This window comes from Nesoenas mayeri (assembly GCF_963082525.1).
Source record: "Nesoenas mayeri genome assembly, chromosome: 9".
NCBI classification, from domain to species: Eukaryota; Metazoa; Chordata; class Aves; order Columbiformes; family Columbidae; genus Nesoenas; species Nesoenas mayeri.
In genome coordinates, this window is record NC_137557.1 from 13,073,813 (window position 1) to 13,145,901 (window position 72,089).

Below are 72,089 nucleotides of genomic sequence, written 5' to 3' on the forward strand. Positions count from 1 at the left end.
CTAACAACAATCTTCCAAAAGGTTAAAAGCCATAGCAGCATTAAAAATAGATACTGAAGTATTCATTATACTAAAAAATCATTTTAAGGCATAGAATCTTAACATCTGTTCATCATCATCCCAAAACAAAACTGAAAGTAGTCTATTATATCTCAAAGTACTCTATTATACCTCAATAAACTACGTATTTTGCAATGCAATCTATATACTAGATGTGAAAGTAACAGCAAGCAATGATTAAACACTAACTGGACTTTGATAGCCACAGATAACACATGATAGCTAGGTATGATTAAAACCAAGTATAATTTAATGAGAATCACATTAAGAGCTATCATTAACATTCTTTAGCATATTTAATGGACCATCTCCTGCGCTGATGAAGTTGAAGGAGCTTCCCCATCAATCCATCCTGCAGCAGGACCTGCCTGGCTCAGAGCAAGGCTTGGGTGGGAAGGAGGAGGACAGGGATGCCCGTACCTGGCAGTATGAGGATGTCCACGAGGGGCTTGCAGTGATAGAGACCTGTCGCCATCACACAGTCTGCCCACAGCCCCTTGGATCCCAGCTCATCCATTTTCCTGCAGGTGGTGATGGTGTAGCCGCAAGTCACCACCCAGTCATTGGTGGACGTGGCCACAATCACCCCGATCCACCCGATAAAACTGCAAACAACTCCGGCCAGGTGCAGGCAGGTGGCCACCATGTTGATCCCTTGGTGGGGCCAGGTGGACAAGGAGAGTGTCCGTAGGGGTTCAGCAAAGCCGGGCACCAAGATCCCAGCTGTGGGGACCTACTGGGAGCAGAAGGGACGGGGTTTGGTGGGAAGAGGTCCCTGAGTGCTGCTGCAGTGCTCGGCTGCCTCTGCCCAGCTCCCTCCTGGGGAGGGGTTAGAGCTGCCTCCAGCCCCATCACGCATGGGAGGAGCGAGCGGGGAGCCCCAACTTCTGCCTGTTCATCAAGAGAGTCGGGGGGGAAGGAGGGTGTGGAGGGGAGGAGACACAGGATTACACCCACCCGTGCTGGAAAAACAAACCAGGCTGCTTGATTCAAATGGAAAAACAGCCTGACTATTGAAAATATAGCAACAAGGGAGAAAAAATAATGCAGCATTTTTGAGCTAAACAGAAATAATCACACTTCATGGAAAGATAAGGCATGGAATGTGGTGGACAGAGTTACTCAAGAGGTGGGACTGATCGCCTCATCAAAGCCACCAGCACAGCTGCAGTAAAGGGACAAAATCTGTCTTGGGTCTTTCCTGATGTTTTCAGTAAATACAAAATGATAAAAGACCCATTAGTGCATTCTCTGCTTGTGCTGGGGATTTCAGCAGTATTAACTAGCGCTTGGAGAGTCTTAAATATGTGTTTGATAGCATCTTTTTTCCACTTTTGAATGCTAAAATAAAAACAAGCAACTCTTTACTCAGACTGATCATGGGTGTAAATTTTAGGCTGCTTGCTAAAACAAGGAACAGCCCACTTCAAAATGCCAAAAGAAAAACTCCACAGCCTGTTCTGCATCAGGAGAAGAAATAAGCAGGGAGGTTATTTTGCTAACTTCACTTTGTATTTTCACAAGCACGTATATACGCTATTGGGTGCCAACACATCCCTAATGAAATTCCATCCTTGTGCGTCCTCCAGTGCTGCTGATTTTGCCAGGGGAAGTGGTTTTGCAGATAGAATGTGCGTGGAGGGACCACTAGCGGAGAGCTGTCCGCATTGCGGCCAGACGGGAGAAACCAGGCAACAAAACGACAGAACAATGAACTGGATTCATTCCTAGGGCTGCTAGTGAAAATGAAACACGGAAAGCTACGCTCCAGGATTAAGGTGCCAGGAGGGAAGTATATCCTGCTCCTCATCCAACAGTATTTTTCCCAGTCTTTAGCAAATAAAGTGAAAAACATGAATGAGACCATTCTAAGCTCCATTTGTCACATGTTCCTTAGATTGGAAATTCCAGGACACAAGGCCGCAGTTTTGTTTGGTCAAAGCTTCATCTGAACACTGGAATTACTATATGAATAGCTGAAAACGATCCTTGAAGAGGAGCTTTTATAATAAACAGAAATTTAATAGTAGTTTTCACATTTGTTTTATATTGTTGGCTATTTCTTGACGTTTTTTCTACATTTGATATGACGCTATTTTTGGGAAGCCACACCGCCACAGACCTCCTTGCTGGGATTCCACCTCTCTACATCACTTACTCTTCTTGTGCACACACTTCTGGTTGAGCAAGCTGTTCCTCCCATCCAACCACCATTTTCATGTTGCCTAGGGTTCTAGACATATTTAATCTTCCCCCAAACAGTATTCCTGCTTATTTAATTATTCAGGCGATAAGCTTGCCATCTCTGGGGTGAAACCACACAATTGCATTGGACAGATCACATGTCACCTCCCAAATGTGGAAGGGGATGGGCTGACAAATGAACACGCTCCTGCCTCTCCCCTTCACTGACTCAACTTTGCATTTTTTCAGTCCAATATTTCCTCCATCTAACCCTACAGCATTCTGTAAATTAAACACCTGGCCTGTATAACTGTACTTAGCTCAATATTGCTCTTTGAATACCAAGCTTGAGGATACTTAATCACTTTGGGATGACTGACCCCAACCTCTATCATCTAATGATACCGTCACCACACAATCCTTTGGAGTTTAAAAACCATGCATATTCTCTAAATCACACTAATACTTAGATTTCTAACATCCTTCAACTTATTTTTTCTTCAAAATACCAGAAAATTTTGCAACATGTTGATATCCCATTTCATCACAAAGCTGGTGATAGCGCAGGACCATTCTAATGCACACAAAAAGAACAACTTTTTAAAATACAGCAGGATATGAATGCACAGGCTGTGGACACATCCTACTGTAATTCAGCCTCCTGCAGTTCTGTTTCCTTAACCACAAAAGCTTCTTAACACTGCTGTTTTCTTCCCAAATGTGACATTTCAGCCACTGCAACTGTGCCCAGTGGGCACATTAATTTCATTAATGTCAACAGGGACGTGAAACATTTACTGTTTTGTCACTGTTATAGGTAACACTACCAATATATCAGTGAATATAAGTTAGTGTGCTACAAGTGAAAAATTATTCACAAGATCCATACAATCAGAATCAAAGAATGACTTACCAGCTATACGCTAAGTAAACAGATACGCTTAGGGCAATATTCTTAACATTTGCCATTTTTAAGCAAGTGCTACGCATGCATTTATTGCAGCAAGCGTCAACACCTTAAAAATCAACCTTTTTGCCCTGTTACTCAAGCAGCTTTTGCTTGATCAGCAGTTTTCTCTGACAAACGACATGCATTGCAATTAGTCATTCTTGCACAAGCTACCAACACCCTATGACTTTTCCCTTGTACAGGTGACTCACCTTGAGCCTTTTCTTTGTGTGGTTTCTCAGCCCGAGAGCTTCTCGTTGCTTAGAAATACAGCACTATCAAAATATAACATGGGATGCAGAAATAAAGAGAGTTAATTCTTCAAGTGATACAGCTAGCTGTTAATTTTCTTCCATACTAAAGGCTGAGCTCATCAAAATACTACCAATTTCATCTTAATCCTGGTCAATACTGCTCATTTCTCTCTCTTCAGCAGTAAAATACAGGCAAGTACATGGTACATTAGACTTCAGAATCATCTGAAATGCAATGAGGATTTCCTATATGCAAGACCAGTACCTTAAAGCAAGGACAAAGCATTTTTACTCTGGTTTAAGGGGAAGGAAAAATGTCTAATATGTGTGACTGCACTTGCTTATCTGTCAAAAAAGCCCAACGCTTGGCATGAATAAAATCACTTAGAAAATCTCCAAAAAGTTGTATTTTTTTACTACAATTTGTATGTTTGTTTTTTAAAAGTCACCAACAGAACACAGACTATTGTTGTAAGTGGTGGAAGCTCAACCTAAAGGAAGCCCCATTGACACACAGCTTACAAAACAGCTCCCTTCTTCCTCTCTACTCTGAATTTTCTATTGAAGTTCCCTGATGGTTGGCAAAAAATGTTAAGCAACTTAATAATGTGATTTACAGAAACACAGAGCTCCTGAGAGTCACTGTAGGGCATATTTTTCATCAGCACACAATGTATAATTCTCATTTCTGATTTTAGCCTTTTATAAATCTCAGGATTTTATACGGTGATGTATTAATTATGTTGCTCATCACTAAGCTATTAAGGAGGAGTGTGAATAACTCATCAAGTAGTCTCAACAGAAGCTGTGCCCCAGAGAACAGGCCACATACACAAGTGGTTGTATTTACACATAAATACCAACTTTATGTCAAGATACACCAAAATTTTGGGGTCAATAATATCTTCACAGAGCAATAAAAAAGATTTAGAAGATGGACTCATGGTGAGGGAGGGCTATTGATCCTGCAGATTTTGCTAAAAATGCCTATAATTTGCTAATGAGTTCCACTGTAATCAGGTTTAAATTCACTACAATCAAAGGAAGGAAGACTCTGTCCTCCTTAGACAAGCACTGTTGTTAAACACCTTCCAAAAAGTCAAGTTTACAACTCAGTGTACAAATATATTTCAAAGCCAAGTGTTCTGACATTACAGTTCTTTATTTGTTTTTGAATGCACAATCTATACAGGTATTTACAAGGCATGAAAATGGATAACAGCACAAAATACAATTGAGGTATAAGCTAAGAGCACAGTATGTCATGTTTCAATAAATATAATTCAAAATTTGTAAACTAAGTGACCAGATAGATGCCTCTTGTTTACTAAAACCATATAAAATATCTGTTCAATCTCACGTGAGGTAGAGGACAGTTTTGTGTGTCATGTAATGCAACCACAGCAACTCTGACAAGAAGACTGTACATCATTGGCAAAGTATTAAAAACTGTTGAATGCACTGATCATTGTTCACAGGCTTTCCTCTGGTTTCAGAATAATCATTCAACCTGTTGCCTTGAGCTAACGTAGACTCTTGTTTTGCAGCTACTTTCTGTAATTTCAAATAATTACACTGGCATGTCAACATCAATAAATACTTTCGAGAGTGAGTATGAAAACAGAGAAACAGATTGAGTCAATCACAGAAAGCAACATAATGGCAACAAAATATTTTAGACCAACTTTTTATTTCCTACAATTAGTTTAAAGAGTACAGCTGTGCTTTCCTTTAAGTGAGGTATCTATATTTGAAGAAAAAAAAATCCATTTATATTGTTACATTTAATCAATTCTCAAATAGCAAAATTTTTTATTTGCTGTGCTTGATGAAGTGCCTAAAACTCATTTTTCAAACATTTTCCAACTGAACCACTAACCCTGCAACAAACAATTTTCTAAGTAATGGAGACACAACAAAATGATTGTGTGATTTGTAAGCAATAACTGCTTTCACAAAAGCTAAAAAATTGATCTCTTTTTGAAACAGAAATATGCAACAAATATTCTACAAGCTTCCTGTAATGAAAACTGATGAATACCTGCATTGCAAATGTAATGAGCAAAAGAAACCCGAAATTTGCAGCTTTCTGCTGCTTATCATTGACAGCTTCAATAAAATTACTGAAATATTGCAAGCACAGATCAACAGGTAGGTGTAATTACATCTTTTGTCAACTTCACCATGTTACAGAAAACTCTGTTGTGTGGATTAATTACACGAATTAAGTGCAGAAAAAATACAATGTTATCTTTACTGACAATCAAAATATAGACTCTACGAACAAGTGAATTCTAGGAAGATGACCGTGATGGCATTTCAAGGCCAACTTCATGACTAATGCTAGGAAAGTTTTGCAAAAATTCCAGAACACATTCTAGCTATCCCCTCCCCGATATAAAACAAGAATGTATGAATAAAACATTGTGACTTCCAAAATATGGGCCAAGCCTTATTTTTTTCAGGCCACCAGTAGCTTTACGCTCCCACTCAAATTTTCCTACTTCACTAATTGCATTATGCCTCTACTATATACAAATGATTTTACATCTAAGCTATTAATATATTAAATATAGAATAAACTTAGTTTAAGAATGTGAAACATAACTACATTTATCTAAATACTCAAGCTAAACGATATGCTTTACAAAAACTAAAACACAGACTTAGTTAAGTTTGGAGATTTAGATAAAAATCTCTTTCATCTAGGGATACACAGCGAACAAGGGCGTTTTCAGACTGCCAAAATGACAAGAGTTTCACTCTCTAAGCTCTTATATTTTCTTGTTGATTAGGGTACTCAAAGCATGTGAAAGCTCTTTTTAGAAAAGTATAGGAGCAAAGTAGATATTCACCTTGAATCCTACTTAATTTGTTCCTCAAGGTGCACTAGGCAACTTTGACCTTGGTCTAGGTGTTTAATAATGCAACTTTCTAAATTATGGACAATTTTAGGATTTTTTCCCTACAGGCTTCATGTCACAACTATCTGGGAAAATGACTTTTTGCCTGGGAGATCAGCAAGCAGTAACTGAAGGCAAAACAAATAATAATACATAAAACGAGCATGCTGTGACCAAAAGCAAGGACCAAATGACAATTAGTTTCTACTGGGTAAGTGTGCACTTAAGTGAGGGCCCTTAAGTGTGCATTCCAAGTTTCTGTAAAGTAAATCACTCGATATAACTAGTATAGGTAGTGAAAAAACGTCAACATGTATTTGTTCTAGAACTTACACAGTATTATTTACAATTTACTAAAAAACTATCTTTCAAAGAGTGTGAACACACAAAATCTATGGCACATTTATGTATACATTATTACTTAAAATCAGTATAAAATTAAGTCTACACATATGAAAATTACTTATGTAAAGAGCCTGAAAGTAATATTGAAGAATTTTAAGAGGATTACAATAATTTAAAATGCATTCTAACTTTCAGTTAACTAAATGGAATATTTACAAAGCTACTTTTAAAGTCATTTTAATAAATGTTCCATTTGCTTTTTCAGCCAGATGTTTTAAAACGATTAGGAGGCCTTATCCGCAGCTGGAATCGCTAAAAACTTCACAGAGCTGCTTGAGTTCTTGCAACAGTGAAAGTCCCAGCACAAACAATGGCCACCAGCATTTTAACGGTCTCCAGCACAAGCCGGTTAACAGCTGGTTCAGAGGTGGTTACGCGCTGGTTGAGGCACAGGAACCCGGGCTTACTAGTACCCCATTGCAACTGCCACTGCAGAACATCTACCCGGTGACAAAATAGGAAATTCGGGCAGAATTCACACAACATAAGTAAGACCTGAATAGAAATGGAATATACAGTATTCCAATATAATAATGCCATGAGGATTCCATACATTCAACAGCTAAGCTATAAATACTGTGGGTAAATTCGTTACTGCAGCTGTATTAAATGAGTCTGCACGGCATTATCTACACTGACAATCGAACAAGGCTGGTTCAAAACACTGATCCTGAAAAGCAACTAGAAATTCTCTCTTTTGATCCCTTAATAATACCTCGATGAAACTTTGAATTCAGTTTCCCAGGACGGCATTTTTTGACTTGCCCATGTGGCTAATCCAACGTAGGTTCTGCTGATCACACTGGACTACTTCAAACTCCATCCTCTAATAATCATACTTTTATCAACATTCTTGCCAACTCTCCCCATAGCCACAGTTTTGCTGGTTGTTATAATAAAACATTGTGTTTTTAAAGCAAGGAGTGCATACACAAGCAGCATCATTTATACTCAAACACTTCCTTCCAAGCCATCACTATGCTGCAAAGACAGGCTGTCTACTTTTCTGTTTTCTTTAAAGCAATAATTTGGAGATGGAGTTGAAGAAGGGAAAATGTGACATGCGTCCTCTTTTATGGTCAACACTGACAAAGAAATTGTTTGATATTTTTTCATCTGAACTGCTTGAATCGTCACTGTAAATATGACACAAAGTCCATAAACAAAATTATGAACGGTTATAAAAGAATTATCCTATGACTCCACGACATTTAATTTACCACCTCATTTCTCATTCAATGTAAATATATGTGCAATTTTATCTTTCTCTGTGATATTCAGTCCTGTTATATCACTAAAAGAGAAACAAAAAAGAACTTAAAACTTTTCAGTTTTACTAGTTTGGGAAAAAAATAACCCAGGTAGGCTTTTACTAGTGGTTTCATCCAAAATTAACTCAATTTTTAAGAGAATAATAAACCTAAGTACCTCAACAATAGAAGCTAAAGCACAAGTTAAAATTATATAGTAAAATACCAGAACTACTAAAATATTTCTAGTCACTGACATAATCAGCTCACATCTGTCACCTCTATCAAATGTTTTGCAGAGAAGTGCAAAAAAGTATTTCTTCATCCAACTTTGTAGTCATGCGTCTAATCCACTACGAACCAGACTTCCAAAGTACTCAAACATTATATATACATAGAACAGTAATTCTGTACAATTACACATTTTCAAACGTTATAGCTTAACAAACATGCTGTATTTCTTACTTCATGGTAACATTACCATGCCATTCAAAAACAGAGACTATCAAAATTATTTTCAAAGTGCCATATCTCAGAATTTTCTTTTTTAAGCTATTATCGCAATGTCAGTTAAGGCCTGTTCTTTGCAATGAAAGAAAAATCCACAAGTTGGCAAGAAGCTCAAAGAGCGGAGGCTTAGGGTACTAAAGAAACTAATATATATTTTTAATATATATTATTCTTCTTGAAAGCATTGGTATCTGAAAACCAGTCAAGTCAAGCTTTCTCAGTTTCTAGAAGGAAAAGCCCCACCTTTAAGCCTTTCATTAACGTTTCTTTCATATCTACTATATAGAAGAAAACAAAAGGAAACGTGTGAATTTTTAATTTCCAAAGATTATATTGCTATTGTAGATTTTTTCATTTACAAAAAACCCCTAATGTTTTCTTCTTCCAGCACGGCAAGCAAATGCTGGCTCTAAAACTCTTTAGATTGATAACAAGTTGTTAAATACAAAATACTGAAACTATTAGCCTGACTTCACGTAATGAAATTATGGGAAAATTCCTGCTGGTAAATCATTTTTGATGATCAATCATCTATCATCATGGCAATTTTGCATCTTACCTTAGAGGTGAAAAGCTGCCTTTACTTTTCCCCATTTGAGAAGACGTAATTCTCACTGAAACCCAAACTCCTTTTGAAGAATTCAGAATATTTTTGATGTACTTTTATAACTGGATGTGCAACTGATAGCAAACTAAGATCACTACATACATTTCAACAGACAAAAGGTAAAGAGTCCTCATGACTGCATTAGAAATAGACAGAAACTGGTGACTCTAAATTCAAGAGTTTCATATTTTTCATTGTTTGAGAAAAACGCCAGTATAAATAAATGCAGATTTTCATTGGTTAGGAAAATCTAAAAAATGTACACCCATCTCTGTTTATATATATATATGTATATATGTATATCTTCATCTGGCCTTGTCTGGGAAATAGAAATCTGTAAAGAATACTTTTTCTTATCATGCAGAAACTGCTCACAATTCATTAAAAACCAAAACACCCTGTTTGAAGGACGCAGTCACGCTTCCTCTTCCAATTTCTATTTTCCTTTTCCATTTCTTGAAGATTTCAAGATCTGTAGCTTCAACTCCTTTATCATCATCTCTAACTTTTCCCTTGCCTCTCGTTCTTGTCTCAGTTCATCCTGAAGCTCTTGTCTGTCTGCCTCTGCGTGATCCAATCTCTGTCTCAATTCTGCCAGCTGTAAAAGAGAGAGGACGGAGAGGCAGAGCAGATTTTAGCAAACTTATTTGTAAATGTCAACTATTCATTTCAAGATGCCACTGATGACCACTGTATGCATCAGATACAAATATTTCTGTTCACTGGTACTTATCAGATCATCTTCTACAGTTACGCAGTTACCTGCTACATCATTAGCAAATGACATTGATATGGAAAGTTGCATAAACATCAGAGTAGCATAAAAACATCAAGAAGTCTTATTTTTAAATACATATAAATTGTATTTATAAGAACTATCACACTAGACCATGTCAAATATACATATAATCTGTTAGGAAGAGTGTGATGATGTCTGCATCAGACGGTTCACAAATCCCAGAATAAACAGTACTTTTTAATTTCCCAGGTTCATTTCCCTTATCTGACAAAATATTACTTGTTTATTTCAAAGCCTTAATGAATATCTAGAACTAAATGACAAACCCTGTTTTCTGATACCCTTTAACATAAATGAAACAGAATTACCAGAAATTAGATTCAGAAAATTTTGAACATACTGCCTGTACATTTGTGATTACAAACATAAACATGAGTACACTGCTTTTTTTTGTGAAATACTTTGTGTTTAAATACAGAAATTAAATTTCTTTCTCACCTTTACTTGCTAGAGTGTCATCAAAACTTATTTACAGTAAGATCTGGAAAAGCCCACTGAATTTTTCAAGTGTGGGAAAGTTACTGCCAATTGTTTATAGATATACTACCAGCAATCAAAACAGGGAGGAGAATGGAAACCAGTTATGTTCTCTACTGTTGACTTAAGGGATTATTTCTTACAAAAAGACTTCACTAGATCTAAAAAAATCCACATGCCTATATAAAAGACAGGTATCTACCTGATCCAAATCACCACTAAACACACACCTCACTGAAAATGAGGAAGACGGCTCATGAGAATGAAAGAAGCAGAAGCACGTGGGATCACTGTTGTTTGCAAATTGCTATAAAATGTACCAGGCACAGAGCTGCTGTGCTGATTTTAGACAAACATCACATTCAGTGAATCTTCATCTCCACTCGTATAATCGGAAATATTTAAATGGTTCTTAGTGTCATCAAAAATATTTGAGTGGTTCTTAGACAGCAATATTTTGCTTGTAAATTAATGCCAGTCTTCTGACTCCACTACCTGGATGAAGTAAACTGCTGCAGCACGACAATGCCCACTGCCTACATGTCACAGCATGTTCTACATAAGCAAGTCTCTGGCTGAGTTTTGATTTCCAGCTCTAAGGAAAGGTTCCAATACTGGTTATACTGCCCTATTGTGACTGACAGGGTAAAGCAACAATTAAACAAGACGATTTAATAAATTAGTTAAAAAGGAGGAGAAGACATTAAGTGCATCTTCAGGAAGGCTTAGAAAGTAGAACAGATATTTAACCAAGTTGCAAATCCCAAGTTATTCATTTTGCTTAATGTACAAAGAGGGTTCCTCCCAGTCCACAGTTCTCAGAGAGGAAAGGCAGCCTGGGCGACTGCTTCAAAAATATGGACTAAAGGGGTTTTTTTCAAATGTTGTATACACAGCCTGGGCAAGTTACCTGTTGCCAGAACTTCTGTTTAACTCAGGTACTTCTGACAACTGCTTGGAACCTAAGGACCAAAATCTATTGTAAGGTGTGATAAATGGGAGAAAAAGGTTCAAATTATATGTTGCAAACAGCTCTACCACACAGGTAACAACAGAGTAAACTTTCATGCAAGTTTTCAAAGTCTAACTTCAAAAGAAAGATCTAACTAGTCTCCTTGGGGAACAATCTAGTTTTTACCCTCTAAAGAAAGTGAGCTACACAAGCCATATAAAACATGCTATACATTATTATCTTTGTAAGTTAGAACATGTCGTTACTTGCAGTAATAGGGCTTGTACCAGATGTTTAGTAAATCAGGCCTTAGTCAGAGAGGATTATTTCTGGCAGCAAAGGCTAGGAATCTGTGGAGTGGGATGTCATGAAATTAAATTCATGAGGAGGATTTATGATGCTCGTCTCTGCCCTACTCCCCAAAAATACCAAAACCTGTCTCTCAAGTACTGCCTGTTTCTTAGTTCAAGACAGTAAGAACAGGAAATGTATACAGCTACAATCTAATGATCAAAGCTTTACTGAAGTTTCAGATTTTGTTGATTAAAAAAAAAGAAACCTGTGAAGACTAATTTTCCACGACATGGTACAAAATACCTCAATATACATACAGTCATAACTGCAAATGATTTTGAAAAGGGGCATTCCAAGGCTCCCTTTGGTGTTAACTGGATCTTTTCCATTGAATTGATACAAATAACCTCCAACTTGAAAAAAACAGTAGTAAAAGTTAAAAAGAAAGAAAAAATATCTCCATAGGTTTTGACACATGAATCCAAGAGACAGGGATAGAAGACAATAATATGATTATTTCCCAGAGAACTCTTGACACAATCCTTAGATAGAGCACAGAAGAGGGCTGATCAGATAGCACAGAAGATTCTAGCACCAAAGAACAGAAAAAGCAGCAAGGTATGCTACTAACCTGACAAAAAGGTGCTTGTGAGGTTTGGATTTTTTTAACAAAAGAGGAAGAAAAATGTTATAGCTTGTTTCTGTAACTAATATGGGAATGTTTAATACTATAACATGGGCAAGCCTACATACATGAATGTTATAAATGTTATGTTATAAATGACAGTGCAACAGACTTTATGTTTAGGATTAGTATTTCATCAATAACATCATACAGATACCTAGAAGGAGAATCCTGTAACGCTTGCCAGGTGAAGGGTTTCTGTAAGTTGCACTCTACCACAGTTGTAATCAAAGGACAGGGAAATAAATATTGTTCTCACTGTGACCTACTTTGGCATTAGTCTCTGGTATCAGAACACACGGAACAGGTGAAACCTTAAGGTGGTTGAGCAATAGCTTCACTATTTCTTGATACATTAAATACAGTTTGGTTTGAAATAAACTTTCCCTTCTCACCTGTGCTGCATATTCAGCTTCTTTGTCTTTTTCTAAATTGGAGTCACAGCTACACTTCTGCTTCATCACTTGGTCCAGTTTCTTCTCCAAGTCTCTCTGCTCAAAATAAAATTCTTCCATTCTTTGAGCATGCTCTGTTTGCAGGCATTCAAGTTCTTTCTGTAAATTCTGTTGCTCTTCAGTTAATTCCTTCATAGCTTTAGAGTTGTTTAACATTTCCACTTCCTGTCAAAAAAAATCAGGATCACATACACCTTGGTTCTAAGACCAGAAAAGTAAAAAACTTAATTTAAATATGTATATGGAAAACAATGGGGCCAAAAAGAGCACATTTATCTATCAATAACAATAGCCGGATAACGGTGTTTATCTACTTATCAATGGCAGCCTGGACTTCTGGAGCAAGCATTTCAATATAAAGAAATTATTTATATTTTCAAGTACACAGAGTTTTCTGAATCAGATTCACAATTTCTAGCAGTGAACCTCGGAAAACAGTTGTAAGAAGCACATAATCAGAACACAGAATAAGTGAGTTTGATTTCTTTTTCCCCTAGCTTTTTGATAATTTTTAAAGTCTTAAATTTTTTTAAACTTAGCTACAAGCTTTACCTCCAAGAGCAGAACAACTTAAAAGCAGCAGTTCTAGGGCCCTATCTGAGCACATGGATTCTCAGCTTAACATAAAATGAAATAAAAAATTAGGTCTGGTCTATGAATGTAAGAAGCCAAGACAGTATTTACCTGAATGTGGAAAACAGAACTGCAAAATCACAAGTGAACACCAGTTTCTAATGTCATCCATTACTAAAAAAAAGACTAATAAAATCCCCCTAAAAACAAGGGCCATCAAATAAAAACAAGAAGGCAGTACTTTTTTTTGTATAGGGCAGTGAAAAGACCATTCCTAGAATACTGATGTCTGCATCTTTAAAGTCCTGGAAACTGAGAAATTTTAGAGGACTTAAACTTTATTTGCCAAAATACTTAAATGTTTGGAAAACATTTTAAAGTGAAAGCGGTACTTTACATTTGGATAAAATGAATGAAGGAGCTGCTTGAACACAGTAGTTGCAAACTGAAAAGACACCATTTTTTACTGGATTCAAACCTAATAAGTGTAGGGGTATTAAAGATTAGGTGTCTGGACTCAAGCTGGGGGAAAATCATCAGTGTGCTCTGGTGTTTCTAAATGAATGTAATCTGTGATATTGATTCTAAAACCAACAAGCGAAAGTCAGTTTTCCAATGACAAAAGTGAAATGCACTGAGATTGGCACTGTACCATTTGAAGCTGCTGTTTCCTCCGCAAAATAGAATTTAGTTTTTCTTGCTGTTTGATGTAGGTTTTCATTACTTCTTCCATGATCCTTCCCTTATCATCTTCACAACTGATGTCTTTCATGAGAGTAGGGGACAAGGTTCGCACATCATTACCTACTTCAACACGGCTGGAGTCTCTAGTGATTCTGGAAGAAATGCGTTCAGTTTTTCCACCCCTTGCAGAACGAGTTGACACAGGGGGATCTATAAAGAAAAGAACACAGCATAACAGTCACAGAAAATTAAACTTCCAGAGTTAAAAAAGAAGCAAAGAAAACTGAAGATTTATATAAAACTCAAAAGAGTTTATGGAAAACTGAAGTGACATCACAAAATACTAGCTTGGTGTTGAGAATTCCGAAATTATATGGTATAAAAACTGAAAAATCTTCAACATAATTTTCACTACTCACCTAAACATTTATGCTGCTCCACACCAGTTTTCAAGTCTACTTTTTCCTGTTCTTCAAGAGAAAGCTCTGGATAGGAGGCAGCTTTTTTGTGCTTTCCACTACTGAGCTTCTTCTCTGACTGTCCAGGTGAAGATTTAATTATTTCTGAAGCTTTGACTGTTGTTTTGGCAACATCCTTATATTGTGATGCAAGAGATACGTTTGGGGCAACCACTTTATCACACATATAAAGGTAGTAACTGAAACAGTAGAAGAGTAAAATTAAAGGTAAGGCATAATAAATGATGACTGGTACAGAGCAGTAATTTTAATTTAATGTGATTTCAAACTGTGAAAGCTACAATGAAAAATAGACGTCCTTTTAAAATTTTTCCTATGCAAGAGGAAATCCTAATGATCCTCTTAATCTTTACTGAGTAGATTATCCAGATAAGGTTTTGAGGCTATCAAACAAAAGGATTTTCTAAACATGGCTGATTAAAAAATCATACAGAAAATCATATGAAGTCTTCATTTAAATGCAAAAAGTGAAACTAGAATGCCACTGAATCCAGACTCTAGCATTTTCATAATCCTTATATTGCCAATGGAGGATGGGGGAAGTGACCAGCGTAGTGCAAATGAGCATTTCACTCTTTAAATAGCAAAGCTGTGTACAGACAGTGCTGGGGCATGACAGGGACCAATGTTGTGCACTAGTTTGACGCGTGCTGTTTTGATGCACGCTGCTAGCCAAAAGAGTCTGATCTCACCCATATACAGTAAATGCACAACCACATGGGGATGAGGGTAAGAGGTACGTCAAGCGAAAGAGTTTCTCTCGATGCAGACGACAAACTGTGTACTATGTTAAGGAAATGCACTTGGTTTCTAAAATCGTGAAACTAATCAACAGACAATTCAGCTGTAGCCATTGTTCCAGTGTGGAACAAAGCCTTCAAAACACCTTTCACAGGTGTTTTTGAAACGAAATTAAGTTACGCCCATGATAAATAGGCCCTATGCAGCTTTCCACATGCATGCACTGTGTTATAATATGAAAGCTTAAAAATTACCTTCTGTCATTTCTACTCTGAAAAGGAAAATTGTAATTACATTTCAATTGTATTGCCTGCTGAAGAATACTCATAGATCACAGCTTCAGTGCTGCACCAAAAACCACTCATAAGCAGTTCATTAATATTTACACTAAGAAATCCATTAAAAGTTAGGGTTCAATTATTCCTGTGCAAGCCCTTAGAGTTTTGCTAACAGTTCACGTTGCGAGTACATTTTTTTCAGTTTAAATTACCTTTAAATAGCAAAAAATATTTAAATACTTGTGTATACAGTGCTTACAGTTCTACAGAGGAAACTCAGTTACCTGGGGTGGAAAAAGGAGGGTGGTTGAGGATCAGTTTCTGCTTCTTGCTTTATAACTGGATACCACTGCGATAATTCCAGGCTCTGCTGTGATTCTGCCTAAAGAAAACAAAATAAATTGGTAATTGGAAGATGGATACATGTTATTTACATTTTCAGAAACACTCCTCAGTGGAATGGCATTTATACCATTAATACATACACATCAGAGAAACCAGGGTACTGGAAAGTGGAGTGTCTTTGGCAGAGATGTAGGGCAATGCAAGCTACAGATGTTCTTTCATCTCAAATTTCCCATTATGCACAAAGTATCAACAAAATTAAAAGAAAATCTCTTTACAAACCTATATAAATGCTCTGGTGAGTTTCCAGAACTCTGCCAAAGGCATGCTAAAAATGTTTGAGAGAAACATAAAGCAGAAACTAGAATTACCAAAAGCCTGTAGGAGCCTTTTGCAATAAAATACCCATATCATAATAAACACCTGCCAGATACTTTATTACAAAATAAAACCTGTGAATAAAATGGAACAATTACTGGTGTTCCAGAGATAGAACTTGCTTCAGTTGTCATGAATTTGTACTACAGAAGTGGGCAAAACTGCTGCAGTAACACAACACCACCATTCCCACTGCAGTAAAAAACAAAATTAATTCAGGTGCATCAGAATCTATTATCTTAAAAAACTTCTGTGTATTTTGTGTTTGGAAAGCACTTCTTTTTCTGTCTCCAGAAATATTTTTGGAATTACTCTTTAGTCAAAGTTACTAGTGAAACATTGTGCTGAACTGCAAGGTTACTATTACTTTCAAGTGAAAGGTCTCTTGTCATACATTAAACAAGACCCATTGCTAAGAAATTGGTTCTTCTTTTCATCATATTAAAATAGCCTTGGGAAGCGGGTTTTCAGGCAAGGTGTGGTTGGTTGACCCCAGCCAGCAGCTGAGCACCCAGGCGGCCACTCCCTCCTCACCAGCCCAAAGTTGGATGGGGACAAGGGCAAGACAGCTCCTGGGTCAAGATACAGGCAAACTATCATTCATCACCTCCCACAAGCACAGTCTCTGAATAACATCCACCTTGGATGCTAAAACATCCTTTCTTCCCCGTCTAGCCCAGTTTTCACCACCGAGCATGACATTATAAATTATAGAGTATCTCTCTGGCCCCTGCCAGCCAAACACTGGTCTGCTACCAACACTGGTTTAGCCACAAATCCAAAGCACAGCACCATACAGGCTGCTACAAAGTAAGTTAACACCGTTCCAGCCAGAGCCAGTACCTTTGGAAGCCAAAAGAGTACCCAAGGACACAGGTGTGGCTGGTACCAAGGTCTGCAGAAGCGAATGTCACTTGACTATGAGAAAGACCAAATCCCATCTACAACATTCTCGTGAAAATTTCCAGCTGACTAAATTCAGCTCTAGCAATTAAACCAAAATGTAACTCCACCCTTGAAGTTCCCCAAATCAGTTCCAAGATAGATAGATAGAAAGAAAAGAGGGAGGGTAACAAGGAAGTTAAGCTGCAGAATAGTAAATTCATTATGAAGCCTTTAAATACTAAAGATCTGAAACACAGTCAAGAACCTCTAGAAAAACAGCCTCATCCTGACACTTGTGAAGCTTTTTTGCCTTAGTTGTATCATTCTAATAATTTAAATAATGTACATATTTTCTTCTACTTACATTACAGCTAGAACACAGTAATCCAATTTTAACTTCTGATTCACATCTTGTCCGTGTTTTAAGACCCACATCTTCCCACATTTATGTATTTACATATAGAATTATACATCAGGTAATCTGTACTTTCAAGTTATCAGGTCAGATTTTTACATTCCCAGCTATTTCAAATGGAAACCAACTGTTCTGTCTACCCATTAGTGTACATTTTACAAATGAATTCCATAACTTGCAATAAAAAAATTTTACTTAGGAAAGAAAATGAAAGGTAATCAGAAACAAACATGATTCCTTCCTCACCCTCTAGGTCAACAGAGATAAAGCCTCTATGTCAATATACACATGTGTATTTCATAACCTAACAATCTGTTTAGTTTAGATGCTCTTAAATAAATCCATAAAGGCAATATAACCAAGTAAACTTAAAATCTAACTACTCCTACCTAAACTGGTCGAAAGGGCTACATGAAAAACATGTCTTATTTTTCTTCTAAAGCTAGTTGCACAAAGCTGTTCTTTAAGGAAAAAAAAATAGATAGATAGATAGATAGATAGATAGATAGAGTGAGTAGTGGTTTCAGACTAATCATTAAGCCAGTAGCTTTAGCAGAGAAGGGATTTACAAAAATACTCAGAAGAAAGGTTAACTCTCCACATCGTGAGCTTTTCCCCACGTATGGTGACCAACTCAAGGAATTAGTCTGAAAGGCAAGACAAAGCTTTAGCGCAGAGCAATTATCAGAAACTGTCACAAAGTCAAAGGGAATGAGGATCTGCCAGCACAGAGATCAGCAGCGACTTAGTGACAGCTGTTCCTGTGAAAAGCAGGTGGATGTCACACTGCAGAGTCTAGAACTCAACAGAAAACAAGAAACACTGAAATATATAGCTTATAGCTTTCGTATTAGCACAAAGAATAGAAGAAATTAACCTTGTGAGTACACTGTCTGCTCTTTAAAACACTGAAAGCAAAAGCGTATTTTCACTGATAAATGAATACACTCAGAATGAAATGCTAAGGAGAAAGGCAAGGCATAGGATCTAGGATGCTCCAGACCATGGGCTTCAATTAGTAATTGTTCCTGGATGGACAAAGGCCTAGTCAAGGGCAACTGATCTTCCTGAGCCCTCCAAGATAACCTCAAAGTTGCGTCAGCACTGTTGAGGACTGACTCAGCAAAGGTGGTAAGAAGGTGACAAACAGCAAATGGAAAATCTGAAAATAAATTTCCTAGAAGTGTAAGAAAAGGGAATGTCTACACGTTGTATGCAATACCTCTCACACCACAGAAATGAGGGAAGGAAAAGGCTACTGAAGCTGTGCAAGCTTCCCCAGGACAGGGAAACAAAGGCTGTGCTCCAACACCCCCCTATTAAACTCTTCTAATCTTTTGTACTTTCGAGATGAATATCCATGAAACACAAAGGAAAAAAAAAAAAAACAAAAAACACCTTTTCCCCAGCATTTTATCTTTTCACAGTTTCTCTCGCATTGTGATTTCATATGCTGCTTTGTAATAAAGAACTATACAGGTCTGCAACAGAAGACTCCAGAAAGCGTTTGTGTTTCATTTGCACTAGTCCAGTCCAAGTTACTGTTACTGCTAATTTCAGCTGTTGTTTTCATCTGTATACATGAAACTGAAAGATCTCATGATCTGAAATCTGCTACTGTGAAAAGGGAGGCAGTATTATAGGTATGAATACAGAAGACTATTTCCACTGATGCATCCATTACACTATAGTTTATGACACTGGCACTACAACGATAAAGACTGTCAAGTCTTTATCAGATGAAAAGCAAAGTCTCCTTGCTATGAACTTACCCTCATCTTCAACCAATTCCTCATGCAGAAGCACACAATACTGCAGACTTTCATGGAAATTTTCTGATAAAATCCCTTACCGTAAGCTGACACAACTGTAAAAACACCTGTTACTGCAGGAAGCCTTTCCGCAATACTAACTTTTCAGAAGCTTATGCTGAAAGTTGTCACCTTACAGCACACCTTTGTGGGCTCAACCATCTGGACTGCTCTTGCTGCTATTTTGAAATCCACCACAAAACACTCAACAGGCAAAAGGGATACATAATCAAACCAGTCGCCATCACACAGACATCTAAACACCAAATATATAGAAAAGAATCAGTCATGGGGCAGGAACTACTTTAAAGCATCTTAAGTTTAAATTATACCCCCAAAATTGTACCTTCTATGAATGGAAACATATATGATGGTCAACGTTTATCGTGTGCTTGTCTCATTATTTAACATAGAAGCTCTCCAAGGGAAAAATAAGCACTGTATTTTTGAACCACAGCACAGACTTGCAGCAGTATTTTAGGAAAAAATACAACATCTAATATTAACCATTGTCAAGATACCAGCCTACAGCTCATTACTTGGACTGCTTAAAACCCCCTCTTTTTGGCATATTTCTCTATACAACTGGTTTAAACAGAAAGCTACTGCTGAACAAGCAGACTTTGGGCTTCTAAATAGCAACCCAGCACACAAAGTCATGAGATGGGTGGTTAGCAAGCTGGTCGCCACACACCGCACATGTGTGTGCTGGAGTAAAAATAACAAATGAAGAATTAAATTGTAATACTTGACTTTCAAGCTCCTTTCTGCTTTGCTCAGCTGCTGCAACACACACCGCATAAAACATTCTCAAAGGTCAAATGGGAGAATGAAGATTTCCACAATAGCTCCGAATTTTCCAGAGACTGTATACCTTGGAACAGAAAAAGAACTAACAAAGCCAAACCAGCTTGCATGTTACTTATAGCCCAAAGAGGCAACAAATTACGACACCTTTTAACAAGAAATGTATTTCCATGGTGAAGCAATCTCACAAATTTAACTTAAGCTTGATTTGACAAGCATTCCCATTTAAAAAAAACAAGTAACACGCTTCCAAAACAAGTATTTATGTGTGAGCAGAAAAGATTTGTGAATTTTACAAGCGTAGGTGAACTTACTTTGGACCGAGTTCTTTTCTGATTTTTCTCGCTGAATTTCTCCTTCATTTCCTCCAAGAGATGTTTCAGTTCCCGCTCCTCTGAAGTTCCTAAGTATTTTTGGTTAATATGCAGGTAGCAGTGCCACTTGGCTGACTCAAATCCCCAGTGGCACGTTCTCTTGTCTGGGGATCTGTGTGAATGCATCACAAACGTCTGGGGTGAGAACATCCCGTAGCACTCCAAGCACTGGATACACGGATCATCCGGCGCAAGGTAGAACTGAGGTGCAAACAAGCCCTGGCACTTGCCCAGGCATTCGTGCTCTACTTCGAAGGCACTGCCAGTCTCTTTCAATTGGGCCAAGGTGTTCTTACCGGGGAGAAAACTGCCATTTTGTGGAAAAGTGCGAGGACGCAGTAAAGCGTTACATAGTCTCTGAGCATCAGTCAGCGTAATTAGCCCACAGGACGGAGCATTAAATGGAAGAATTCCCAAAACCTTCAGAATATGAAGCTGGTCGGAAGTGCATCTGGAGCAGTATATATACAGTTCGTCACACACTGTATTGATCTGCTGCAACGAAAAATCTCTGAGAACTGAATTCAACACTTGAGGCAGGCAAAGTCTTTTCTCTCCTCCAACTTTAAAACAAGAGATAGATTCCCCCTCCAGTATAGTCTGGGTGAGTTCTGTAGAGCTGTCCGGAGGAATAAGCAGCGGACCAGAAAGTATTTGCGGTGATGGAAGAGGCAAGAAGACAGTGGGCGACATACTTTCCTGGGAATAACGAGCTGAAAAAGCTGCTGGTCCACCCAGTGAACTCTGGCTGCTCAAGTGGAACTGTGCCAACGTGTGTTTCAAACCTGGATTTAAATTCAAAGGCTCAGATAGCGAAGTGCTGTTTGGCTTGGTGGTTTCCCCATCAGCCTCCGCAGGAGTTTCATCATATTCATCCAAGTTTTCCTTCTTTATTGTTGGCAATTTATTTATTACAACTCGTACGTTGCTATTTACGTGCATTTCTGTCATTGCTTTTTTTAATGGAGGACTCCCATCCTCTTGGATCCCACTCCTTTTTTGGTCTGAAACTAGACCTAGAGGGAAGTTTATTTGTGGGCTTTCCATTGCTAAATGCCAGAGCTTTAATTAAGTCAGTCTTGAGTGTGCATTTTCCTGCTTGTTCATACAAAAAACAGTTTCAAGTGGTCTCAATTACCTCAGGTACACCAAATTTTGCACTTCCAGTAAAATGTTATTTTACACTCCAACAGTAAAAACTGTAACTTGTTTTGCACGTAATACCATAAAATTAATGAGAGGTTAAACAGTTTTTTTCTTAGTTCTACAGTTATTTGTTCAATTTGCTCTTATAAAAACTGCACCGCAATATGTATACAAAAGGCTTTTTTTCATACCCTGCCCATTATTTTACACAGTAGTCTTGTACAGCGATTTAGTAAAAAATGATGAGTTGATGCAAGAACGTCTGTCCTCGATCATTTTTTTCTTTTAAAAAATATATTGTCTTTTCAAATAAGTCTCTATTTAAATACTAAAATAGAAAAATGGGTCTCCATTTGAAGAATGCTGATCTTAATGCAACTGATCCGAAATTTAGTTTAAGTTACATGAAAATTTTATTCAGCATTTTCAGTTCTTGGAGATCAAACACAATCTTAAGGGCTTGCTTTACTGTGCTGCCAACTTTATGATTTCACCATCACGAGAGTTACTATGGTAGTTCACAAATAAATCCTCAAATTAAAAGCCGATCCAGATTGCCGGCAAAAACCTAAATGTCCCTAGAGAGTCACCTTTCGCACAGATGTCACTGGTGTGTGTCAGAATTTGCCCACCCCAAGCTATTAGTAATAGAGGTAAGATCCAGGCCATGGGCTAAATCCGTGTCTCGTGCTAACACAGATTTCTGTCAGTCTGTCCAGACAACCTGTGAAAAGAGAAAGAGGCCAGTCGTAAGCCACCCAAAAATATGAGCTGATATGTCAAAGAAGGGATAGGTTTCCGATTAATTAGGAAAGGTGAGCGCGCAGAGGGCTTTCCTTTCAGCCCGGGCAGACGGGGGAAGCCGGCGGCAGCTCCCGGAGCGCCGCATTCCCCGCCCGGCAGCCGCGGGCGGGCCGGGGAGGGCGGCGGCACCGGAGCGGCTCCCTCACGGCGTGCACCCCGGGAAGGAGGGGTCCCCCGACAGAGGAGGGGCCGCTCTCCATCCCCTCCGCCCGGCAACCGGCTCCTCACCCCGCATCCCCTTCCCGGAAGGGACCGGGACGCCGCATCCCGCCGCTCGCCCCCTGTTCCCTCCCTCCCCCGCCGTGACTCACCTCAGCCCCGCGGGCACCGCTCCGGGCAGGACTCACCCCCTCCCGCTCCGGGCTCTACCCTCCGCCCTGCCCGGCTCCGCCGGGGGGGCCGCTCCGCCGCCTCGCTCCCTCCCCGGCTCCCTCCCCGGCCCCCTCTCCCCGCCCGCACTCCCCTTCCCCCAACCCGCCGCCGCCGCCGCCGCTGCTGCTGCTGCTGCTGCTGCTGCTGCTGCTTCCCTCCCCGGGACGGCGCGCCCCTCCCCCCGGCTCAGCCCCATCCCCCTCAGGCGCTCCCGCCCCTCCCCGACCGCGGGGCCGCCGGCGCCCCCTCCCCCACCAGGCACCTCTGTTTCCCCCTCCCCGGTAACTCCCCGGCTCCTCACCCGGCGCCGCGGGGGCTCCGGCAGCCCGGGGAGCGGAACAGGCGCCGCGGACGCACCGCCCACCCGTGACCTCACTGCGGAGACGGCGGCGGCAGCGCAGACAGCGGCGGAGACGGCGGCGGCGCGCGGGCACGAACCCGGCGGCGGCGCGCACCGCCCCTCCCCCTCCCGCCGCCGCAGCCCCGCCCACTGTCTGGGGCAGCGGCGGGAGCGGCCGCCCCTCCCCCGCCCGCCGCCGCCTCAGCGCCGGGAAACCCTCCCCCAGCGCTCCCCGCCGGCAGGAAAAGGGGGGAGCGTGTGTGAATAAAAACCCACAGGAAAAGAAAAAGTTATTTCTGTTAGTCCTCCCCCCGCCTGCCCTCAGCTCACCCGGGACAGACCCAGCCCCAGGCCGCCCTGCCGCCGCGGAGCCCGGGAGGGCACGCAGGGCCGCCCGGGGGGGCCGCTCGCAGGGCAGCTCCCAGCGCCGCCCGGGACAGCCGCTCGCAGCGCCGGGGAGCGCCCGGGCGGCGCCGCTGCTGGGGCCGGCGAGGCGAGGTGGGGCAAGAGCAGCCGTGGCAGAAAGGGAGATGGAGCCAAGGGAGAACGCGGGCAGCGAAGGCGGGAGAGGAGAGAGGGAGGGAGGACGCTGACAGGAGCTGTCAGGTGTGCCGCTCCCCTGAGGCGCGGCGGGCAGCAGCCAGCGTCCCTCAGTGACTGTTCCTCAGCGAGAGCCTCTCAGTAATGGCCGCTTAGCCACTGTCCCTCCCTCAGTGACCGTCTGTCCCTCAGCGAGGGTCTGTCAGTGACCGTCTGTCCCTCAGCGAGGGTCTCTCAGTGACCATCTGTCCCTCAGTGACCGTCTCCCAGCGAGAGGCCCCGGGCAAGGTGGGCTCTGCCTGACCCGCCACTGCTGGGGGCCATGGGGAGGTAATGGTGTCTATGCCCGAATCAGCTTCACTGACCATACCATCCAGTGGCGGGCTCTTGTCAGGCGGCACGAGGAGCGAGGAGATGCTGAAGCATAGAAGATTTCAATTCGAAGACGGTCAATACCATCTGCGGAAAGGCATTTACATGAGGGGCTTCTCCCACTTCAGGCTTGTTCCTGAAAGGCAAAGATGCTCTTCAGGGACTGCTCAGTCTTTGTACAGCTACTTTATGTATTGCAAGTTTATTCTGTCTGCAAGAAGCCTTAAGGCTTTTGGTTTACATCTTCTTTGTAAAGGCAGCGCTCCAGCTGAGATTAAGGCACAATCCAATTTGCTGTTGCCTTTCATCCTGTACAGTTACATATTTTGATGCAATGTGAATATAAAAGCACAGCAGATGAAAATGGGGCAGTTGTACGAGCACCAGGCACTGCTCAACGCCAGCCAGCACTGCCCACAGTGAGCAGTGTCATCTCCTAACGCCAGGCCAGAAGGACTAGCGGAGAACAAACAAAACCCACTTCGCTGCTGAGCATCTGATCAACGGAGAGGTTTCATACACTTTAATCCTTGACTTTGCACCTTCAATATGCTCACTCTGGCAGGGTTTACAGATGGAGAGGCCCTTGAGAATCACAGCAAATCTTCTTTGTGAATCACCTCTTAACTTGCTTTTAAGCCCCCTAGCAGTTGCAATATTTTCAACAATATCTACACCAATTCCTTCTGATGATGGCCAGGCAAGGAGTGATACGGGACTATTGATGTCATTTTGTGTACAGGTTTTGCCCTTGATGTTAACCTTAGATGGCCACATTGGTAGGTAGGAACTATCCTACTCTATCTTTGCATAGCAGCTGGTACAATCTTTGGTGGTGCTTTATATTGCAAAAATGATAAATTGCTGACAGTTGTAAGTAGTAGGATAGGGTTTAGAATAACTGTATAAATAGCAGTGCCTGGGCTTTTAACAGTAACTCTGTGATCACAAAGACAATGGTTGTATTTATTTTTTAAAACCTAAAGAGAACCACTTGACCTTTCTATTATTAAATAATTCAGGTACAGACAAAGGAATTGTAAAACTGAAACAGAGCATGACCTCAATTTTTATATTCAGTGGAAAGTGTTGTAACAAGGATCGTTGTTTTATTGTTGCCATATTGCAGCACTCAGGCAGAAGCCTTTCCTACAAACAAAGTGGTACCAGAAAGAAGCCTTCATTTTGTCAGGGGATCACTAAAGATTGACTCAGTCTTTCCTCAGGGAGCATTTATCATAATAACTACCATCATTATGGGAAGGGCATTTTTCCTTACTTATGTTTAACCTGCTACTTTCTGCCTCCTTTTGCCAGATTTAATCGCTGTAACTCCTCCATAGCAGCAGAATCACAGATGAAACATATAAACACATCAGGCTCTACATATTATTTGAGTTTCATGGACTGAAGGATGGTCAGGACTGACACATCTGTACTTCCCACTTGAGATTCACCACAAAGAGGATTTGTGCATTTAAGGAAATTTAATAGATGTTGGACCATAAACCTACTCTTGGCTCATCTTTGCATCCAACAGCATTTCATCTAATTTAGCAGCACACAGTGGTTAATAAACACTGGCCATTCCACCTCAATATGCAGTTTTACATCTAGGCTTGTTGTCTGTACTTTTCAAAGCAGGGACGTGTTTTAAACATGTTTCAATGAATTCCAGCATTGTGCAGCAATGTGTAGTACCTCAGTGCTTTTCATAAATGCTATTCTTTAGTTTGCAGCAAAACAATTACACATGATTGTGCAAGCATCGTCTCATTCTGGCTACTTCATCAAATGCTTCTGCATAATTTCCAGCCTCAGACAGAAAACAGGATTGCTTCATGAAATGACTCTGCAAAAGCATTTTATAAGTATTGGCATTTTTCCTCCATTTATAGTTAAGCAAACAACACAAGGCCAAGCAGTTGCCCGAGTACAATCACTGACCTTATACAAAAATGTGAAGTGCTTTTGTGCAAGGAGGCTAAGGGAAGTGATGGAGAACGTGCAAAAGTGCATTTGTGTTTGATCTCAATTGTCTCTCTAAATTCTGATTAAAATGTTTGAGGGTAGGACAACAAATACTTTACAGAAAAATAAACATGTTTGTGAAGAGTACTAACACTGTGCTTACTTATTGAACAGACGTGAGACTTGCTTAAAAGCCACAACATAGAATAAAAACAGATTTCTGAACCTATGAGCTTTTGCAGCTGATCTTGCAAGACATGGACCAGTGCAACATATGTAGGCAGATACTGCATCTTTTATTAGACCTATTGATGTCATGGAAGCTTAAGAATTCACTGTCATTGCTTAACTTGGGGTTTTAAAAGTTCTGCACATTTTCCATTTCAGGTTTCAAATTCTGGTAACTATTGTGCGGTAATGACAGTGTTGCTATAGAGCTACAATAATTAGGCAATGTAAGACAAAGTTTGTAGGTAGAGGATTGTCTAAAAAAAGATGTTAACTCTGCCTACAACTTCTCTTGCAGACTGTGAAAACCAATTCCAAAGAGGCTGTGCAGCTAAAACCCAAGTTGCAGACATATGCAAGATGTAATAAATTGCACTAAGAGTGTCATGGTTTAACCACAGCCAGCAATCAAAACCATGATAGCTGCTTGCTCACCCCTGCCCCCAATAGGAGAGAGAATCAAAAGTGAAGGGAGAATGTGCGGATTGAGATAAAAACAGTTTAATAAAATAACATACTACTAACATATAAAACGGAAAACAGAATATAAAAGATACTCAATGCAATTCCTCATGAACTCTGTCCGTGCCGAGCAGCCAGTCCTGGGCAGAGAGAGATCACCCTGGTCCTGAACAGCCGATCCCAGGCAGAGAGAGAAAAGGGCAGAAAGGCCCAGAGGCCAAGTGCAAAATGTCAGGGTGGCAAAAGGCTGAACTAAAACAACTCCTGATTGGAACTCCACCAAAATGGAGCAGAACCAGAACAGGTTCCCAGCTGCCTCACACCTGCAGACAGTGCGCCCAGAAAGACCTTGGCTCCCAGAACAACTAAGATAACAGCGAATTCTTACATTCTCTTTGTTGCAACTCAAAATCACTGGAAAGTCACTTGAATTAAAACATCAATTCTGTCCCAGGGTGTTATCTGCTTGTTCTCACACTTAATTCAAACAACGACTGCGCTAGCTGTGGCAAGAAAAGTTTCTAACTGCATGAAGAAAATAAACTTGTTTTCAGTCAAACCAGCACAGAGCATAGAAGGAATTTTACTTTTATTAACTCCTCTGAGCTTTCAAGAGGTGCTGAAGGCCACAAAATTAACATTTAAGGTTGTCTTAAAACACAGTTCACAAATAGCACCCTCACTGCTTGGTTTCAACACCTTAACAATGAGGCAGCCTGTACAGAATTGTTGTCTTTACCATTTTAAGTCAGCTCTAAGAAAAAAAACATAAATTATTTTTAAAATATGTTTTTTTACTTTACAATTAAACAGTGACTATGAAAATTTCATTTTCAGTTAAAATAAAAAATGAGTGATATATAATAATATATGGGAAACCAAGCAGCTCCCTAGGATGTGTGTGATTTTTATTTTATATATATCTAAAATAATATCAAGCAAGACACACTCAGAAATGCAGGTCTATAAAATATCATGAAGCTAAAAAATGGTGCTTAAAACAAAAAAGAGTAAGTCCCATCCTCCCCAGACACATGCCCCTTTGAATTGCTTGCAGGGCACCTTTGACAGTCACTGGGGTTGATACTTCTTCCATTCACACACCAAGAAAGGGGACAAGTAACACCAACTGATCTGCATTTCTAACTGCAAATAAAAATAAATCCTTTAAAGTACTGCATATAAAGTGCCAAATACCATATTAAAACAAAACGATATTTCAGTTGAGCTGGTTAACAGATATTAAGTTGTTTGTCAAACTGCTAAGCATGTAAAGAACTTTGTCACAGTTTTGTGAATAAGATTCAAGTTGCATATTTATGAACAAGGGGGTTCCTACAGAAAAAGAACTTTTTTTAAAGTGTTTCCATATACACAGTCTCTAAAGCACAATTTAATACTGAACAGAGAACAAAAATTGTGCATGTTCTTCTCTGAAGAAATTAGCTTGTGCATTTTAAGAAGAAAAAAAATCACTTTAGCGGTGATTTTTAACGGTAAATTGTAATACTTAAGACTACTCCTGTGAAACCACCTATGACAGATTAAGTAACACAGACGAGATACCATATTAGAAATACGGTAAGATCTGTAATCGAGTAAAGCACAAAAAGTTGACAGATTTTAGCATGAACCACATCTTACAGGACAAGTGACTTTGCAAACAGTTCTGTACAAAACACAAGAGCTAATGAAGAACCTGAGCTATGACTCTGTTTCTACATCTGAAAACACAGTCAAAATTCAGCTGTTCAGCTCAATGCTTCACCATCCAATGTAGAAGGGATATAAGCTGAGACAGTTTGATCAAGCTCAGAAGTCAAATACGGACACAACAGATTTCTGGTTCTATTTATGCATGCAAAAGCCCACCTCCCACAAACGCCAAACAGATCCATGAGGCAGGTGCTTCTCTGCCTTTAATCACTGGTGATTAAATACGTAATGGTAAGATCACACATTTCAAGTATGCAGTTCAGAATCCTTTATCAGCAGCAGGAAAAAAATAAAGTCTTAACTCCCCCCCCCCCAAAAAAAAAAAGGTAACTGAGCTTTTCTCAAGAAAATCCAAGATGCGGTTAAATTATCTTTTTCTGAAAGGGGCCCCAGTGCCCCACTCCCTCTTCCAGGAAAACGTCATTCAACTATAGGCAATTTCAAATCCCTTTCTTGCTAAAACTGCTTACACTGTCCATCATGAGGTGAGGATGCATGCTTAGCAGCTATAAAGTAGATATAGATTATACAAGCTATTAATTTCTTTTCTAGAGCATCTTAACATAAACAATTGCTCAGACTGAGCCGAGAGCAGTTGGCCACCAAACTGAACAGAAACAAGAAGTGTGTGTGGGGGGAGGTTAAGCATTTCAGATATGCAACCATCTGTAGCATTTGCCTGGGACTGCGCTACATATAATAATGAGCCAGATCTCAAGAGGAAATATCTTTTAAAATATAAACACAGAGACACTGAAATACAGATATATTAAAATACTACATCTGTAGCAGGGTATGAGGTAAGCACCCTTGCCCTCTGTGTCAGAAATCTGAGAGAACGCAGGGGAGGAGTTGAAGAAACAAAGAAAGGAATCACGCAGAAGTAAGCGCAGTGGATGAGAGGGTTGCTCTGAACTCCAAATGCCCAGCGCTCGTAGCTGACATGACATCTTCAAAGTTCCAGCTGAAAAAGGTCCTTGGTCAAGCAAGCTAGAATTGCATTTTATATTTTACTTGAAGCGTTCTATGTCTGTGCAACTGACTGAAGCCTCACTACTTACTTTTGTTTCATCACTGGTGGTGTGATGAAAGACAGACACAGTCTGCACAGATGCTTTTTCTCCGTAGGGCACGATGAATGCAAGGCCCATGAAGCACGCTGGAGAGGGACTCACATTCTAAGATTGGTTTAGGAAACACAGGCTGAGGGAGTTGTTTCTTAGGTTGCTATAGTCTATTGCAGTGTGATCTTCTAGAAGAAATAAGAGACCGTGAGACCTGGCTAGTTAAGGCTCAGATGACAATCCCAAGCAAAGTCCAGCATTTCACAGTATTTGTTTTACAAGTTAACACACACAGGCCTAATAGAAATGTTTTATTTAAAGTAAAAATTGTGCACAAATAAAGGGAATGATTACACAACAACGTTCAAGACCATATTCCATATGAAACAGGAAAATAGTAGTGACAATATTAACTAGCAGAGCACCCATAAGAATCCAACTCGTATACGCAAAGGAGGTTACTCCACATAAACACATCATGCTTCTGATGCAGACATATTCTCCAGAAGACAAAGCCTACTGCACTGGACTGTATACCCAATGTCCCTTCTGAATATTTATGACACAAACAAAAATAACTGTTAATATCATGGCACTTTGAAGAAAATGAAAGTTTAAAAATAGATTTACAGTCATTTAAGATGTTTGTCACTTAGCAACATTCTTAATGGTTAGATACGTAAATAGAAAAAGTATCTTTTCTGTGACATTATCTATATAAAAAAAAATTGTTTTAAGCACAAAAGACAGTGTTTTACTCCATTGCTCTTCTGTGATGAACAGCAGAAATGCCGTTCCTTACATAAAGCCATTTTGCTTAATACCCCATATGAAATTAAGTCACTGTAGAGACAAGGCTTTTATTGATTAAGTAACTTCCAAGTTTAATATAAATGAAGTCCTGATGTCTAATCATGCGAGTGTTTAAGTCAATGACTTAACAATTAATCACGTTTCAAACTGCATGTAAGCAGTTCACTTGACACAAACTAAACATGCTGAAGTTATTAGCTGCTCTTCAAAAATAGGTTCACTCTTATATTTTATACAACTTGAATTTAAGAGAACCTGGTTTTTAACATTGTGGAGGTTCAAACATTTCCTGAAACTGAGGCCCCTCTAATCACTTCCCAGTTTTGAAAACTCAGCTCAGTACTTACGAGTTTCCTATTCGTGTTGCATTAAAAAAAAAAAAAAAAAAAATTAAATCCCAGACCATGACAGTACTGCCTATTTGTGCAATCTCTCTCCTTGAAAATAACATGTAAGTGAAAAACAAACACTGGAAGATTTGTGCTATGAATGTACAGTGTCGCCAGACAAGGATTTTCAAGGACAGACACTGACCAAGCAGAATTTTTATTAAAAGCTTCAGATAAGGTTTTCTATCTTGTGCTTACAGATACTTAGATATGCTTTCAGAAACACTCAGCTTGCCTTACAGCTCTTAGTTAACTAACACAGATCTTTTTCTTCAATGTCTTTTAATCCCTTTTCCCTAAAATAAAAAAGTGGTACATTTGGCATTTCTCAGCCTAAGACATTCAAAACTATTCCTTAAACATTAAAAAAAAAAAAAAGAATTATCTGTGCTGTGTATTACACTGTGTACTAACATGAAATGTAAGAATCACACCTCCCAGAAGTCCTAGTTTGAACCGTTTTCTCGATCTATTCCAATTGTTTCACTATTAACTTTCAGTCTACTACCAACATTGAAGGTCTGACTGTGATTACAAATCACCATCTCTAAGTGGAGAAGTTAAGGGAGTCATTGTGAATAGCACCTATTTTTTTTTCTACATGTGCTTTTTCCACTGGCAAAGTGGAATACACTTTCAACAGCATGGCAATAAGATTAAAAAAAAACAAAAAAGAAAGAAAAAAAAATGCCCTTATGTAGGCCATAGCTGTAACATACGCAGTTCTGATACAGTTAAGACATAAGTATAAAAGCAATAAATAATAGTACAAGGTTCTGCATCCATCAGCATCAGCCACCCATTGCTGCTAAATTACACTCTACAGATTTACACTTTTTAAAGTATTAATTGAATTCCATTTATTTAGACTGACACCTTATACTGTGTAGAACCCTCACTGAAAGGGGCAGGCTCAGAAAGGCACTCTATGGATCAGCCTACAATTCCTAGTGTATCATTTTGTACCAAAATCTACTGATTCTAGTCTTAAATTATTAATCTCTTTTAGGATAAGATCACTATTCCCTGTGAAAGCAGCCACTCTTGCCCTATTTGGTTTCAAAATCTGCTCTCCGGGCTGTCATGTCAATCTGGAGGGCAATAACATAGCTCTAAGTCTAGGAGGAGAGGCAAACCAGATGTTTAGAGAGAAGAGATTTACATCTACAGAAGTCATAAGGTCTTACTTGTCTTGCTGGAAAAATACAAGTCCTTTAATTATATTTTGTTACATCCCCTAACGCAACTTTTATTCTTAGAGAAATAAGAGAACTTTCCTTTATCAGAACGCTGTACTGGCAGGTTATACAGCCAGACCCCCTTGTTCAGTCAGGAGCCCCGCAGACCAACTTCTATATTAAAATTAAAGTTTGGCAAAACTGTTGGAAAGTTTAAAGTTTTAAATCTGGCAGCAAAAGGTTCAGCGTAACAACAGTCCTGGATGACAATACAAACAGAAAATTAGTTGAGTAATTCGCACTAGGTGGCAAGGGCAACATGTTCAGTTACTCATTTTATGCAAGTGCATCCAAATGAAGAGATGTTTATCCGTGCAGAAACAGAGTAACAATTGGCACAGTCCAGAAATGGAGAATTCAGACACATTCCTCAGCTGACATCAAAAGAGGATTTATGTATTCAAAGCCTTCAAATTCAGACTGGTCAATCTTCTTCACAATATCACTATTAAGATTTAAAAAAACAGGCATTAGTTCAGCAAAACTGAAAAGATAACAATATTAACTGACAGCTTGTCTTAAAATTTAAGACTGGTACAATGAATTGCATTTACCACTTTTTTTTTTTTAATCAACTGCACCTGCATCAGCAACTTTTCTAAACTTTATTTGTACATTATGCATTTACAAAGGGATAAAGAAGGAACTTGGATCTCAGACCTAACTAAGGTAGCACAGGTAACATTTAATATTCACTGTTTGTATTTACATACTACATGAGCATTATACAACCGCCCCTCCCCAAAATTCCTAAAATGTGAACAGCGGTGGCTCAGTCAAACTAGAAAGGTCCTTCCCTTCTCATCTCGATTCGGGGCCCCTCAGGAGCAAGGAACCACAAATCCACTACCAAAAATCAAACGCGTTATGCATTTTATCAAGGCTTTTCAGCCAGGACAATCTCACTTGACTACTAACAATTTAAAATACACAAACAAGCTAAACAAAGCATCTTCTCTTGTTCAGAATACACAAGATAAATTCAAGCTAAACACAACATTCTAGAAATATCATAGCTTAAAGTAATGCAAAAATAAACCACTTGATAAAACAAGTCTTTTTCCTTCACACATTCATTTCTTGCAGATGATACCTCTGAAACTTGTAAAATAACACTTATTCCCCTTTCCCTGATTCTTTATTGCAACTTTCCCACTGTTAATTTTTACATGATGCCAGAGTATAATACTTAATCCAGACATACCAAGTCTACCAGGAGGACACACAAAAAATTTCTCCAAACTAACACAAGAAAATGTTATTTACTACTTTATGGATACCGAAAATACTAAAACTACAGCTATTAAATGAAGTTTTACAATTCCACTGACTTATCAGAACTTCTTAAATTCTGCATTACTTACTCATCGTCTGGAGTGAGCTGCACAGGTTCATTGGTGAATTGGGAATCAAAGTTATCCAGACCAAATTCTCCAGATATATTTGGTTTAAATGGAGGCACCACTTGCTTTTGCTCCATCTAAGAATAAATGCACTTAGTGACACCAAGAATGAGTTACGACCTGTTGAATTATTTTTAAACGAAGCTGGAAATTACCATTCAGTTTGTTTTGTATACTTGCTACAATCATTCTATTAATCTACCGTACTTTGTATAAAAGGGCGAAAAGATTCTGTATTGTCATTATGGTTAAGAGCTCAAGGTTTTTGAAGTTTTTACATCATCTTTCATGCTCAAAAGAAGTTGTTAAGCCATCACTGTATGCAAAGTGAATAAGCCACGGCAGTGAGCATTCACATACCAGATCCCAATCAACATTGCGAAAGAACGGATGCCCCTGGATATCTGCAAATCCAGTTTGAGGATGGCAGCCTAACCGTTCCTTTGGATCCTGTGCAAGGAAGAAAATATTTCTAAATAGGTGCCATGGCCTACAAACAATTGAAGTACAAATGTCACAGATTCCATGAGAAATGAAACACTGGAGTTAGAAGTGACGCTGAAAAAACTAAGTTAGCATTGCTTATTTTGGAAACTGTTCCAATTTACTGTTTGAAATAGGCATTAATACTGTTTGTCACACATCAGTTAGTGAACAGGTTTAAAAAACAAACAAAAACTGTTCTTGAGAAGTCTTAAATAACCCCCTTTAGCTCTTACCTTATTGAGGAAACTCTTTAGAACACCTGCTGCTTTAACAGAAAGGGATCGGGGAATTCGGATCTGTTTTTCCAAGATTACTGCAAGAAAAAGTTGTTCATATCAGCCTTTGTATCTGTAAAGTCAGATTAAAGGTAAGTAAAAACAAAGCACTCATGGTACATACCTTGGAAAAGATAATCTTCTGTGTTCTGATCAGGGTTGTCAGAACTCCCAACTATATCAAATGGTGACCGGCCCGCCATCATTTCAAACATAAGTACACCAAGTGCCCACCAGTCTACACTGAAGCCTAGAATTCACAGGAGAAAACACCACTGCAGATATTTCGGAGCAAAAATACCAACACTTTGGGGGATAAAGACAGAGATGTTTTGAGAAGAAATAATTAATTAAAAAAATTGAGTACTGCCAGTCTTTCTGATTATCTGAATAAAGGGGGGGGTAACAACTGCACTAGACATCACTTGGTTCATTATGTGCATAAAAAGAGAGAATGCTGTACAAAGAAAAACAAAACACAACAAGTTTAAAGGTTGGTGTTAGGACCTTAACAAAGGTTTAGATAATATTTAAACCTAGTAATTACCAACCAATGGTGCATTATCCAGGGTGATGGATAAGGACAAGGAGGAAGTATGGGATTCTTTATAGCAAGAAGACAGTCATTTATGGACCTGAACATATCCATTCTACTATTCACTGCTCAAGGAAAAAAATTCCAGTAGCTAGGGTGGGACTGATACAGTCTGGTTGGCTTAGGAAGTTTGTGATAAGGAAGGAAGACATGAAGACAGTCTGAAAGAGACATCCAATTAAAATAAGGTGGTAGATTTTTTCTTTTTTGTTAAATAGGAACTAATTGTAGAACTTCTTACAATTGTAAGGGAAGAAAACAGATCAAAGACCTGCTTGGCACAGTATTGGAAGCTTAGGAGGAATGGGTAAGTAATAGGAAACCTACACAGCAAGCATTCTATACTCTTAGGTCTCTTGCTTCAGGAACCTTGTGGACTTCCTGAAGAAGCAATTGCATAGACAATTTCATCTTTAAAACTAAGATTTGTGAAAAGGATGTCTACTACCTAGGCCCTTTGCAATGCATTTATTTCTAACGCTACCATTGCTGTCAAATGTAAAGCTCCAAAACCAAACACAATTCAAGACTGCAAGTATATCATTAGTAGTATCTAAAATATTTAGAAACAATAATAAATTTGGGAGACTCAAGCTATTCTGCTAGACCGATAGAAAGAATTTAAAATGAGGAAGACAAAGTATCTCACTTGGTCAGACTGATGTTTTCTGCCCTTCTTTTGAAAGCTTGATTTACTTTTTCAGACAGGATGTTGAATTAAGATTGATTACATGTCTAAGGGAGATTTATACTTTCTACTGCTAAACAACTTGAGTAAGAAGTAATAGACAAGGTGAAAGCTATATGGCAGCAGTGAAAAATTCAATTTACCATAATCCTCTCCCCGGAGAATTTCAGGTGCAATATAATTTGGAGTCCCACAGAACGTGCTTGTTGTGTCACCAGGCCTCAGGCCCTCCTTTAAGAAAAAGGAGAAAGAAAATACTTGACAGTTAGCCAAAGATCCCACACTCCCCCCTCTGCAAAGAACTGAATTTTGAGTCAAGTGTCCTGAATACACTGAGGCACAGTGGAACAGCTTATGTAACTGGGGAGTTGCCATGGACAGATACAAGCTTTTCAGAGAAGAGCACAGGATGCAGATTTTGGGGTAGGTTACTCAAAGAATTTGTGCAGTCTTCAACTATGGAATTTCTGAGGAACCAAACCAAGTAAAGCCCATAATAACCTGGCCTGGTCTTACAGCTTATCCTGCTTTGAACAGGAGGGTGGATTAGGCTTCCTGAGGTCCTTTCCAACCTGTGTTATTTTATGCTTTTCAGTTGCTTAGCCAAAATTATAACATTTAAAATAGTTCTAAGTGATTAGCATAATGGCAATTCCATGGCAAAGTCAAACTTGTGCTCCAGTGTCTTTGTAGCAACAAAGTTTTTCCAGAGACAACAGAAAGTGTCACAGAATCCAAATGGGAACCAGTGTGACTGATACATTTCAGCCCCTTGTTCTTTTTGAAATCAAGCTATCCTGACTGCTTCAGCCCAGTCAAGTTGACACATCAGCTTTATAAAAACATAAACAATAAAAGAAACAATATACATTGTCTGTGCATTTTGGCATTTCTTTTTCTTTCCATCCATTCGTATAAGTGAAATGAGTATGCAGCCTATCCACACTGTATATAAATTAATACCTTGATATTCCACATTTTCAAGTCTCTGCATCTTTTAATTTACGAAATCTCTTAATTGTTGATTTTACTGTTTACCAAGGAGCTAGATCTTACCTTGCACATGCCATAATCTGTGAGTTTAATATGCCCTTCAGAATCTAGTAGCACATTATCCAGTTTTAAATCTCTGTAGATTATCCCTCGTTCATGTAAATAGTTCAACGCTAGACTGATTTCAGCAGAATAAAACCTGGTGCAGAAAGAGATATTGATTACTCAAGTAATAAAACCCAAACCACAATAACACAGTCTCGGTAGTATGATACTTTTCTAGATATAATTCCATGTATTCTGTTCTTTTTCACCAGAAAAATTGATAAATTGTTTATAATCACACAAACATTTCTATCCACAGTCACTTCAAGATTGTTTTTAATTAATATTAACGTCTACTGAAATAATCCCTTTCATCTCACCATCTGAGATGTAGCATATGCAGCAAGCACTCAGCATTTGCCTGGACAGCTGGTAGTGGTTGTTGTAGGAGAAACAGTTAAAAACAAAAACACCACAAAAAACAACCACACCACCAAAGTGTTTTTCTAGAGAAAAAATGAGAATCAGACTGAAGTAATCTAGGGTAATGCTAATACAAACAACACCTATTTCCACCTTGAAACAAAAATATGGTAGCTTGAAGCATTAAAGTGAGGATGCAGTTTCACATTCCTTAAATCCTTAACATCTGGAGAGGATTCGCTAGCTCATCATCATAATCTCTGCACTGTGACACAAAACCAATGGTTCTGATGTGAGAAATCTGAAATTAGACATACCTGGCATGTTCCTCTGGCAGCTTTCTCTGTCTCTGCATATGAAACATTAGATCACCTCCATTTACATACTCTATAACAAAAAATAACCTGAAACACACAGGAGTTTGTTACAAAGATTTGAGATGTTACAGGTCTGTTATTGAGCAATGTCAATTCAACTCCTCCCATCTCTCTGGTAATATGGCTGGTTTCACCATTTTCCCTCTCTTTCAGTAGGTTTCCTAAGTTAAAAATCAAGCACACAACATTTTTCTAGATAATTCTTTTATTCCTAAAGGAAAGTAAGTAATCCTTCCTGCATCCCTAATCCATTACAGCTACTGCTTGTCATTACTAAATAGATTCATGTCAGTTTCTACACAGAAACCAGAATTCTTTTTTCTCATTTTCCTCCCTGATTCCTTTCATCTCATTTCTTTGCTGTTAATACTAGTAGTATATTACAAATACTCTTTCTTCTCACTTCCCTCCACTAGCTTGTCACCTTTTCAAACAGCAAGGAAATTGTTTCAAAATACAATAACTACATTTTATATATACTGAATATTATTACTGTATATATTGTAATTTATTAATCTACTGCAATGTCTTCTATATATAAACACGCAGGAAAATAATAATCTTTATCTCTTGCTCTGTTTTCCTTTTTAAAATTCAGGTACTATTTCCTGGGTCTTGATCAGAGACTCATCTTCAGAGGGTTCATGCAAGTTTGAGATCAATGTCCTCATTTTTAATACTTCTCTCTCGATAAGCTTTTTTTTTTTAACTTTCCCATTCTAGTTTCTACCTAATTTTCTGAAGGCTTTTTTCTGCTAGCTGTACCTCTTCTTGTCCAGAATCCTTCCCATCATACCTACCAGTACTTTACATTCTTTTGCATCATCACAATCTGAAAAGCTTTGATGATGAAGATGGCCTTTAGCTCATAAAATGCTGCAGTGATTTACAGTACATTGACTTTCACCACCTACCTAACACTTAATGCTTTAAACAGGCCTTTGAGGTGACTAACAGTATGAAATATTTTTTTAATAAAACTATCTTCTTATAATGTTATAATCTTTACCTGCTTTCTGTCTGGAAGCAAGAGTGTAGTCCAACAAGAAAGGGATGATTTGAAGCCTGTTCAAAGACGTGTTTCTCTGTCTGAACCCAATCAATATCCTATTTATTTAAGGAAAGTGACATTTAGAAAAGGACTGTTGCACTTCTTCAGTCAAATATTAAATGACAATTAGCAGAAATATATTAAAGTGTTTTGCCATCCTCGTTTTACTTGAAAGAAAATATTATATAGTTCTCCAATGTAAAGTAAGACAATTTAGCATCCTAATTTGAGTCTCGAGTGTCTCATACATTCAGCCTCATTGTTCAACTACATTTGGGAATGAAAAAAGACACATCTATAAAGGATAACATGGTGCAGACAAATGTAAAGTAGCATCAAGAAACACAGAAGAAATCAATGGCAGACTGAAAAATACACGCAAAAGCTCTTGCACAGAAAATTGCAGTCACTCGAGTCTCTTCAGAGTAGCCTTAAGAAACACAAGGGCAATCTTTAGCCACAAGAGGTGTATAAGCTACAAACAAATTGTTAAGATGAAGTTCTGGTTTAAAGAACAATTCAAATAACATTGTGAGTTCTCCTTTGTGACAAGAAAGCCAAACTTGACCATAAGAAAACCAGATTCCACCCATTTCTTTTTCAGCCCAGCAAGCCAGCATAATAAGAGAAATACTGAATAGTGCTCCAAAACAAGGAAGCAAACCAGGCTTAAGTTGAATTCTGCAGGTGTACTACTGCAGACAGTGCTGATCACAAAAGACACTGTCAGGGGCCATGAGGCACAGGCAGGGCAGCTGTGAGCTACCGGTTTGTCAATGAAGACCTCAAAATTGGTTATCTATCTTGTGAACCTTCTATAGTATAATATGTATAAGAAACTGCATGTGTAATTTCCTATTAGCACTGCAGACCCAGAAGCCTGGCTCCCACTTTGTGGTAGATACTGAAGCCCTTTGGAAGAGCTGCCATGATTTATCAATAAAAAGGTCGCCTACCTCATCATCATTGACGAGCTCTTTCTTCACCACTTTCATTGCGTAAATGCGTTCAGTTTTCTTCAATCGAACAAGCAGGACTTTAGCATAACTGCCTCTTCCTATAACTCGGAGCAAATCAAAATCCTGAAGACCCAGACTAGAGGAAGCCTTGCCACTTTCTCTAATGCTCATTGCCTATTGATAAAGATACTTTGAAATTAGTAAGCAGACTTGCCAATTTTAACAACTGCAACAGTTAGCATTTCAAATAGAGCAGCAAAATTAATATAAACAAGTAATTCAATTAATACTTGTTATTCTTAAAACTGCACTGCCCTGGAAAGGAATGTGATGAGAATGGAGGCAGAGCAGACTTGGCAGATAAGAAATAAATGAAACTGGAGGAGTTTGGAATACTTGGTAAATCAAAGCACATCTCAGCTCAGGGTTCAAAATAAAACAGCTTGCAAGGCAGACATTTATATACCTGAGCAAGCAACCCAAATGTGATTGACGGACTATTAATAGTTTTCAGTTTGTGACAAATTAAATTACTAAAATCTTGAAACTGAAAAACAGATAGGCTTTTAGATCTCTGAACACAGCATAGTTAAGATACTTCACCTCTTTTTCTTCACCAACATGGTCCAAGCTCTCATGACTTGAGGGATTGTACGGAATCACTAGAGGTGCAATAAAAATTATTAGACTGATGTGACATGAGGTTTTGGGGTTTTTTTGCCTTAAAATTTCTACACATAAGAGCTCAGAGAGATAAACAATTTAATTGCATCTATGTCAAGTATTCAAACTGTTGGGTTTTGCCTTCTTTTTTTTAAATTAAACCATCAGAATAATTATTTTGCAATATTGCGTTAACAAACAGGTATGGTTAATATAAAACCCTGTAATGATATTTAGATTAATCTTAACTCCACACACAAAGAATCTTGTGCAAACAGTGGTTTGGGTTTTAAACTGATCATTGTCTATATGCAAATTCAAATGTTAGGACCATCACTCTGACTGCTACAAGAATCAACCTGTTTGGCTACTGAGCAGGTAGAAACTCTGCTAATTCCATTAAGGGATTTTTTTGTTTGTTTCATCAGAGCATTTACAGTACACAACTTACTGATGGAAAAAATGTAACTGAGAGCCTAAATTCTTCCTTTTTAGGCAAGTTTCTTAAACTGATAAGACATGGAAAACTGAGCAATTTTTATATTTATGTCCCCCTTAGCATTAAGAAGCTGTCTTGTTTTTCTTGTTCTATGAAAAAAAGTAAAGAAAGGCTTTTAAAATAATTTACTTAAAGTTATTCTGTTTCATTTTAAACCACAAAGTTCATGTTTCAGCAACTTAAAATGATTTAAAGAAAAAATTACTGGTCGTACCTGATTCCACATTATCTGGATGCACTGATGATGGATCCATAGGCATTATTGGTTCCTGCAAATATGAACAGAATTTTTGGAACCAACTGCCCAAGTATAGCAGATGAGAAATAAGACAGGAAAGCTCAAGTACTTCAGCACTACACACATTAGTCAAATGAATTCACAAAATGTAGACTTGTAGCTGTCTGCTTTTCATATCAAACCAGGAGCAGTACTAACCTAAACTTTTCTGGGGACTTATAAATAATAATGATTGAATTTTGTGGGAGAAAACTCAAAACTTCTGCACTTCATCTTCCTTTTCTGTAAATGAGAAACAGTCTAATAAGCTAACAGATGTTTAAGATAATTTGTTTTACCTGTACTTCAAGATGTAAAATTGTGTGTGTGTGTGTGTATAAATATATATATATATATATATATATATATATATACATACATACATACACATACATAAATACACACCATGTAACAACACTGTGAAGGATGAGATAAATATCACTTAAATGTTTATATCTGATACAGGAAAAAACAGCAGATGTGAAACTCAGACTCCCGTCTTGCCACTAAACTGCCATTCTGCTCATTCCCAAACTTACTTGCAAAGCGTCACAGTACCTATGAAGAATGATGTTTCATCTACTGTGATTATTCACAGACTATACTTTGAAAACCACTAGTATAAAATGGGCTTTTTTTAGTTTGAGTGGTTGGTTGTTTTTTAAAGGCAACTTTTGAGATAAGTGTTACTTACTGGTTGCAGTGTATGACGACCACATTCTCTATTGACAAGTTTGTGACACTTCTTGTGAACGAGGAGTTTGCAATTGATGCATTTATATCCCTGGCGACCCAGGCCCCATATTCGGTCAGTGCAGATGGCACAATGAGCTCTCTAGAATGACAAATCAACAAAACCAATTAAAGAGCAAAACTAGACAATAAAAACTATTCAGCCACATTTTCACTAACAAAAAACACAGGACAGGAAATCCGAGAGATCCCTACTGAACCTAACACTATACCAAGAATCTCTCTGAAAACTTTAAAGACAAACAGGGAGATATGGTACAGAGGAGCTCAAAAACTACCACTGAACACGAAGCAGCAACTGCCACACAGAAAGTCTGCATTCACACGGAAATGTGCAGGCACAGAGAGCCTCTTCTGCCACAGCCAGAGACACAACACAACTCCAGGTCAAAAGCATCACAGCTGAGTCAGCAGGCTGCTGTGACTGAGCTAATTTGCAAAGCGTCTCAGGGAAGTCCTCACATTTGTACAGAGGAAGCAAACACTCCAACACATTAAACCACCAGATAACAGGAAATGGGAGGATCACCACTCACTGAAGTATATTCCCAAAACAACTTAAAAGAATCATGAAAACAGGGTGCCTACAAGAGCGGAAAGTGATTGAACTCTGGTGCCTTGACAGCCTTTGACCAGAAAGAGGTTAAAAAAAATTAAAAGGGCAGAAGTTAGATGTGAAGGATGTTCAAGATGAAGTTTAGTGGAGACAATCTCAAGCATTAAGCACACAATACATTAAGCTTAGAAAACAAGGGAAGATTATGGAAGCTGTCAAGGAACCTGGCTTATTAAAATATTTTTGGTTTGTTTTGTTACTCTTGTTTTTTCTAAATGCAGCAGATACCCTTCTTGGTCCTCAGCTGACTGCATTTGGCCATTGCGTGCCATCATAAGCAGGCTGCTTGGAGAAATATCTCAGATTTTTTGTTTAAAAGTCATGAAAAAGTCTGTGAATAATTTTTACTCCCAGAACTTAAAGAACTGAAAATGTACTTTCAGTTCACAGTCATCTAATGGCAGTGTTCAAGTTTGCCCTCTGGGAACACAGGAGCATTTATATAATTGGTATCACGATTTCAGAGTATATGTAAAGTGAATTGCAACCAATATATTTTTTTTCTGTTTTAAGTTCCTTATAATTTAATAATGAATAAATTTCCTGAAACTACAGGGTTACAAAAAGTCTATGTACTATAGACAAGTAACAAAAATAAGAATAAAACTACCTTATAATTTTTGAAGGCAATGACATTATTATTATGAAAGTAAGACATCCCTGTATCATGGTTTTAAGTACCCGACAAGAATCTCACCCTGTTAAATCGTTTGGCTTGGAAAGTGTGACCATTTGCACAATAGAGCTTTCGCCACCGGCGGGCGCCTCGGCGATAAATGGATTCTAAGAGGAAAAACATATGATTATATCCATAAAAATATAAACACAGAACTACATCATCTTCTCATGGGCGTTTCTGTGTAGAGTGATTTGCAGAGTAAAGTTTCACTCCTGCATCTTACAGAAACACAGAGTAATGCTCCAAGTATATTTTTCATTTTCTAAGTTTTGGAGAAAATTTGAAGTAGAATATCCCGATCAATTCGAAGTTAACTCTGCTTTCGCAAAGTAAAAAGTCAAGAGAAGGAAAACTGCCCAAACAATACAAACACTAGTGTGCACAGTATGCACCTACCTTACCTAAACCTGGGGAGGAGCTGTGGGGAAGGGAGAGGAGGAAAGAGGTCAGTCTTGGGAACATGCCCTGATTGGTAACATTGCTTGTGCAAATCCTCCAGTGTTTTAGATCCACAGCTGCCACTGTGTGTTTGAGGTTTTTTATTTTTATTACTAGAGGCATGTCAACCAAAAGTGAAAATTAGAATATACAAAACTACACCGAGTTGCTAATCTATTTCTGATTCAGTCCACAACCCCATTTTTTCAGAAAAGCAGCATCGCCCACACTGCCAAATCTAACTTGTAAGCATGCATGTTTACATTTGTCAGGGACTTTGATATCAAGCTGACAGATGTCTGTGTGCACAACATACACATGCTCTTTTATAAGACTTTAAAGAGGTAATTTTCCCTCTGTCTTAATGTTTAGTACATCAGCTAACAGAGGTTTTCGGAGAATACTCCAGATAGTACCTAAATATAATTTAAAATTAATTAACCACAGATCTCTAAATGGTGATACGACAAGTCATTACCATTGGTTACAAGCCTTTGCTCACATTAGTCCGCCAGCAATCTGGCAGCTACCAAAAAGACGGGAATAGGATAAAAAACTGTCACAAAGAAGAGGCAAAAGCAAGGAAAGCAGAGTGACATGGATAGTTAACAGGAATGTGAAATGCTTATTAACAATGACTCAGAAGTGGAACATTTAAGTTTAGCAAGACTTTATATTACTTTAAAATATTTCATTTGTAGAGATCTGCATTATTAATATTCATAATTGTAGGGTGCCAAACCATAGAATATCAAACTATTCTAAAACAGGAAGTCTGAATTCCTGATTTTCTGTGCTTCCTAACTAAAATGCCTACTTACTATCTTCTCCTGGGCAAGGCATGCCGGGGCGTTCTGGTACACAAGGAAATACTGCAAGAAAAACATTAACTTCTGATTAATTTTTACTTCAGACAAAAAATAAAATGTTGTGTTCAATGCAACACTTCCGAAAGGCATTCAGCCATTTAGGAAAACAGCACAGACTGCATTTTACCAAAACCTTGCAGGTGAGCTGCAAAGCTGCTACAAAACCCTTTCACTGGACATAACAGTGATATACATGAGAAATACAAGCCAAAAGTAGAACAAAGTTATTTCCTAAAGAAAGTAACTAGAAAAGCATTTTCTTGTTTCTCACGTGACCAATCATCACAGTCAGTATTTGGAAACCTTTACTATAAACATAAATGTATGATCTCATCTGTATTAGCTATTTTTTTCAGTTTATTTAGCTTCAATAACTGTCAGAGACAAGTACAAGGGGAGGGAGATAGTCCTGGCGCTGGTTTAATCAGAAGCTTATCAAACACAAAAATAAATGGATAGAGGTCAGATCAAAAAGCATACTCAAGTAATATATACTAAAATAGAGAATTATATACAGAGACCGATTACATTCTTCTTCCACTTTTAAAGTTTTTGTGGGAAGCTGAAAAGCTGTCTCTTCCTTCCAAATGAGCTGATGGTGAACTAGATTTCTGCATCCTTTTAGAGAATGACCGTGTTAAGACACTGTAGTGTAACACACCCTCTAACACACTTCACAATGATCCTCTGCTCTTCTGCTATAATCTCTGTTAAACTGAAATCTATCTTCTACTTGTAAAGACTTACAAACAGTAAGAAAAATGTACTGCAGAAGCTACTAAAATAGGCCTATAACCCCGAAAAATTAAAATGGAACAATTACACATCAAACAGGGGCACAATGTTATTAAGTTCAAAACCAGTCTACAGTACTTAATTTTAGAAAAGCCAAACTTTTGACTCATCTGGTATCACAAATGGAGCTCATCAACTTTTCTTCCTAATAGAGATGCTGCTCTAAAACACTTATTAATAGCAAAGTGTAGAACACTGCACTATATATCATCTACCATTCATTGCCACCAAGCATATGAAGGTGCTTTGGATAAATGAGAGAGACAGGGGCTGTCTTTCATTAATAACCTGACAGTAAAGTATTTTTTCCTCCCTTAATTTAATAAAGAACACGGACAGGGTGCTGACAGCTAAAAAGTGCAGTGCATGGTCTTCAGCATCCTCTTGACAGAATGCCACAACAGGCTTTAATTGAGAAGGCTGGAACATCACAGAAGTCACAGATAACATAAGATAAAAATTCCACTTCTTCACAGGTACCAACATGAGAAGTAACAGAGTAAATTTCACCATACCATGAATTAGCAGCTCTGAATCCTTGTTTAGCTCATACAACCGAAAGGCCTCTTCTAACTCCAGTTGAGAAGAAACCGTACACGGATCTCCTGTAGAAACAGAACAAGACAAAATCCATTCCAATTAGGTCTGCGCCATTCAACAGTTCCCTCACAGTCAGTTCTAACACATAATAATTATTGTAGTAAAACAGAACAATATTCTGAAGTGCAGTAGTATTTGTTTTTAACACTGTTCAGAGAGTGCATCTGAAAATATAGCCATGCTCAACGCTTTCAGGGAAAATGAAAATATGAGATATGCACAAGAGGCAAAGCAGATCATAATCACAAAACATCACTGGTTTGTTCTGCTACAAGCATGATTACACACCATTTCAGTATAGGAGGTGCAGGTTATCACACCTAAAGTCCTTCCAAGATTCCTTTTTAATTAGAACTGAGTCAAATCTATTTTCACAGCTGCTTCAATATTGCGAAGACCTCTAGTCTTTCCTCAAACCTCAATCAAGATACTGGACAAATCATGTAACTTAAGTGAAAACATCCCATCTTTCTGATATTTGGCTACTATTTTCATATAGCACTATTTGAAGTAAAATCCCTCAAAGAAAGGGCATGAAGGCAGGAAGAAAAGCATGGTGGTTGTTTTGTTTGTGGTTGTTTTTCGTGGTTTTCTTTTGTTGTAAATAAAACAATCACAGGCTTTGTTGACCATTTGAGATGGAAGAAATTATCATATGAGCATTTGGTATGTATTTTAAAGTTCCTCTGAAAAGACAGCGTCAGATTGCTTTAGCAAATGTGTGTTTCAGAAGTAACAGTTTAGGACTGACTAAGGTCTCTGTAGATATATCTACTTTATATTTCTAAAAAAAACGTATTTCAGAGTCATTAAACAACACTTAACATCAGGCAGATTTTGGCATATAGGCAGGTTTAAAACCTGGGGACAGAGCTGGGTGAGGAATAAAGGAGATCAAAGTTTAGGATCTGCTGTATTTACAAGCAGGAGCAACAACAATCTTAAATTTTAGCCTCGTTTCATGTTACTTTGGACACACAGCCTGTACTTTACCTGTTTCTCTTGACCTAAAAGACTTCATCTGATATTTTAACTGTGTTTGTCAGCCTTTGGAAGCTGCTATAAAGACTGAAAAGAACAATCATATAATAAAACATTTTCTTCAGTGTCCGACGCAGATTAGTAATGTTATAAAAAAAAAATATGCCCTACAATAAGAAACCCTTCTCAAAATAATACTACAACTGAAACATTTTTTAAGCAATGCTGAATGTGAATCATCACCGCCCCAAAGAAAGCAAATACTTCCAATTATTAGTTCAACTTCCTCCCAACTCCACCTACACAAGATGTGCCACGTGAGAATAAGGGATTTATCTCTGCCTGCTCGTAGTCCAGAACGTGAGCAGAACGAGTCTCTTTCTAGCCAGAACCCCACACGGCAAGTCTACTGTCATGTAGCATTTCCACTTTTTAACGTAAATACTACTTTCCACACCCTTAAGCGGTAAACTGGTTGTGGGTAAGTGAACTGGAGGAAGACAGAACAATTTCCATCTCAGCTGAACTGGATCCAATCCAAAAGTTTTGCTGCTTTGAGTCTTCAGTTAAAAGCATAGTTTAAAAGCCAACTAGTAGCTATTAACTATTCTTTTGTTTGTTTTGTACTACAAGATACCAAAATTAACTCAGGCGTTGCTAAGGCTTTTCAGTAGAACCACACACACAGCAGGCAAGGGGACATTTAAAACTCACCTTAAAGTTTTTCCAGGTAATTTCTTTTGTTTCTCATTCTTTTCTATTGCTAAAATATTAGTTATAAACTGTCCATTTCTCTTTATTCTTTTCTGCATATCATAATCTTCGATACAAGCCTTTGAAGCTGGCTCTAGTCATTTTTCAGAACACAACCTGCCCCCTACAATTAGCCTATCTGGCCATCAAACTGCCTACCTGCTGCACAAACTTACACTGTGCAGAGCACAGGGGAGGAGGAACAACAACTATATTCAGAGTCACTACGCGAATCAACAAACCAGTTTTTCCTCATCTGTTTCTGACACCTGTGCAAACGGTTTTGTCTTTCTTTTGGCAGAAGGAGACTCCTGAGAACACACACCGTGTTTCAAACCAAGAACAGAAGGTTTATAGATGTAGTCTTTCAACAAGTTATGAGTAGTACAAATTTTGCAGCCACCCAAAGACAGCTGGGATAAGTGTCATAGGAAAATATTTACTCTATATACATTATACAGCAAGAAACAAACTGAACACAAACATAAGACCAGCGTCCATCCTACAGGACATTTCAGAAGACAGAGGTAAGATAACTGACCACATACACATAAAATAGAAATTTGCTGAAAATCAGATCAAGTTCTGTCAAATTTCCAGTTGAATCCGAGCATTTTTGAAGCGATTCCACTCAACTAAATCAGGTCTGCCTTTGTGCGCCATTACCTCTATGAAACAGAAGTAGTTATATACAATGCTCTACATCTTGCAAAGGCTAAAAAGACATTTCAAATATGACAAATAAAAATCATGGTGACTAGGTAAATCCAGTTTAGTCACACAAGTGATCAAGCAATTTATTCAGGAATTAGCTAAGAGATGGCCTAGCCATAATAACTTATCTTTTACTACAAGAAGCATGGATAGTAGTATAACAAGTATCTGTCCACTGTATACATATTTCCTTATGCTACGATTAAAGACTGAACTACAGTTTTAGTGAAGAGGATGTGATACAGGAATTTTCCAAGAAAGCAAATTATGAGTTTCTAGAAAGAAACTCAACTAAAAAGTGGTGGAGACAAGAGGAGGAGAGGAGGCAGGGGTCTTGGCAAGAAGCCACACATTGTAGATACAAGAATTACTCATAATAAAGACAGGGATTTTTTTTTTTAAGCACACTCCTCATCACCAGATTAACTTCTCCACTGACATTAAACTGGAAGTCAATGATTAAAGCAAACACAGATTGCTTGGGGAAACTGAATCCTATGTGAATACATGAAAAAAAAAAATAGTCTAATTCCTCTTTTTTAAAGCCGATCTCTGAAGAGCAGAAATTGAAACAGAATAGTTTCTTCAAGTAAACGACTGAATCCACACAAAACTTTCTACAAATGTTTCTCTTAAAAGATAGGTACTTATTACTACGACTGACTGTCCATCTTCAGTTAGAACTCTGTTCTACTCAGGATAAAACAAACCATCAAACTTACTATGAAGTAAATGTTCAACTCTGCACGGAACTTTGGTCATAAATATTGTTCACTTTCGTGCATCTGCCTGGTGTAAAAGACTTGGGAATGGGGAGAGGAAAGACAGGAAAAAAAAGAGAGGAAAAAACCAGAAACCTGCTCAGATTCCCAAACCCACGTAGTCTTTAACACACCTGCCCATATAACACTCCCAAAAATCAGCTTTGGTCCGTGTTTAGCTTTAAGCTCTGAATAAACTGGGAGTCACTGAATTTTGAATGGGAAAGCTGTGAGAAGGGGAGGAAACAGTTCTATAAGCACCATTTATGCTAATCACTGCATACAAATACTAATCGCTACCGACAAATCACTGCACATTATGGCCTTTTATATATTGCATCAAGTACTTAGCATGCTAAAATAACTCAAGAGCTATTTCATAGTTCAGACACCTCTTTGGTGTAGCTCAAAACCTACGTGTAGAATACACCAATTCCACAAAGAAAACAGGAACTGCAAATAAACTTTTCAAAAAGTTACTAATGTATACATCCAGTTCAGAAACGGATTACATATGTTGAGGAAAAGGGAGAACAGATTCTGAACTTGTTTCATTCAAGGTAAACTTTAACATGGGTAATATAAGTGCTGGAGATGACGAGTTCTCAGCCAAGGTTGTTACTACTACACTTTCGAAAAAAGCTACTTGGACACGTAGTTTCTCTTTCAATAGTCAGAAAGAGTTCTACTAATACCTATGTGTTAATACCTTGCTAAAAATATTGTAGATAAATACTATAATTTGCATCACTTAAGGTTAGTTTAACGCAAAGATATAAGACCTAAGGGGAACCGTGTGCTTCTTCAGCAGCGTAAGGGAATACTCCCCATTCCCTTCCTAATAAATGCTATCATTGAATTCATGTTTTGATAATTACTGAGGTTTAATTTATTTATTCAGTGAAAACAAACAAAACACAACCCAAACAACAGAGGACCCCACACTAAGTCATTTGAAACAGCTGTCTTTCCTTTAAGATACGCTTACAAAGATACTGGATAACCACTATTTTTAGAGTCAGATTTACTATTTCTATAAACATACTTATGAAGTATGTTTTATAAGCTTGTCTTATGAAGGCAGAGGGAAAGGAAGAGATTAAAGGGAAAAGAGAACTGGACAGCTGAGGAACATATTGATGAAATATTTGTCAAAAGACCAAGCGCCAAGCATCGATTTACCTTCTTCATCAATCCATTTCATGGTGAAAAGCTGTTCGTTGTCAAAGGAGCACATGTCTCGAACTTCATTGCACAGTCCCTCAAATGAGATGGAAGGTTCAAAATACGTTATCATGATGTCCCTGAGCAAGAGAAAAATTTATTTGAGAAATCATACTGCAATATGTAGCATTTGATCATCAGCTGCAACACCTTCCATATACTACTACTATAAAACCCATCCCTGCTGCAACTCCCTAAAAAAAAATTAAAGTACTGATAGTAAACCATTAGTGCATAAGTTCTCTTCATATAGCAAAGTCAGGCTCCAAGTGACTTTTATTACCAACTACTTGACATTTAATCTTCCAGGTACCTGCTTAAGAAAAATTAGGTTTAAATGCCCAAATAACTATGAAGTGAGTTGCAGCAGATATTAATCCCGCACAGAAATTATATATATTATACCAGTGGAAACCAAAGAATTAAATATTGTAAAAAATTTGAAGAACATTATCAATCTATTGCTGGTTTTGCCTACTCTGTGACAGCTATTTTGTTATTAGATATCCAAATGTTGTAAGAATGTATACATCTTATCTACACAATCAACATTTAGTTGGAGGTTATGAAAAAACAATGAAAAATATTACAGAGGTTTCCTAGCAGATTAGGATGGATATTCCAAATACTGAATGTGCCTTAAGGAAAAAACAATAAAAGAGACCCATGATGCTTCACCACAAAAACAGGGAAGGCTGATAGAGACATACTTAGAACTAAAATTTACTACTTTACTGTTATGCGGAATGTGTATTTCTGTTATAATTAAGAGTTAGTTAACCTGGTGTTTTAAATGTTTATGTTAACAAAATGCTGACTCATCGTCCCGGTATTTGCTAGGCCTTAAAGGGGAACAGGTGACTCAGGGTTGCAACCCTTTAAGCAAAGGATTTCAGTGATTCAGTTCAGAGGAAGGTGGAACTAAAAGAGAACTATTTGCAACGCTACTCTTCAAACATCTCATATAAGTCCAATATTTGAGCTATAAGACGAATCTATGATCTTGAGGGTCTCTTCCAACCAAAATGATTCTATCCTCCCATAAAACCTCAGCTAGCTGGGATTTGTTTCAGTTGGTTCCAGCCACCAGCGCTATGGGGGAAAAAAAGAAAATAACTGAAGCAACAGACAAAGTTTATATCTGGTCAAAATTCACATCAATATGCCTACCAGACTGGAGTGTGCATATGCAGCTAGTTAAATGTCTTTAAATTGTCTTGTGCAGGGCCAGAGTGGAATAATGAAGGTAACTTAACATACTGCAGTCACTGAACCTGAACCACTTTAAGGAGTGGCAGGGAACACACGTGATAAACATGACTGCCTGTGGCTCCTTTAAGTTCAGTAGCACAAATACAACAAACTAGCAATTTCTCAGTGCTAGAAGAACAGCTAGCCTACTTCTGGATTTATGAGCATGATCGGAGTTAGGTTAGTTAGGGGAAAGGCTCCAGTAAATAGTTATTGAAGTCATTTCACTATCCTAATCTCAATAAAGCAGTCAGAAAACTGCTACATTATTTGGTTGAGGAATTGCTCCTCCTCTTTCCACGAGACAAAATGCAAGACAAAACAATATCTAGACCTAAGTACTGACACACAGTGCAGTGTCCTGGGACAGATGGGGCTTCATTTGCAGTGCCAAACTGTGCCCACGCCACAGGGCAAACCGTGTTCTCCCCCATCCAAAGGTCTCCCCTCACATGCTCTCTCAAAACACACAAGCTGCAAACCCAACACCAACGTCTGTCTCTGTGAACTGAGGCAGATCTAACAGCACGTTATGGTTACAGACAGGCAGGCATCAACCAAAGAGCAACCCACAAGGCTGTATTAGGAGGCAAAGTCTTAACCTGTATTTCCTGTTTTTCAGGGAAGGGAATAAAGCATCGCTTACTTTGCAACTTCACCGAAGTTTACCATCCCTTCATTTATTCACATTTCAGTGCAGATAACTTTTTGTGTAAGAAAATATTCCGAAGTGAATGTAAGTTCTGAAGGGCAATGAGAAATCGGAGCCAAGTATTTCAAGTATTGCAGTTTATTTTGTGATTGAACTAGTCAGTAATTGGAGAGGGCATGTTAAAAGCAGCAGTGACTACATGACTATGATGGTCAGACAAGCAAGAAGAATTGGATGACAGACCACAACCCTGAGAGACAATAATCACTGATGCTCTAGCAAAAGCTGAAGATTAAAAAAAGATTAGTAAAAGCTGTTCGGCAGTTTTTCAAAATTAATTATTTAAGTCCACTTAAAATAGATTTATCTTTATTACAGTGAACAGAAAAAGTCATAATGTTAAGAGGTACTGAACAGCCCAGGAATCCCTCAGCATTTATAAAGCAAAAGCTGGTATCAACCGAAAAAAAAAAACAAATAAAAACAACCAAACTTCCTACTTGTTGCTAGCTTCAACCAGCAAAATAGTTGTCCTTCAAACAAAATGAGAGTTTAATTATTTCATAATTTAAGCAAGCTCTCCAGATTACTACTCTAATATCTCCAACAGGACATGTATCAGACACTTACTAAATCTATTTTGGAGATCTTACCAACTCCATTATAACAAACACTAATGGGTCTTTCAGAGTACCCTAGCTAATAGCAATATTATTTTTTAAAAAAAAAAAGTATGTGAGTATGAATAAGGTTCTACAAGCAATATCTATCACCCTTGTCCTAGAGCTGTAAGGCCAGCTTTATGTAACACAGAAACTGAAAGACTATAGGTCTTTCTACAAGCTTTATTTTTCCATTATAACTACACTGATGACACTGACATTTTCTACAGAGACAGGTCTCAGAGTGGTTCTGTTATCACATCTTTGCATTATATGGTGTTTTCCACACTTCTTGCACCTAACACCACGTTGGTGATGACTTCATTAGGAAAAAGCTAATACATCAAGTTAAACTTTACTGAGCATAAATATGGCATTTTAAACAAAAAGCAGTAGACTAAGTTAAAGGACAAAGGAAAGTCGCTATGGACCAAAGACTGATGCCTTGCATGAAAAAATACAAAATACTTCTTTTCTACTAAGAGTTAGGAAAAAAAGTTCTTGACAACAGCCCTTTCCTTCTTATGGAGATAAGCTTACGTACTACTTTTAATAAACATGTTTGTTATAAAGACATTCTAAGGCATAATATCCTTTTTGTCTCTTCATGACACACATGGGGAATTGGAAGAAAACCTGATTCAAGCAGACTCTGCACCACCACATTTGGATGTGTCAATTAGCTCTTAGTTCGGAAACACCAGATTTTTTAGAATTTACTTTAGTACTGTTATAATAAGTCTTAATCAGGGACCTGAGAGTAGGAAACATAAAAATAAACAAGAGAGTACTTGTCCTGAATTACTTTCAGTTAAAATGTTGTCATTTGTATCTTCCATAAACATTAATAAAGGATCATTTTATTTATACTAACAAAAGGCCTACCTAAATCAGTACCCTGCAAATGTAAGAATCAGTAAAAGATAAGCCATATGGAGACTGAGTAAATCGAAATGGTAAATATAAACAGGAACAATACAGAACAGATTTAAAATATCTGTAGAAGACAATGAGCCTCATCACTATCTTCCCCACCTTTCCTCTGAGATCAAACAGCTTTTCTTTTGCATTTTCTTTTGCAGATCATTCAACAGTCATAACATCCTTTAACAAAAAAGACCCCACCTGCAACCAACCAAATAAAACAAATAAAACAAAAAACTCCAATGCCAACAGTTAAATGCAATTCCATCCATATCTCATTTTTCACTTCAGTTTTGACTTCAGTGAGAACAATCCACTGTATGAACAGAGACTACTGCTGTAGATTTGTTTATCTGTAGCCTGAGATAACTATCACGTATTAAGTATGTGGAAATATACAGATACATAATCACATATCTACATATTCACATATCTATCACAGAACTGGGTCAGTCATCATTAATGCTTTTGATAATGTCTCCTTATTATAGTCCACTGAAATTAACCCCTACGAGACTCCTGGCGAATTCTATTGTTCCAGTATGGTTTCAGTACTGCAAGGTGCTGGCCCTGCCACTCGGAACAATTTGAAGCGTCCCTTTCCCCAGTGGAAGTCTGAGGTCTCAAACTGCCTGCTCCCACAATTTGTTTTTCTGGCAAAAAATATATCACCAGAAAATTAAATTAATATTGACACTGCAAGAAGGAGTGAAAATGTTAAATGCTTAAACCAAAGATTTCTTAAGCTGAACACTCTCCTCTGTGGAACTTGATCCTCAACAGACAGTGAGAGACATTGAGCTGAAGAATTGATCAGAAAGTGCTCAAGACAAAGAATAACATACAGGATGTGAGAACTCAAAAATTCTTAAGAAATTAATTTCCTGTAAATATTTATGGAGGTGCATTTTGATTTTAGAAATAAAGGTTAACATTTTTTTTCTCCACTTTTCTCACTCACATGAATGTATTAAAATTAAGAAAAAGCAGCAAGTTTAACATGTATCATGAGGGGCCTGTCAGGATTATTCTTTATTTGAACTAAATCAAACTGAAGGTGGGCAAAGCATTGGTAACCTATGACTTTTACTACAGTAAAAGTCTAACCTACATTACAGCCTACACAGTTAAAACAGTGCAAAACAGGCACTGAAGAACAGAAGGTAGCAGTTCTAATCATGACAGAAAGAGAGTTCAAGTTTGTTCATTTGTTTCTTTTTTTAAAAAATCAACAGCATTAACTCTACAGGATTCCTAGTGCACAAGCAATGTATTATTCCTACCTGTTCTCTATTGCTACAATGCAATCCTCCTCATATGTATTAATGATATAATAACTTCTTGTACTGAACTGACAAAGAAGCATCTACAACAAATGAGATAAAAGGCAAATTCTGAATAATTTTAGAAAGCTGAAGTGGTTGTAATTACAGATGCTGTTCAGTGGCACACATTGGAAGCTGCTACACTTTGTTACTGTATCAACAAAAATGTACGTAAACAGTTGGTGTAATAAATTCAGTTCCTAAGAACTCAGGGGACAGCTCTAATACATGCACTGAACAGATTACAGTAACTCTTTAAAACAGATAAGATTATTTTCAGCATTTTAAACAACCAGCCCTATGGGAAAGATCACTGTGGCTTACCTGAGAGAAGGAAATATCTGGATAAACTCAATCTAATGCCCTAATTCCCAAGTCTCTGGGAATTCCCATCCTCTTATTCTCATGATCTTAGTTCATTTTAGGAAAATTTTCCATCCTAGTTTTACATATTTCATGAACTTAAGATAAAGAATTACCATTGTACAGTTGAATGAAACAAAGACCCTTCAAAGAGTTCTTGATTAAAGTCTTTGTCTCGGCTGAGAAAGGCAATTAGGCTCTAGGCCAGACTTTTCCGATGCTTTGAGAATTCAGGTTGGGCTCTTTGCTCTCAGTGCAGCCTCTCCAGCTCCAGGCAAGTGTCCTGACTACCTGATTCCCAACCGTTTCAAGAGCAAATCTGTGTTTCTGCGTTGCTGGGTTTTTTGTTTGGTTGGTTTTTACCCAGAAACTCCTTCTGGAAGTTGAAAAGGCTTTCCTAGCAAGACTTTCCCATTAACTTCTACAACTCACTTAAGTGCTTCTATTAAAAAAAAACCAAAACAAAACAGAGATTAACATTTCCTGATGAACACTATTTACCATTAAATCCTTTATCCGGCTCTAATCTTGAGATAGTTTATTTGACAAAAGGGGAAAATGTGGCCTTTGGTATGAGCATTTAGATCCTAAGCTTTCAAGTCATTTCAGCATAAGTGCAGGTGAAGTGCTGAGCTTTACCCTCTTCTTGACAGTGCTAGTCTGAGAAGCGGTCTCATACCTTCTGTTGTAAGAAAGGAGAGAGAATAATTTGATAGATCTCAAAACAAACCATGACTAAGGCACTCAGCTTGTTAGTTTGTTGGTATTCACAATGCTTAACCAACACCCCATATGACTCAGTGTCATTATTAAAGGAAACTGATAACTGCATTAACAGGATAAAAGGTCAGTAGATGAGACTCAGAAGAAACATTCCAGTGTGTGTGAAATTATTACCTAATACTTAAAGTGTCATGAGCCAGCATTCCTGTCTAATGCAGCAGTTTCCATTCTCACTCCCACAACCCTGAGCTGCCATCTCTCTGTTCTTGCACCACAGCCTCCTTGTGCTAAAGCAAGAATTAATGTGATTGCATGTGGAAATGATCAAGATTAAAACTGACCTAGCAGAAGAAAAATAAATGGTTTTAACCCAGAACAGTTCCCACTTTAGTTCACTGCCTCACCAAATGAACACTTCTGTCAGCTGATAGCCAGGGGCACCTCCATGTCCTTAAGAAATGGTGGATTAAAGGGACTGTAAAGCAAAGAGCTTAGAATTTCACATATTATTACTCTGACAGTGTTTTACATGTTCTTTAAAGCCACAGATTGTGCCAGTCTCTACAGTACTTCCACAGACTCTTGCCAAGAAAAGCCCTAAAGCAGACACAAACCAGAAATCAAACTCAGTAGCAAACACCAAATGCTCAGCATAGTTTCTATACCTCTCTTTAAAATTATAAACCTAGAGATATCAGATAGTACATACCGTAAACGTAATAAATCTTTTCTGGTACTTGATACAGATAACTGGAAGGAAGCTGTCGAGAGTATCATGTGTACAATCTTAATCCAAAAAACGCAACCTACATTTTTTTCTGCTTAGATCACCTTCTCTTAAGCTTAATGGCCCAATGAACCACTGTCAACCCTTGCACTCTACTTTCTAAAAGCCAGGTCCTGTAACTGTTGCTATTTAATAGACGGTTGTGAACCTGAAGCAGAACACTTCTGCCTTGTATGCTATTGCTGGAGAGCCACTGAATTAGACAACCAACATTCAGATTTTCATTGTGCAGACCTCTAGCCTTTATTTTTTTTCAGCAGAAGCTTCACTGACAGTAGATGCGTCTTAAGTTACCATTCACAGACTCCCTCAGAAGCCACTCAGTCCCTAGGAAACAGCCTAAAAACCGATTAAATAGGTTTTCATCCAAACATCCTCTTCCCTTAGACCTGAGTATCACGTAACACGCAGAGACCAGGACCAAAGATGGACCCTGAACATATTAAGTTTGAATTTTAACATGTGTCCCCCAGTAAAGTGTTATGAAGGAATATGCACTTATTACTGACAACAGGTGAAGAACCAGCGCCCGGGTGTGTGGGAAGCAGGGCGAGCGGGCAGAGAGAGCCCCGCAGGTTCAACCTCGTTTACCGGAATGCCAGAGACACCGCGGCGTCCGGCAACCGCTCCCGCTGAGACCCACACCCGGGAGAGGCTCTTCTCACAAGTCCTGTCCGTTCCTCCGGTGCAGAGCAGCACCTCAGTACGGCTGCTTAGCTGGGGGGTTCCTGGGGTTTCCCCCTCCCCTTCTTCAGGGCACGGGGCCCTGACAGGACAGCCAGTTTAGCTTCAGTCTGGAGGGGAGCCGGGGATCTCTCCAGCCCACCGCAGCACTCGAGGGGAGCCGGGGATCTCCCCAGCCCACCGCAGCACTCGAGGGGATATCCCCGCCCAGCGCGGCCGCTCCGCCCAGCGCCCGGAGGAGTCTCCTTCAGACCCGGGGTACCGGGCAGCGCGGCGCCAGCCCCATCGCCCCCCGCCAGGCCCGGCCGCACCGCTCCGGCCCGGGCTGCCACAGGCGAAAGCCGCTCCTCACTCCGGCCGCCGCCGCTCTACCGGGCCAGGCCCCACCTCCCGTCCCCGGGGCTCCGCGCCTTCACTCACCCTTTGTAGTAGGCTTTCACCCGGACCTGGTGGGCGCTGTCCCCACCGAAGCCGCCCCCTACACCGCCCGGAGCCGACATCGTGCTGTTGCCGCTGCTGTCCCGCTGCGTCGGCATCCCCCCCGCGGCGGGCGACACTGCCCGGGCGCGGGGAGGGCTGGGGGAGCGGGAGGAGGCGGCGGCTGCGCGACCCTCGTCGCCTCAAGCGCGCCGAGCCCCGAGCGCGCCGCGGCCCCGCCCCCTCCTCACGGCGCCAGCCCGGGGCGGGCGGGACCATGAGAGGTAGGGGGAGAACCGGGCTGGGTAGGGGGAGAGCGCGGAGCCGCGCGGGACGGTGCAGGAGGGGAGCACGGACACTCCCCCAGCAGGAAGGAGGAGCCGCTCCGGGAGCAGCCGGTCAGCAGCTCTGCCGCCTAGAGAGGGCAGCCGCCACGCCTCGTCTGCCGGGTCCCCCGCCCCGCACTACGTGGGCTCTCCCCTCGCGATTCCAACGCACACCTGTGGGGCGGAACGCTCCACGCCGAAGCGGAAGAGGGGAAGCGGCGGCGCAGAGGCAGCCGGGATTCCCGTAGCGAAGCTACCGGAGCGAGGCGCTCCCAGTCAGGCGGGCCATGAGCCGCCCGACGGCCCCTCCGCTCCCTTCCCCGCGCCCGGAGGCCTCCGCGCCACTTGGTGCGGCCCGCGGCGGCCAGGCTGCCGCAAGGCATGCTGGGACTGCTGGGCGCCGGCTCGGCGGGAGCCATAAGGGGCTGGCGGAGCCCTGTGCCCCGGGCCAGCTCCGGTCCGGCAAAGCGCTTCCCCGAGGCCGAGGTGCCCGGGTTCGGTGTGCGGCGGCTCGTTCTGCGGGGCTTCACCACGGCCGGAGCTGCGATGAGGGAAGGGGTGAAGGAGGAACTTGTCGTTTTCCTGAGGCACGACTCGGACTGTCCTTCTCTTAAGGTTTAAGGAGCCAGAAACACCTAAGGTGGTGTTGGTTTCTTGTTGTTGTTGGCGGTTTTTGTCACTACCAACCTGATTTGAGAGGTGCTACAGAAGATTCAGGACTTTAACACAAAGCTGTTGCAAATGTAGCGGGCTGCCCTTCAGCTGCCAGTGCGGAGCTGAGCAGAAGCAATAGCAACGCGTTTCTTACAACTACCATTCACTAAAATACTTTCTGTAAGAATTCTGAAGAATCCATGCAGTGTGCACTGCACATAAGACAGTATATTCACTTTATGTGAAGCTTTAATTAACACATATCGAATGGCTAAGGTATTTTTTAGTAAAGAAACAGGAAAGATGCTTTTGAACTAAAGGGAGGCAAAGAGGGGTGGTTAAAACTGTTAATCATAAGCCACCTTATCACTGCAAGGAGTATTTCCTTCCAGCTTTGCCTATTTAACAATACATCACTAGCTTCTTTGATAACACATATTTATATTGTCCAATGCTTCCTGAATACATGTATGTTCTTTGCAATCCTAAGAAATAGGGAACCTTTGTTTTGTTCTGTTGCAGTAAAAACAATTCATGTTTTTCCTGTGTCTCCCTGCCCGCCCCAGCCAGCATCACAGCAGGATGGCTGCTGGAGCAGCAGGGAGTTCAGCCTTTTTGTGCTCAGGCTGCTACATGACATAACACTTTCCAATCCACACACCTTCCTCTTTCTTATATTGGTGATAAAATCACGTAAGGCCTTATTTAGTGTTTACCTTTGGTGTAGTTACGAAGTACAGAACTTTTTTCACGCTACCTGAGCTTCCTAAAGCGGTTGATCTTTTTCTTTTCCTTCAAAATGAAGTTATTTGCTCCACCCAGCTTCCACAGTCTCACATACATTCCATACATCAGGACGCACCTCCCTCTATCTGAACTCACCCATATCTTGCACCAGGACTTCTGACATATTTTCTATTTCCTACTAGGTCTCCAAGGGTATTCCAGTCTAAATCTTAATCTTCCCTACACCTCCTTTTTTAACCCATGAAAATTCCTATATTCTCCTATGTAATCATCGTATGATCTTTTACAGAAAAGAGGCATCCTCATTAGACCTGGCAAATTCTCACTACTTATCACACACAGTCCACCTGTGATCAGGGTGACTGCTGCACCCTTCAACAGTTTAAGCTCATCTATGCTGCTTTGGAAGGTATCTCAGTATTGTAAGACACTTGCCAAGATTCTCTTCTTTGTAAACTACTCATCTATCCCAAAAAGCTGCTAGACATCTGGCATTTTCCCCCCACCTTAATTTCCAGTTATCAGCTCGTCAAACTGCATTATGAGAGGAAACAGCAAAAAGAGGTATTGCTGAGCTACATTTTACTATTTGTTCCTATTGTTACAAAACTTTTAACCAATTTCATTTTCACACAACTGGTTCTTTATCAATATTTAAAGTGTCACGAGCCAGCACTTCTGTCCAATGTAGCTGCTTTCTTTCTGTATCATTGAGAATACAAGCAGCTTTGGAAATACTACTGTACCTGGAAGCTATGTAATAACATTATGTAATTCAAAGATTTTTGGAATGTATTTCTTCATCAGAGGAGAGCATTTTTTGAAGAAGAGAGGGCAAGATGCTGAGTTTGTCAAGATGCTCTATGCAAGACTGGAATGAAGCCTATGTGGTATAGTGGCTACTTGTCTTTACGGAGGTTGGGCTTTGCTCAGCTGTGCCAGGTAACATGCAGCAGCTGCTACCACCTACAGAGGGGAATTAATTAAACTCAGATCAGTTATGGTCAATTCAAAGGGTGAGGTGGTTGTCTCCACTGCAAGGAAAGGCTCAGAGCCATCATTTCATAGGAAAGAACTGAAAGCTAAGGTAATGGGGCTAAAAGACTCAGATTTCTGTTTCATATCTCTCAAAGAAGTTTCCAGTTCACCACCAGAATCCTGGTTGGAGCTGCTGAGGTCCCTGAGCAGCCAGTGCAGAAAAGCACTACAGGCTGGTATTGATCCTAACCTCCCCAAAACACTTTCAAAACAGCATATATCACCTCCCTCATTTTCCTACTGTAGCTAAAGCATGAAATAAATAACGCTTATTTACCACAGGCCTTGGCAACATATAGCCGAACTGTGTCACTGCCACAGGACAATTAAAGTAACTGTCCCTGCAGCTGTGCCCAGCTAAACGCGCAGCACCGCTCACCACAGCGGGTCCTGAGGGAGGCCAGACCCCTCCTCCCCAGCCAGGCCGCTGCTCCCCACCACCACCTTCCCGCGTCGGCGCGAAGCCAGTCGCTGCCCCGCCGCGGCTCCTCACGAACGTCACCTCTCGCAAACGACAACATGGCGGCGGGCGACGTCACGTGCCCGGCGCCGGCCGTGCCCAGCGCGCCTGCGCGGCGCCTCCCCCTGAGGGAGGCGAGAAGATCGCGGAAGCGGAGTGAGCGGCTTGTCCGAGGCGAGTCTCCCGGCGGGACGCGCGGAGGAGGGGGAGCGGCAGCGGCAGGCCCGGGCCGCGGCGGGGCGGGGCGCGTAGGCGGGGACCCGCGCCCTGACAGCGCCCCGCACACTGACAGCGCCCCAGCGGCGGCCCAGCCTTGCTCGGGGAGCGGGTGCCTCCCCTCTCGCCCACCTTTCCGCCCTCCCCGGCGGCGGCTGCTGCCTGCGGGGCCGCTGAGGGGGGCGGTGGCGCTGGGCCGCGGTGTGGCTGCCAGTTTTGGCGGCGGGACTGGGCGAGGCCGCGGCCCGGTGTGGGGGCTGAGGGGGCGGGTCAGCGCGGCGGGAGCACCGGCCGCGGCCGCCGGGCGACGCTGGCGCTGCCCGCGGAACGGCCCCGGGTCCCTCAGCGCCCGGGCCGGGCTGCCCCACGCGGGGCCGCTCCGTGCGAGTTGTACCGCAAGGCGTCCATAGGGCATAGTTTCCACTTCCCTTTTTATTGTTTATCTGCTTTTTGCTTTGTTTTGTTTTGTTTTTTTAAAGCAAAAACACAAGCCCCAGGGTTTGGGCAAGGTTGGCCTATGATTGTAGCTAGAGTGAGGGGAAAGAGAGAGAACTTACTTCAGAGCCTTCAGTCATACACAAAAATGCCTGCAGGGAATAGACTTGGAGGAAATTTTCGTTAAATTTCTGTGTTTGGTACCCTTGCAGGCATAGGGAGAGGTCATGAATGGAAAGAATAAGAATAAACTATATTTAAACAAACAAACAAAAAACAACCACAAACTGTTTTCAGATACCATTTATGGTTGCAAATTCTCAGCACTGCTGTTACCATGACATTCACCAAAAGTCAAACTTTCTGAAACGTGGGTAGTGACGTTTGTGTCCACTGTGAAGGTAGTTTAATGTTATCAATATGGAATAGCAGATATTTTTTAAAATTTACATATTTACTTTGACCAAAAAAAATAAAGAGAACAAAACTTCTGAATATTTACATTATGCACAGTGTAATTTGAGATTATGTGGTGTCTCATACCATTACTACTTGAATAAATACTTATTTTCAATATCGTTTTCTGTTGTGCTTTGTATTTTGTGGTTGCTCAAATGCGTAGTCATTTTTTAAAGCTAGAGTTCAGTGCATTTTCTAAAACTTACTTTGAATTACAGAGGTTCTTTTGACTTTTAAGTTACTCACGTGCAACATCCTTGTCATACATTTAACAAAATGGACTTTACTACAAATATAGGAGGTTTGCCTTTTTTACTTTTTAGAATACTTACATGAACAATCTCGAAAGATTATTTTCAGTTGTATCTGAGATATTTTTTAATAACTAAAGGTGGTCTCCGCATATACAACGTTGTAAAGGAAGTGAAAGCTTCACTATAAAGACAGTCTGATTTTAAGCCTATGGCATAAAATATCCATTTGCTAAATTGTAATGGATTCTTGGTTTTCTTGTTAAAAACAACCACATTTTCTGTATTTTCTCCCTAAACATTCCACTTCTCACTTAAAGAGAGGAGGGGTTTCTAACAAGTGTCATCTGTCGAAACACTTGACTGTGCCTTCAGCCGAAAGAGGGCACGCGATTTCTGCCGAGGGCTGCGCTGTGTGGTGCTGGTGTTGCCGTAGGACAGAGTGGTGGCAAGAAAATGTGTTGCACCAGCTCCGAGGAGTTAGAGCAGATCGGGAGATGTGCCTCAGTGCCAGGCCACTCTGAACAGACGTTTAGGGGCTCTTTCATTGTACATCTGTTGCAGGAACAACTTGGGCAATGACAAAATTATTTTTGAAAATAAGATTATTTCAGATAAAGGCTTAACAGCTCTCATGGGGTGAAGTTCTGATGTAACAGCTTGTAGAGTGGGATACACTGAACTTCTCACTAATAATACATCTAAAATGTGGCTTAGAATGGAGGAAATTAGACATCCAGTGTTGTTTTCTTAGGCTAATTTAATCAGATGCATAACTTTCTGCTAAAACTAGATAGACGAGTTGTAGGTGTCAATATTTTTATGTGCGTTTAATGTCCTCTGGAGGAGACAGGACTTTTTTTCAATGTACTTTTCATTAGCATTATGTGAAATTGATGTAAAGTGGTTTTAGAAATGATGCTGGTTTTATTGCAGTTGAAGTGGTTAGCCCATGTATGTTAGCTTGTGCTCTGATGTAGGTAGGCAAGTGGCACCAATAATGCACAATAGATGTGAATTTTAAACAACAAAGCCATATTTTTTATTCAGTTCTAATAGTAGAGATCTCTGTTTTTAAATTACACTTTATTGCAATGAAGTTTCTTTGATGGTAAAGCTTATGCAAGTATGCAATATGATAGCCGTGAGGTCCTTAGGTGACCATATATCTATTAAAGTTCAGTTATTCCAGGTACTCAGGAACTACAGCATCATGTGTGGTTCTGTACTTGCAAAGTAGTCGTGTTTGAGAGGTGAGGGCAGCAGCTGGCAGTGCTGCATTCTGCTTTCAGCTGTGTGAGGTGAAAATCCTGATTATGTTGCTGTCCACAGCATCCAGTGGGTGGTTTGTTAAGCACTTTGCAATGCTGCTTTTTAACTTGTACATTGCAGCCCTCTCAGTGATTATTTGTCTGGGTTCTTTATTTTAAGAAGGAAATGTATCTTCTCCCCACCCATTTTTTAACATCCTTTTAAAAGCAATAAACTGCAAATATGCTATTTCCTTTTAATCATAATACTAATACTGAAAAGGAAACTAAACACCCCTCATATATTGAGATATGTGATTAATTTCAGTTTTAATGACAATATTTTGGGAGAGAGATTGTACTCTGCAACAGAGGAAAGTCTCATAAGGCTGTGGAAGAACCATCAGAGTTGCTTAAATAAGTAGTTTCTTCCTTGACTCTTGCTGTATTTTGGGAGGTATTGCTGTAAAAAGTAAAAGCAATTTTTCTCTACATCCTTTCTGTATCTTTCCAAATAGAGTGTGCCACAAGTGATTTTTGCCAAGAACAGGTTTGGCTGAAAGTCCAGAATGGTCAGCTGTGCTGTGGGGAGGAGGGATGTGGCAGTGCTCCTGTGTAGCTTGCTGGAAATCTTGCATGTATTCCTAAGTTGCTCCCCTGTTGCTACTCTTGATGGATCTTAGAAGGTTATTACCACATCCCTCAACAAACCCCATCAAGTAGTAGTAAATCCTACGAGCTTATACATTTGGAATTGTCCATTATTCTCAGTGAAGCTTGGATTTTTTAATTTTTTTTTTTTCCTTTAAAATCAGAATGTTCTGGCTTTATTTATAAGCGGCTTTATTTTCAATTCTGCCAGGCTAGACGAACACTGACCAGCTATGGAGAATGAACCAAACACAACAACATGTTCTACTTCTACAACTACTATCACAACCACCTCCACGTCCCGGACACAGCTGCCACAGATATCTGTCTACAGCGGCTCTGACAGACATGCTGTCCAGGTACTGTCCAGGGCTGTGAGGTATTCTTTCCTTTCCTGTACAGTGCAGGCATTGTGCAATACTTTACACAAGATTAACTTTCCATTCTTAATTGCCGTCTTCTTTCTCAATACCTGACTTACTGGTTTTCAGAAGATATTGTTTGCCAAAGGGTATCAGACCATTTAAGAATAGTGCAGAGTGCAGGCCAGCATCCCAGACAATAGAGGGGGAAATGCTATGCTTGAAAGTTTGGATTTTTTCTCCATTCCCTAGGAGTATGGATTATTAACAAAATACTTGACAAAATACCACAAAATAAAGCTGTTCATTTGACCAACATTGACTACAGGGATCTAGAGGTATCCGTGTATAACTGCTGCTTTGGATCCAGCCCCCTCATGCTGTTCTTTAAATTAGGTCCCCTCAAACTCTGTACAGTACATTGGTTTAGCAGTAGAGTCCCTCAGACTCTATTTGGATGTTTCAAAAAGGACTTGTTGACAAGAACCCAAGAGGCTTGGATGTTGCATTATGAATGATGCTGTATTGTCAGCTGATTGTCAGGCTTTCCTTGAAAACATGAATACATTTACGGTGACTCTGTTCTGAGAATTGGTTGAGAACAGTGCCGAAACGAGTTCAGTATTACATAATCGGCGTGAAAACAATTTATTTGGTTTTATCTCCTTGTAAAGGTAAACTTCAGCATCATGTCAGCATGGTATGTACTTTGTAATTGTAATTAATTACCTACTGATTCATCACAGGTTATTCAGCAGGCCTTGCATCGTCCTCCTAGCTCAGCTGCTCAGTACCTCCAGCAGATGTATGCAGCCCAACAGCAGCATCTAATGCTGCAGACTGCTGCTTTGCAGCAGCAGCATTTAAGCAGTACCCAATTTCAGAGTCTGGCAACTGTACCACAGGTGAGAGTGAAGATTGCTGAAAAAACAATGGTGTACTACTTTCTAGAGTAGGACTATAATTCTAGAGCGTTGTCAAATGTAATAACAGGTTAAGTGCCTGAGCTTAATGCCTCACAATAATTCACTGTTGTTTTTAATGACTTCTTTATTTTAAATTGTATCTTCCCTCCAAACTGTTTGGAGGATTTGGTCGAGTGTTATAGATGCTCCAGCAGGCGACCATTCCATGCTTTATTGCATACATTATAGTGCATCATGTAACTCATCAAACAGTAATAAAATAAATATTAAAAATACACTACTACAATCTTCATCCCATGATTTTCTCTAAAAGTTGATGGGGAAAGCAATGAATAGCAATGTATCGTAGTGAAATAAAATAAAAATAATGAACACCTGCTGTCTTAGTGTGTTTCGCCACAAATCTGGCTTCATTATAAGTAATGGCACAATTCAGTTTTAACTCTTGAGTGTGGAAATACAGGAAGTAAAAGACATTTCATTTCTGAAGCACAGCTTTTAACATTGGTGAGCCCCAAAGGAGACCCATTTTGAAAACTCAAGCAGTGGAAAGATTTACTTTGACCTCAGTTGACCATGGATTGAGGATATTATCTTGCAGAGATAGGTAGTTGTTAATGATTTTACACATGCAAATGCTAAAATGGAGTTAAAGATTTCAGGTATATAGCTGTTTGTTGTCAGTACTGGGACTGACTCTTCTATACTCCTGGCTTTTTCTTCTATACCTTTTCCATTAGATCGTGGTAATATATTGATTTGTCATTTTTTGTGCTGGATTTGTGTGTGCATATACATTTAACAAGACAGAGCTAAGAAAATCAGACTGGGGAAGGCTAGGAGGTTTTGGATTGCAGTCTATCAATGCAGAAATCCAAGTCACTTTCCTATATTCACCTGAAGGGCTGGAATAGTGTACTGTTATATGTATGACATATGCATACATATAACATAGATGTGCATACGTAAAGTATCATTCTAGAATGTGAGGGTGTTCATTACAGCATTTATAAAGTTTGTTTTATATTTAGAGCATTGTAATAATAACAAAAATTATGATGTGAGTTTTAATAATGACAGTTTTTAATGATGTCATGTTTTAAGTTCTGAGCACCATAGGTAGTGACCTGATCAGTTAGCTCCATCGTTAACAGTTTGATAGATTTTACCTCTGATAGTTTTTGTTCAAGTCTTGATCTGCAAGAATTTGAGTGCCTGAAATTGGGTAGGAATTCAAGGCATTTAGCACCTTGCAGGCAGCATTCCATAGTGCAGAGTACACTTTGCTGAAAACTAATTCCCCTGAATAAAGCATTTTTGCTGTTACCTCAGAAAAAAGGTAATGGTAGAGAGGGATATTTCTGACGGTTTATGCAATAATATGAACATCACTTAAACACTTTTTGATTTCAATATTTGACACGTATTCTTGCTATTTAGGCAAGCCTGTCAGGTGGGAGGCAATGTACTTCCCCCACTGGGAGTGTCACTCAGCAGTCAAGCATGTCGCAGACCTCGGTACGTAACTGAACAAAGCCCTCCATCCATTCTCAACCCCTCGTGGTTAGTATATAACTACTTGGAAAACCAGAAAATATTTTAGTATTTAAATTCATGTGGTTAAAATTAGTATTAGAGAAAAAGTAAACAGAAGTTGTGATGATTCTGTAATAGGTGTTGGTTGCACTTCCAGTGTCCACCAGTCATCTCGATGCGCGTTGCGTGTTGCTGACTGGGGTTGGAGGCTTCCCCAGTCTCAGCCCGCTCCTGGTGCTCTGGGGGGCAGCTGCTTGCTCCACAAGCACTGGTGACTGTTCAGACCACTGCAGGAGTCACTCCCTGAGCTTTCATCTCTTACATGAGTTCTTATTGAATTTTTTCACATTAGTTTCTTTATTCAGGGTGCTATTGTAGGTTAAAATCATAATTCTGTGTATCCGTGATTAAAGAGCACCAAATCTAAAGAATCCAAGTCACTGCTTACATATATAGATATGAAAATGATTAAATGTTTATAGCATTCATTCATTTATTGATTATCATCTTTTATCATGCATCTTTTATGCACTTTCAGTTATTTTATCCATATTCTAGGCACATGCTCAGGTTTCAGTTATTAGCAGCTCTGTGGTCAGTTCATGCTGTATTTCTTTAAGTGGCGTCTTTAGACATCTAATTTGCACAATCTCTTATGTATAGCTCTACAGTTGCCTTGAGTAGGACTTTGTTAGTCCTGCAGACATCCTGCTTATTAATCATGCCCTCAAGATGTTCGTCACTTCAGTGCATAGCTTCAGTGATTTAGCTGTGTATTTTTTTAAGCTGTCATAGCATTGCTTTGGCTTACAGTTGTTAGAAGTAAAATAATTAATTCATTAAATTTAGGAGGGAAAGTCTTTAAAGATGTCTGCTGTTAAACTAACAGGATAATTGGGCTGGGATTTTTCAAGGAAATCTTTTGAGTAAGTGATGAAAAAGAGCTGGGCACTTAACTCTGTTAGACTGGTTAGGGAAAAACAAAACAAAACAAAACAAAACAAAACAAAACAAAACCCACCACCATGAAAGCACAACAGCTTTTATTTGAGAAGAGCAATTGTTGAAGAGCATTCAATACAAAATTGTAGAAAGTTTTAGCCTCCAGTCATTTTTAAGTGTGCATGTGTAGAATGAGGAATCAAAATCTGTATATGGCAGCACAAAGAATTGTCCTGTTCAGGTTGCGTAACAAGCATAACAGAAGATACCAGTCCAGTCAGATAGTATAAACACTTAAAGATGCTTAAATATTAAAATTCAGGTATTTTTCTTAAAATATTGCAAGCTCATGCTACATATTTTGTAAATGTGTGTTACTATGAGGTATATTTTCAGTTTCATGGTACCATTGTTTAGACAGGTTATTATTATTTACTGCAGAACGGTTGCTTGCAGTTTAAGAATGAAAATGTACAATCTTGCTAGTATCCTGTTTTGTGATGATTTGATCAATATATTTTTGTCGTCTTTACAGTTCAGAGGTTTCAACTGCCCCTGCCATTTTTGTCAAAGGCTTTCTGGCTTTAGAGCCTAGGATGAATCAGTTTCCATGACAGAAGAAATATTTTTGTTTCCTTAGATTAACCTCTCCACCTCTCCTACACCTGCACAGATAATAAGCCGTTCACAGACCTCCAACACCACCACCAGCAGTATTACCCAACAGACTATGTTGCTGGGGAGCACCTCTCCAACCCTGAGTGCAAGCCAGGCTCAAATGTATCTACGAGCTCAAATGGTAAGTTTAGTTTACAGTTCTTAAGCTTGGTTTTGGTCCTTCTGTTGTCCTGTCCCACTCTACTCTCCTCCCCTCTCCACAAAATAAATCTTAACTGTTTCAGTTTTTATTTTGTTTCTGTTATTTAGAAATATTTTTCTATACTTTCAGGTGGCATGAGAATTTAGTCACTAATGCCTTGCAACTTATGTATCTCTCTTTAAAATATTGCATTTCTTTCATATATTTTCAAAGTTTCAGTCTGTTACCAGATTTCTTTTTCTTGTTTAACAGCTCATTTTCACTCCTGCAACCACCGTGGCTGCTGTTCAGTCTGACATTCCTGTTGTCTCATCATCTTCCTCATCCTCCTGTCAGTCTGCAGCTACTCAGGTGAGCCTGTGTATGTCCAGTAGAGGGCCAAAACTGCAAAGTAAGGAAACATTATGCTTAAGTTTTACTTGTTTAGAAAAGCTACTAATGGGTACTGGTTATGTACAACTTCAGTGTCTTCTGTTTGCCATCGTCATACATTTAGAGGTGATCACGTTGTATGTAAAATTTGGATCGTGGATATGACATTTTAGGTCTTCATAATTAGCTCTCATCCTTATTTTCTTGAATAACTTCATGTTATCAGCTGAACTTATATCACCCTTTCATTGCTCAACATATTTGTATATCATCTAGAAAAAATATATGGCACACCACAGGTATCTACAGAACATATTTGTCACAGTCTTCTGCTGTGGAAAGTGAACATTTAGGTAACAAATTTATGCTGTCATGAGGGATCTTCCCTTCTATCATTGTAGTTTATTTAAAAGCCTTTGCTAAATGGACCTTGTTCAGAAACATTTTGGAAATCCAAGTGAATTACACCATTTGGATGTTCTCTGACCTTATGTTTTTTGACCCCTTCGGAAGATTCTAGTAGATTTGAAGACCTTAAAGGCATGTCATTGTTCTGAGATAACAGTAAATCATTGACCCTTGTGTTCTCTTTGCTTTTCTAGTAGGTATGTGAGGTGGTCAGAGCTTGCTAGAATCCAACTGTATATTCATGCAGGATGTTGTTGAGCAAGCCCACAAGGTTAAGTTCATCAGTTGAGCCTTTGTTGAAAAGACAGACTGCTCCTTCAGTCACGGTATCAGCATGCCTCATTAGCATTTATCAAAGCTGCCTCGTTCCTCCAGATTCTGCAGATCAGGTTTGAAAGTGCAGAGAGGTTACTGGATGGGCAAGCAGCTCTTTTTGCATTTGTGTTTTTTGTCTTTTGCGTTCAAGGTAGAGACATCAGTAAAGCTCATCACCTTATGGTCTTGGTCTTTCCATACCATAGGCTTTTAGAGTTTCATTTTGCACAAGTCTGCCCATTGCAGAATCTCACCTGAGAGCATTATTCAGTCAGAGGAGCTGCTGTGGTGACCCTGTCAAACTCAAGCTGTTCCTCTCCCCTCTCAATGTTCGGTACTGCCAGATGTTGTTTATCTTATCTGGTAGTTTTCACAGCAGCGATGACATTGCAAGGATCCAGTTTCATCCGTAGTCAGTGAGGCAATGGAAAAGCTTTAACACCGGTACACTTTATTTTTCTTACCTTGTGACAAATATGCCTTTAGGGTTTCAGTCAGCTGAGTTTAGAGAAATGTCTGTTTACTATTATGAGCAAACTGGAACAAGTAGGCAATGCCAGTTAATAAGGAAAAAAATGCATTTGGTTATATAGCCAGAAGTATATATTGCACTTAGCCAAGATGTTTGTCAAGTTACAGTATAGTGATCTCGCAGTATCGTCTGCCATGTAGAAATACTGGAGAAACTCAGAAGTTCCTCAGTGATTAGCACTGTCTGGATGGCACACCTAATGTGGCCTGTTAGGCAAACTGACACTTCTACTTACCTTTTCCCTTCTGCTTCCATACTTTTTTCTTACATGTCCTCCCCATGCATGCCCTGAATGTCTCAGGGTAGTTACCTGATCTGTTAAGGTGTGCTGAAGGCTGATTTGTACTCACAGAGATATGATTGCAGTAAATGCCTCATGAATGCTAATAAGGAAACAATTCTGTTGTCTCCACAACAGGATTTGGATGCCTCCTGTGTTAACACACTGAACAGTGAGAAGTAAGATGTCAGCTAGCTGTTCATTACACAAGTACTAATTGTTGAATGAGGAAGGGAGTATGTAATAAAAATAGTGGATGGTGATAATAATTAGTCCTCTTTTTCATGTAAAGTATGAAGTAAATTAGTGCCACAAGGGTAGTCTTTATCCTTGAAAAAAAATTCTACCTCAGCATGTAGGACTGGAAAGCTGGAATCATTCTGCACAGAATCTTGCTATGGTATAAGAGGCATTAAATAATCCATGAAAATAACGTGTGACTGATTTACCTTTCAGAAGGCAAGCCTTTGGTTTCATGTGACATTAGAGGTGTCATGATGAAAAGGTGCATTAGTATTGCTGTAGAAATAAAGAAATAAAGGGTTCAGGTTTGTTAAGGCATGGATAACATACAGCAGATTCTCGTCCCATTGATTGCCCAAGGCTCTGGTTTATGTTAGTCTCTGGAAACATACTTACAGACCACTGCACTTCTCCAGTGTCTGTATAAAAATAGAATTGTGTTTGTTTAAGATGCTTGTGTCATTCACTTTGAAGGTATAAAAGAGAAAAAACCGCAAGTTTAAATTAACATAACAAACAATTTCCATCTCTTTTAAAAGTTCAATAAGAAAAAAGACTTTGCTGTATTTTCTTTATCACTGAAGTGATTCAAGATCACTGTTCTCTAAATCTTGTGGCTTAGAAGATACTTTGAAATGCAGATTTTTAACTTCTCTCATATTTTGATCAGATGGGATGAGAAGCATTATATAATGTTATTTTTTTGCTATTTTTGCCTGGATGTTTGTCATAGATGTTCAAATGGTTTGTTTTTTCATATTTTGCCCATTTCCCAGGTTCAGAACTTGACACTGCGCAGTCAGAAGTTGGGTGTATTGTCAGGTTCACAGAATGGCCCACCAAAGAGCAGCAGTCAAGCACCGTCACTGTCTCTGTGTAAACCTGTAACCAGCTCCAAGGGCAGCCAGCCAGATCCCTCAGAAAGCAATAGAAAAGGCGAGAGCCCAACTCCAGAGTGTCGGAGTACACCAGTCACACGGACATCAAGCATACATCACTTAATAACACCAGGTAGGATGGAACTATAAGAAAGTTATTGTAATTAAATGTAATTTGAATGTTATATATCCTGACAAAGAAGATATTTCTAAACATAGATCCGAAGGGTTGAAAAAGTTGTGCTGGTCTTATTTAAAGTAAAACATCCTTTCT

At 39.5% G+C, this 72,089-nt stretch overlaps 4 protein-coding genes across 5 annotated transcripts in view; 1 reads left to right on the forward strand and 3 right to left on the reverse strand.

Annotated features, from left to right (window-relative positions):
* CLDN11 (claudin 11) overlaps positions 1 to 706 on the reverse strand; it is a gene marked incomplete at both ends in the record, with an annotated part of 9,288 nt that extends 8,582 nt beyond the window's left edge. Inside the window, one exon of the mRNA XM_080350001.1 lies at positions 481 to 706. Coding sequence (XP_080206127.1) covers positions 481 to 706 — 226 coding nt within the window. The remainder of the gene's footprint in view (positions 1 to 480) is intronic.
* Positions 707 to 9,558: 8,852 nt separating this feature from the next.
* SKIL (SKI like proto-oncogene) lies at positions 9,559 to 21,601 on the reverse strand (the record flags this gene model as incomplete). Its single annotated transcript, XM_080349857.1, has 6 exons — positions 9,559 to 9,720; positions 12,725 to 12,949; positions 14,010 to 14,251; positions 14,461 to 14,699; positions 15,824 to 15,921; positions 20,495 to 21,601. 6 exons carry the CDS (start codon positions 21,599 to 21,601, stop codon positions 9,559 to 9,561), a joined length of 2,073 nt encoding a protein of 690 aa, XP_080205983.1.
* Positions 21,602 to 32,366: 10,765 nt separating this feature from the next.
* PRKCI (protein kinase C iota) lies at positions 32,367 to 57,833 on the reverse strand (the record flags this gene model as incomplete). 2 transcript variants are annotated; one of them, XM_080349409.1, is made up of 18 exons in its annotated part: positions 32,367 to 32,454; positions 33,374 to 33,489; positions 33,773 to 33,862; positions 34,132 to 34,211; positions 34,298 to 34,423; positions 35,600 to 35,687; positions 36,513 to 36,648; positions 37,235 to 37,321; positions 38,304 to 38,401; positions 39,302 to 39,478; positions 39,908 to 39,966; positions 40,681 to 40,735; positions 41,438 to 41,578; positions 42,810 to 42,895; positions 44,051 to 44,101; positions 45,409 to 45,498; positions 49,885 to 50,006; positions 57,718 to 57,833. In XM_080349409.1, 18 exons carry the CDS (start codon positions 57,831 to 57,833, stop codon positions 32,367 to 32,369), a joined length of 1,806 nt encoding a protein of 601 aa, XP_080205535.1. The 2 variants fall into 2 exon arrangements, with proteins under 2 accessions (XP_080205535.1, XP_080205536.1); XM_080349410.1 differs by lacking the exons at positions 42,810 to 42,895; positions 57,718 to 57,833 and having other exon boundaries at positions 49,885 to 49,920.
* Positions 57,834 to 64,021: 6,188 nt separating this feature from the next.
* The window catches only part of PHC3 (polyhomeotic homolog 3), a 22,889-nt gene continuing 14,821 nt past the window's right edge, over positions 64,022 to 72,089 (forward strand). The window contains exons 1-6 of the mRNA XM_080349638.1: positions 64,022 to 64,560; positions 65,310 to 65,468; positions 66,930 to 67,007; positions 68,608 to 68,766; positions 69,040 to 69,138; positions 71,714 to 71,948. Of these exons, the coding sequence (XP_080205764.1) occupies positions 64,435 to 64,560; positions 65,310 to 65,468; positions 66,930 to 67,007; positions 68,608 to 68,766; positions 69,040 to 69,138; positions 71,714 to 71,948 (856 nt within the window). The 5' untranslated portion in view covers positions 64,022 to 64,434. The remainder of the gene's footprint in view (positions 64,561 to 65,309; positions 65,469 to 66,929; positions 67,008 to 68,607; positions 68,767 to 69,039; positions 69,139 to 71,713; positions 71,949 to 72,089) is intronic.